The sequence below is a fragment of the Larimichthys crocea genome, chromosome I (genome assembly GCF_000972845.2).
Source record: "Larimichthys crocea isolate SSNF chromosome I, L_crocea_2.0, whole genome shotgun sequence".
Classification (NCBI taxonomy): Eukaryota; Metazoa; Chordata; class Actinopteri; family Sciaenidae; genus Larimichthys; species Larimichthys crocea.
The window spans coordinates 2556134-2628222 of record NC_040011.1 but is presented as its reverse complement, the minus strand read 5'-3'; the positions used below and the strand labels follow the sequence as shown (position 1 = coordinate 2628222).

Here is a 72089-nt window from a genome sequence, read left to right as displayed (position 1 = left end):
GGGCGGAGTCTACTGTCGCCGTACTTCAGTGCCATGGCTAAACCCCGTATGTTAAATCCGGAGCGTCCCGGAGTTAAAAACAAGCGCTGTCTGACTTTTCCACCTGAGCTCTGGAGCATTTCATTGGATCGTTTGTCAGAGTAGCGGCAGCTGGACTGTCTAAACAAGACGAAGAAGACGGAGCGTCACTAATGACCTCTGTGACCTGTGCCACCAGACCACCAGCAGCTTTCATTACACAACACCTCTATCAGACATGTTCAAAATAAGACGTCTGACACTTTTGGCTAAATAAAGCATATGCACAAAGTGTATTATTTTAATTTACTATTGTCTTAGTTATTATTTTGATCTTGTTTTTGTAATCCTCTTGTATAATAATCAGTTTTTTTGTTGTCATCCAGAAATGTACTTCAAATGGCTAATAATACGTTTTTAGGTCTTATGATAGCTGTTTACTGACGACGACAACAACAACAACAACAACAATAATAATAATAATCTGGCATCTTGTTCACACATTCCTGCATGACACCTTATTGTGTTGACTTTTCTCATGTTTTCAGGGTGGAGGATCACTTCTGCATGTTGTCTTTAAACATCCCCATAGACCTGTATTAGAATTCCATTCAGTTGTTACAATAGAACTTTTAAAAGCACGCAGAACCATGGAAGGTTTATACTAATAGGTGATATAAAATGGTTAGACACTGATTATTCAGTACATACCAAACTTCAGCGGGCTGCAGATCCATCATACCTCACAGAAAAATGGAATAGTTATGTGACAGGTATCCAAATCAACACAGCAGTCTAAGCACGGATCAGCCCTTCTTTTAAGAGGGAGAGGGCAGAAGTGCAAGCCAATGGCAAGGAGACATCAGTAGTGTGATAACAGCAGAATTCAACCTGTCTGTGGTTCAAGATGCCAGAGGACGATTGCATATTTAGATTCTATGTTTGTGTAAAGATATAAAGACCTTCTGTAATAACACATGAGAAACTAGTAATTTGAGTCTAACATGTCTTAAAAATACACAGTTAAATCAACGTGTTTTCAGACCAAACAGACCCACTATAGCTAGCTGTGATAATGTCAGGTGAGGTAAACGCTCACAGGGAGAACAGCAGTTGGACAATAATCTCATCAGTGACAAAGAATGTCCTCAGTGCTCTCACAGACTGCATCACTGCTGGATTTGTAATTCATTTTGCAGTTGAATGACTGTTTATCTCCATGAGCTGATTGATGGCCATCATCAGTACTGCGAGTAGGAAAACTCAACTGATGGTCTGATGATTCATTTAAGAATTTGCTGATTTTTCAATGTTTTTATTTTCTCCTCTGCACCAAAAAAACTCAATTAAAGAATTAGATATGAAAGGAATATAATGTATGACTTTTATTGCACCATCTCATAATTTATTCTGACTCATTTTCTTCTAATGTCTCTGAAATTGTTTACCTCTGACTTGGTTTCTATGCAGACTCTGCAGACTCCCTAGGGGTCATGGACCCCTGGTTGAAGACCCCTTTAATAGACACATTAAAGTTGAATCTGTGTCTCAACTGATTTAAAATGACTCTGTGTACTTGCTGAATTTGGTTGTCTTAGCAACAGTTTAACTACATTTTATGATGCTTCAAACTGATTCACATGAACCAAATATCAGTGATTTGAAAGAAAGTCTCACAATATATAGTGTCACTTCAGACGTCTGACATCAGTGCAGTTAAGTTTTAAAAGCAGAGTGACAAAGTCAGCTCAGTGGACTGACATGATGTTTATTTCTGTGCTTCAGTTTACATCCTCGCTCAGGGGGCCTCAGGACACGGTGAACAGCAGTAGCTCAGGCGGTGGGTGGGGAGATAAAAATATGATAAAGAATAGTAAGACAGACAAATAACCTATAAATTATTAAATAAGTAATATATGAGTCACAATAACATAAATGACGGTGAATGGTAGCCGCTCAGGAGGTAAGACAATCTGTGAATCATACAGTTATAAATATGTGATTATATGGATGCTTTGAAAATTCTGCCCTATTCTAAGTCACTTTATTTCTAAATCAGAGGCTCATGCTTCACTTTTTCGGCCATGAGAGACAAATAATATTGAAATTAATATGCAAGTCATATTATATTTAGTGATAAGCTCATTCGGTGAGAGAAAAATTGGTTAGTAAGTTTTTGAATGACTGAATCAATCATATTCAATGTTGAATTTGCTCAGAAGCTCGTACTTACCTTTTTTTGTCCTTGTGAAGAAGACAGAGCTCCAGAAGATGTTGTTAGGTTGTTAGGTCAGAGTTTGGTGTTTTTGTGTTTTTTTAAAGCTGCATTAAGTCTCAAATGCTCCTTTCTTGGTGGTGAGAGTTGAAGTGGCTTTGTTTTATAGTTCTTTCCTCTCTCTCTCTCACCACACATTTAAGTTGTTATCCTATCCTGCCCTGCACACGAGGGATCGACAGCCCTGCTGGGCTTCCTGCAGCATCACTGATGCAAAAGACAGTGCCCAGGAGGAAAGAAAAGTCAATCCAGTCATCGTGTCAAAGCGAGGAGGAAGATTTAAAACAACAAAAAACCCAGACGCTGCCTGGGTTTGTGGACAGCCTCGCCAGACGCAGAGGCTGTCTGGGGCTTTGTTTGCCCCGCCAGAGGCAGAGGCTGCCCCACAGAGTTAAATAAGTTTGAATAACTATTAACTAACTATTTACATAAGGAGATGATGGATGGTCCAAGTGCAAGATGCTACCAGAATCAGAAACAGAAACCAAGACAGGACAGATCAAATGTAGAAATATTTACATGAAAAGAATATTTGAAATGTATGAGATGATGTGCGTTAATGTACCTGGGTTTTCATAACCATCCTCAATCCGAGTCGCTGTCATCAGACCATCGTGGCACCTTGGCAGCAGGCTCCTCCTCCTCCTCGTCACTGTCCTCCCTTCCAGAGGAGCCGAGGACAGGAGTGGAGGGCACTTCTAGATCCCCTAGGTTAGAAGAAGAAAGGCTGTCATTAGGGGAGGGAGATCTGACGAGGAGGAAGTCGTCCTCGTCAGAGTCCTCAAACAAACCAGCCAACATTTCACTATCGAGATCGTCGTAGTCACAGAAAGAGTCAGAGGCAGAAGAGGAGGCAGGAGAGGGGGCAGGAGAGGAGACAGGAGAGGAGGTAGAAGAAGCAGAAGGAAAAGATCAGGAAAAGGAGATCAGCAAGAAGACCAACATGATCTTCCTTCTGAGGGAGAGCAGCAAGAATATCTTTAGGACGAAGAGCAGGAGGAAGACCATCATCGTCATCATCAAAAAAATGAGGAGGGAAAACATCCAGATCCAAAAGATGAGGACGAAGAGGAAGAAGAAAAGAAGGAGGAGGGAAAATGTCCAGATCCAAAAGATGAGGACGAAGAGGCCTTGAGAAAAAATCAGCAGGAGGACCTACATGATCTCCACAAGCCAAACGATCAGGAGGACGACGAAGGGAAGCAGGAGGATGAGGACGAGGAAGAAAATGAGGAGCAGCACGACGACAAGGAAGAGGACGATGAAGGAAAGCAGGAGGATGAGGACGAGGAAGAAAATGAGGAGCAGCACGACGACGAGGAAGAGGACGATGAAGGAAAGCAGGAGGATGAGGACGAGGAAGAAAATGAGGAGCAGCATGAGGGAAGCGAAGACTTTCAGCAAGAAGATCAGCGTGAACATGAGGAGCGAAGAAAGCAGCAGCGTGGACAGCAGGAAAAAGAAATTGTTGTCGACTTCTGGAGTGGAGGAGAGGGAGATCTGCCATCTTCTGCCCTTCCACCATCTCCGTTCACGTTGCGAGGCACAGCTTCAGCCTCAGCCTTCTGAAGCCGATCAACCAGCCCAGCAATGTCATCTTCCTCGTGGTGAGGGAAGACTAGGTCGTCAGAAGGCATCTCAGGATCAGGATTCTGAGGGCGAAAGGGGCCACCTGAGGAAGAAGAGAAGGAGAACAAAAGTAAAATTCTGATATGCTGCAGCAGATGCATTGCAATCATAATAAAAGTACAATAAAATGCCATCTGAACAATGGGCCACACATCTTTCACATTGCATCATACTTCAGTTATATTAAATATGGAAAAGGAAATAATCCTGTGTGGGTGGGAACTGATGTAGTAACATTGTTTTTCATGTCACTGTGGGAACTGTGTTACTTCCATAAAGTCTGCAAAAAGTTGTGTTTCTATAAATATCATCCTATCACTGTGAACTCTCTTTGCTACAATAATCATAGGAACAAATATGATATCAGCTCTGATGTGCACAGACCTCCGTGCTCCATGACGCACGCTAAACGGTGGATACTTTGATTAAATTACGTGCAATTGACAAAACAATCTGTGCTTCATGGAAAATTTTTAATATACATCAGGATGAAAGAACACGACAGTTTTGGTTGTGGATCTAAAGACTTTAGACACTTTGGTTCACTCCATCTTCAGCTCAGAACAATATTCATCTGTTTGGTGCATTTTGAGCAATATCTGATAATTAGTTGACAAGTGTGATCAACTTTGAACTGAAAAAGTTGCTCTGATTGTGACTGTATGTTCAGTTAAATAATTTATTTCAATTAAATTGATATTGATGCATTTTAAGTCAAACTTAATCCATCACAACAAACTTAATCAAATCTAAACTGTATACAGTAGCAACGGCCCCGGTTTGTTTACATTTGCACGTTTTGACGTCCTAACGTTTGCTCCTGTTCAATAGTCTCCATGGTGCACCAGAAAAATAAATATAAAATGAATTACTACACAATTATCAACACATTTCACACCTATCCCGAAACATTCAGTCCAATTCTTTATCATCTAATAAGAGATGATAGTGGTCTTACACCCCTTTTAATATCAACGGGTCAAACCAGAGACTGAGAGCATCCTGGCGGGGGACATCACTGTGTGGTACAGAAACAGCAACAAACTGACTGACAGACTGCAAGGCCCTGCAAAGAGTGTTTCATTCAGCTGAATGTACAATAAGTGGTCCTTAACCCTGCCTAAAGGACATAATGAGTAACATCAAAGTTGTTTTACACAACATTCTATGACCTGATCAGTAATTTCTGCTTTAATACAATGGTTATTTTAGTTATTTTACAATATTCTGAAAGCTGTTGTCTGAAAAGGATGAGAACATATTTACACAGATGACCAAATATGCAAACTACTCTTGAGTAGATCCAGCAGCTAAATAGTTTATCAAAGCTGCACAAATGAAACAAAGGGCATCGTAGCACTGTGTGCACATTGTTCATTTTCAAAAAAAGAAAAAATGATTTTAAGCCATGACCTTTCTGTTTGTGATGTACTGAAAGAGGTAACAAGTATTTATTTTTATAGTGTTATATCGCAGTATAAAATTCTGTTATCCTGACAAACAAATTCTTGCAGGTTTAACTCAAGGATAATTCTGCATGAAGTCAAGTCAAAAAAATCTGCAAAGGATAAATATATTTCAAAGTAAATATTAAGTTAGGTTTATCATTTATAGTTTTATTTATTTTTATGAGCAGTGCATTGAACAAGCTCAGGTCACTACTTTGAAGCCATCTTTATTACAGTTCACAGCAAATTTACATTCTCTGCTGTGTGCCTTTAAACATATACACCAAGACCAACAAGAATGTATAACAAAATAACTGAATGTTACATATGTGAAGGTTTGTGAAAAATCAAAACTCTTTTTAGATATTAAACTGGTTCAGAATGTGCATGTGTGACTTTGCTTCACATGCATGTACTATATCATCTTAATATAGTTGGGTATTGTCCCAGACATTATAATTTGGTGCGCAATGATGCACAAGTCTGATTCTCTCCAGGATAGTTTCTTGTGAGTTTCAATATATAAATACACTACTCACAAAAAGTTAGGGATATTCGACTTTCAGGTGAAATGTATGTAAAACGTTCATGCTATACTGATATTATATCATAAAAGTAGAAGCATACAATGGTAATTTCTTTATCTCAAACAATTAATTACAACAGTGGAGGGTATACCACAACAAAAAATGTCAATGTCTCATTAACTTGTCATGTGTCCTTGAGCATCAATAGCAGCCTGATGTGTGATGTCTCCAAAACTCATGTATGTAGGGCTAGGCTATGGTCCAGTAGTGAGAAGCAAATGTTCTGAAACATACTGAGAAAGTGGAGAGACAAACAGTGTAGATGACACTGCAAATCCTCAATCTGGATCATGGTGACATCATTTTAAATCCATGTTGAAGCACTTTCTTTTCTCTTTACTTGATGACTTACCTGGTGACCTGGTGCAACTTCATCATCCACTGTGGGTCAGGAGAGAGAGAAGAGTGAAGGGGAGAGGGAGGGAACCACCATTGATGGTCAGTGGAGGGTGCAGGGTGGAGGCAACAATCGACAATAATCTTGTCTTGGCCAGGTTTTGTTAGGCTAATCCAGAAGACCCAGTGTGCACTGTGTGCTGCTGGAGGCAATAGATTGAACAAAAAGAGGACTATGAAAATTCAGTCAAGCTTAACCATGAGTTAGCTCCATTGAAATCAGATTTGTAATTGTGTTGAAGTCTTTGTTGTTGTGTCCTATGTTAGCCTTGGTTCCTCGACTTCTACACTTGTCTGGTCCATGCTTTCATCTTGTAAGTCTTCCTGTCCTGAAGGCTCTAAGACAGAGCAGGTGCTTTAAGCAGATTATATATTGATATTATATAATTTCTATGGAAGTGCATTGCATTTACTGGATAAAAAAGAAATTAGACACCTTATCTCGTAATTACAAGGGCTGTGGCCGTCTGCACCTGCCTCAGGATGAGCCTAGTAGGATGATCCGTTGGCACCAGAGTCCACTGCTCCTCCTCCGACACTGAAGGAGGGGAGCAAGAGGAAAGGTCAGAGGAATAACCAGAGATATATCCAGGGGAAGAGTGAGGGTTAGAGCCAAAGGGAGAGAGAGGTGATGACAGAGGGGGAAGGTCAAGGGGAAAGATAGGTGAAAAGTAAGGAGGAGAGATGGGGGGAGAGCCAGGGGAAGAGTGAGGGGAAGAGCTCAAGGAATAGCTAAAAGAAAGACTGCTAGGGAAAAAGGGAGAAGAAGGGGAAAGGGGAGAGATAGGGCGAGGGAGAGGGGAAAAGTGAGGGAGAGACCAAGAGGGAGAGCCAGAGAAAGAGCTTGAGGAAGAAGAGGGAGAGAGAGAAAAACCACTGCCGGAAACTGGTGCCGGGGTCATGCGGGGCATCGGCTGTGCAGTGTCGGACGGGTCCGGAACAAGGACAGGTGTCGACGTGTGGTCCATCTGAAGATAAAGACAAATACACCTTCAAAACCACTGCTACATGTCGCATGAACACACTGTGCTGTACTATGACTTCATCTGCGTTCAATTAAAAGTACCACAATAGAATAATTCTCCAGCACAGTAAAAACACACAAAAGTAAAAGCATAGTTAATTATTAGCAGGAAAAATAGTAAATGATGAAATGTATTCATTTCACAGTGTTCTTAGCAGGATATGTTTATACAGCACCAGTCAAAAGTTTGGACACAGCTTTTCATTCACATGTGTTTCTTTATGTTTCTATTATTTTATACACAGTAGATTAACACTGAAGACATCAAAACTATGAACTCATATGGAATTATGTGTAATCAAAGCAAAATATGTTTTATATTTCAGATTCTCCAAAGCAGCCACCTTCTGCTTGATGACAGCTTTGCACACTCTGCATTGTCTCAATCAGCTTCATGAGTTGAGCGGTTCTTGTCATAATATAGATTACTACAGCAGTCACAAACTGCTATGTACTGTACGCCAACTGATGGTCTCAAATACATCTTCAAATACAACAATACTTCAATTTCTTCAAATATTGTCTATCTACTTCAAAAGCTGTCAAAGTGAAAAGGTGTTTACTTTGAAGAATCTAAAATATGAAACATAGTCATTTTGTGTCTCCAGTGTTAATCTACTATGTAGAAAATAAAAATAAAATATCGAATGAGATGGTTTGTCCAGACTTTTGACTATCAGTGAAAAGATTCATAAACTTGGGTTAGTAATAACTAGTTATTTTTCAAATGTTCTATTCTTATTACTATTCTATATTACACGATTTTTTAAACATTTCACTGTGACTGTACCTGCCTTTTGCTAGACTTCAATCAATAAACTGTCTATACAATGTTCCTTTACAGATTAATAGGAGCCTTCATATCATATCATATCTTCTATAACACATTTTTGATCATTAATCAATTCATAGGAGCAGTTTCTCACGACATTATTTAAAAACAAGTTTTGTGATGTGTTGCAAACTGCTTCTCTGCTGCTTGAAGAAAACATTTTCACACACTAATAATATCCAAAATGATTTATTGTTAATTGGGAGCATTAAAAGTTTTTTTAAATGACACTACATGTAACGATATGTTAACATTACACAAACTGGAGGAAACACCTCAAACGTCTATCAAAAATTATGAATTTAGAGTGATGTCAACGGACTGTCAGGGTGTTTTTAGGGTTGCTGATGTCGGTTTAGAAAGCCTTTAGAAAGTTTTAATCCTAGTGTTGCGACTGTCAGCAGCTCTGGATTTTTTCAAAATAATGGCTTTGATGAAAGATTCGCTTATAGAATCAAACCATAGCAACCCTGGAATCTTTCAGCTGATGTCATTGCGCATGCGCTCAGTGCAGCATCTCACCTGGATGGTCACGGGTTTGATCCGCTGACAGCTGCTGTGTGGCCAAGTTCACTTCCTGTACAGACTCATTAGTTTGTCTGTTTCCTGCCAACTCTCCAACTTCATTCATCTTTTTTCTTTCATCACAAAAAATGAGTTGACAGCGGAGTTATCTGTTCATATTCTGAGCTCAGTCTACTCCTACTGTATTTGAGCGATCAACATTTCAACACGTGGTCAGATCAAATCCACCAATCAGCAGTTGTTTTGTTATTTAACATCACTTCAGGATTTACAGATCAAACACTGTGATGGACTCCTGCAGATGTTGATCTGTGTGCTTGCTGATTACAAACATAAATGATTATGATTATGATTACAGACCGCTCTTTATTTTTTGAACAATATATTTATTAACATTTTCTTACATACACATACACTTGTATATACATACATGTCATTATATGAAATATGTAGGTCTGTGCTCCAGCGCAAGCACCTGTTATGGTACAAGTGTCATAAACAGAAAAAAAACAGAACAAAACCGAACAAACAAACAAACTTTACATATACACATCACTAACACTCACTTCTCATCCATAAGACATTTTATGCGTAACTTAAGGGCTTAATACAATTGCGGGTATTTGAATTTATTTTTGAATATGAATTTATATTTAGTCCTGTTGTAAGGTTTACATAACTGCTTATTCCTCCTCATTGTCATTTGCTAAATCAATACCATTAACAAACATATTAAATGGTTTCCATATCTCTTCGAACATATCTTGCCTTCCTTTTCGTATGTATGTCACTCTCTCCAAAGGAAAGGTTGCCAGCATCTGTTTCACCCAATACGTTACACTTGGTCTGCTGATCTTCTTCCAAAACATTGCAATGGATCTTTTGGCATGTAAAAGACACATATCTATTAGTATACGTTCACTTTTATTGTATTTATGACCTTTTGGGTAAAGACCTAAGACAAAGAACGCAGGATCCATTGGAATGCTTTTCGAAATATTTTTTTCTATTGCTTTCTTTAACCTCTTCCCAAAAAAGTTTTATCTTATTGCATTCCCACATACAATGGAATAACGTCCCCTGCGCCTCAGTGCATTTTGTACATGTATCTGGTATATTCCTATTGTATTTATTTAATTGAACTGGCGTGATATAGACTCTCATCAGCCATTTATACTGCAACAGTCTAAATCTGGTGTTGACCGATTGGGTGTGAGCCTTAGTGCATATACATTGCCAGTCCTCTGATGTTATATCTGTGCCTAGATCTTCCTTCCATGCTTCTCGTTTACGATCTGCATTTTCAACCGATTTTGATAACAAATAGTTATATATCTTTGCTATAGCACCTTTACTTAAACTGTCCTTAGATATCATTTTTTCTAAATCAGAAGCTGAGGGTTTGGTTAGAAAACTATTTTGGCTCACCCTAATGTAGTTTCTAAGTTGGAGGAATTTAAAGAAGTATTTTTTATCTATGTCATACTTATATCTTATTTGTTCGAATGATAACATGTTATCGGAGTTAGTCAGATAAAGATCCTGAATTTTTTGTAGTCCCTTTGATGCCCACTGTCTGAATACAGCATCTGTTCTTCCTGGTGTAAAGCGCTGATTTCCCCAAATAGGAGTGTACTGAGATAAACAACTTGTTTCTTTTGTACATTTTTTTACATCAAACCATACTTATCATATTTTTGACAATCGGGTTAGTGGTTTGTTTGATCAAGTTTGGCAACGTATCAGAATAAAAATACATTGGTAAAGGCAAACGCAAACATTCTGATTCCATTTCTTTCCATTGTGGGACATCCTTTGTTGCAAAATAAAATTTGATAGTCCTTAATTGTACTGCCCAATAGTACCATGTTATATTTGGACACTTTAAACCTCCCTTACTGTGTGGTAAGTGTAACAGGGAAAGTCTAATTCTAGCTTTGTTGTTTTGCCATATAAACCCGGTAAATAACTTTTTTATTTTCTTTCAGAAACCATCAGGTGGAGACAGCGGAATATTCTGAAATAGATATAATATCTTAGGCAGCTCTTTATTACAGTAAATCACCTTCACTCATGAGCTTTCACATACAGTGATCCTGATCACTGATCTGAAGGAAGCAAAGAAACCTGACCTGCTAGTGTCAAGACAACAACCTCAGCCTGAACGACATTGACACTCAAGAGCAGAGATGTATAGTAACGAAGTGGAACTACTTAAGTACTGTACTTAAGTACTAAAATGCAGTATCTGTACTTTTTTGGAGTATTATTTTTTCCCCCCCAACTTCCACTTTTACTGCACTACATATTTTTAATGAATTTAATACTTTTACTCCGATACATTTTTCATGTGCTGAATCGTTACTCGTTTCTACTGTAGCGTCCAGCCGGACACGTGATGAATGACGAGGCGTTATTCAATAAACTGCATTTAATATTTATTATTACAGTTATTTTCATTTAACGGTTTGGTTCCAGGACTCGGTTACTGTCGGCCGTAACCACGCCATAAAACCAACACAACAGACCCCGTCTCACATCAAGCTCGCTCGTGCGCCGTACGTCATACACCTGACTCACCCAGGCGCGCACTCTCACACCTGCTCCCCCGCCCCCTCGCCCTCACATTCATTCAGACGCATTCACAGACCATGGGAAATCAGAGAACTCTACCATGAACATTGTAACACTGTAACATTAGAAGTTGTGCCTTAATAAATATTTGAAATAATATAAACAACAGTACTTCTACTTTTACTTTTACTTGTACTTTTACTTTCAGTACTTACCTTTTACATACTTCTACTTGCAATACTTAAGTACAAGACATTTTGAATACTTTTGTACTTTCACTTAAGTATGGTGTTTAAAGAACACTTCAACTTCTACTCAAGTCAGTTTTTTGATATAGCACTTGTACTTCTACTCCACTCCTTTACTCCAGTACTTTATACATCTCTGTCTAATAATCATTTTAAACTGAGAAAAACATCGAGCGTCAACAAAAACTGTGTTTTCCTAACAGGCCAGTTTATATGAAATCAATCTAGATTTTGTACTAAAAAAGGAAGATGATGAAATAAGTTATGAAAAACTTTAAAAGGTGTCTCACATGACATGTTTCAGCAGGTTGGCCTTTTTGTCTTTGGGGGTTCAGGGGGGTTCTTCTCTTGTGTCGGGTTAGGGTCAGGGTTAGGGTTTTCCAGGTGTTCCAGGTCAATGTTAGGGTTAGGGTTTTCCAGGTGTTCCAGGTCAACGTTAGGGTTAGGGTTTTCCAGGTGTTCCAGGTCAACGTTAGGGTTAGGGTTAGGGTTTTCCAGGTGTTCCAGGTCAGGGTTAGGGTTAGGGTTAGGGTTTTCCAGGTGTTCCAGGTCAACGTTAGGGTTAGGGTTAGGGTTTTCCAGGTGTTCCAGGTCAACGTTAGGGTTAGGGTTAGGGTTTTCCAGGTGTTCCAGGTCAACGTTAGGGTTAGGGTTAGGGTTTTCCAGGTGTTCCAGGTCAACGTTAGGGTTAGGGTTAGGGTTAGGGTTAGGGTTTTCCAGGTGTTCCAGGTCAGTGTTAGGGTTAGGGTTTCCAGGTGTACCAGGTCAGGGTTAGGGTTAGGGTTTTCCAGGTGTTCCAGGTCAGTGTTAGGGTTAGGGTTTTCCAGGTGTTCCAGGTCAGGGTTAGGGTTAGGGTTTTCCAGGTGTTCCAGGTCAAGGTTAGGGTTAGGGTTAGGGTTTTCCAGGTGTTCCAGGTCAAGGTTAGGGTTAGGGTTAGGGTTTTCCAGGTGTTCCAGGTCAAGGTTAGGGTTAGGGTTAGGGTTTTCCAGGTGTTCCAGGTCAAGGTTAGGGTTAGGGTTAGGGTTTTCCAGGTGTTCCAGGTCAACGTTAGGGTTAGGGTTAGGGTTTTCCAGGTGTTCCAGGTCAACGTTAGGGTTAGGGTTAGGGTTAGGGTTAGGGTTTTCCAGGTGTTCCAGGTCAGTGTTAGGGTTAGGGTTTCCAGGTGTACCAGGTCAACGTTAGGGTTAGGGTTTTCCAGGTGTTCCAGGTCAGTGTTAGGGTTAGGGTTTTCCAGGTGTTCCAGGTCAACGTTAGGGTTAGGGTTTTCCAGGTGTTCCAGGTCAATGTTAGGGTTAGGGTTAGGGTTAGGGTTTTCCAGGTGTTCCAGGTCAACGTTAGGGTTAGGGTTAGGGTTAGGGTTTTCCAGGTATTCCAGGTCAACGTTGTATCAAGTCCAAGTGCAAATGAGCAGATCGACATGCCTGCGTGCTCTTATGTCACCACGGTCACACGTGACCTTTCTGTCTCCATGACAATGACAGATGCACGTACACGCATGATGGAGGTGATGTATATATTTGATTGACTCAGCAAAGTGACAGAAACTGCTGAGTCACTGCAGGTCACACCATCTTGACCCAACCAACATATTTGCATCAACTTTATGCATTTATTTGTAATTTTAGACAAAATAATGAATATAAATCTCTGCAGCAGTAAACATAAACCAGTGCATGTTTCAATCAACTATGGGAATATATAATCCCAGTGGAAATGACATCATTTACATAATTACTGTAATGTGACTTTTTTTAGTCAGTTGATTTTTTCTCATCCTCTTTGTCCTTTTGCCTCTGAGATCATAGATTGCAGTTCTTTCTATGAAATGATCAGTCATGTATATCTGCATACTTGAAAGATGTATATGACTTTTTTTTTATCAAACATATTGGCACCCCTGCACTTCTGTCACATAATAAAAACCTAATATTTGGAAAAAAAGAAGTGGAATCAGTTGTTTCCTGTAACCATCAGTGAGTTAGTTTCACCTCTGTAGTGGAGTTTTGGACCACTCTTCTTTTGACAACTGCTCACGATCTTTCAGATTTGATGGGTTCCTTCTCTGTTTTGAGATCTCTCTACAGGTGCTCTCTGGGATTTAGATCTGGACTCTTTGCTGACCACTTCAGAACTCTCCAGCATTTTGTTAAACCACTTTTGGGGGCTTCTTGAAGTATTCTTTTGGTCATTTTCCAGCTCTGTTTTAGTCTCCTCTGTCCACAGGACATTCACCCTGAAGGATTTTGGCTTCCTCAGAGAAGTTTTGGCAAACTCCAGTCTGTTATTTTTTTGTCATTTAATTAAATCAAAATATGAATTGTAAAATTCATGCCAATGTGAAGTTACTTTATCAAATGACTTTAATAAAGTTACTTTAACTTATTTTCTTGACATTTTCATATTGGTTCTACTCAATTTCTGGCAGTTGAAGTACATTATTGAGTTTTCCCAACTCAAAATATCCAGATGAAACGTATAACTAAGCTTAAACTTATGAAGACATTTTTGGAAAACATATTTTGCTTGTGGAATTGGAGTTAACAATAGCAAAAATACAGAATAACACCAACCATATCCTGGCATTATGATTTTGTCTAAATATCATGTGATGCACCTTCATTATGATTCATAACTCATGTTCTGGGAAGAAAATACAAATCGGATGCACTGATTTGGAAATAGTTTATTTTGTGTTACTCTGTTCCACAGGTTGTGTTTTTCTAAATGTACTGCTTTCCAAGCAGACACAGACACCACAGTGCACAGCAGCACACTCACACAGTACTAGATATGGCTCTGCATATGTACATAGGCTGAGCTACTGATGAGAACGTCACAACTCCACACCAGCAATGGAGCTTTTTCTTTTGTTTTTCCAACAGTACCTTGGTCATTGTTACAAACTGTGGAAGCACAGGTCACTGAAGTTACAACAGCAGCAGCAGCAAATCATCAGCAGTGTGTCAGTACAACAGGGCCACCACAATACTGCAAATACACCACCATCAGAAGTGTGTTGAGTGAGATTTATTTTAAATCTTAACAGTCAGAGGGGGATATATTTGTAAGCTACGTACTGTGAGTTTAGTGTCATGCTACAGTGGCTCCTTCAGTAAGATGAATGTTTTTAACCTTGGTGTATTCTGATTCTATGAAAAGTTCTATTAGAAAACACAGAAGTATAATATTAGCAATGCACTTATTATTGTGTATAAGTCTTTGTACTTGCAAGAAGCGATTGTACCTGCTCCTATATCTTTATGTTTATCTCACAGAACGTACAGACGGTTGACAGTGTAGTTGGTCTGACTGATGAACTAGCTGTGCAGTAAGAGGACAGTGCTAACAACAAGCCTCAGCTGCATTTATGTCAAATGGTTCTAAACACACAATAAGCACTATAAGAATTCATGTGGTCTTGATCTGAGCTCTAATGCAAGAGGGATGTATGAGTGTGATGGTGGCTTTCTTATGTAGTACTCTGTCACAACTTAGCTCGTCTTAAGAAAAAGCACTTACATAGCGTAATATGGGTGATACTAATACACAGCCAGTTTTCATAATGGCAGAGGTAGTTATTATTTACATGTCTGATCTCAAAATGATGAAAGATGTCTCTCAAGTTATTAATGTCCAAATAAAAAGTTTGATTACTGTGTCCATGTTGCCATGGTGATCCCTATCCCATCATAATTATGATTTACCAACTAGACCTTGTCATTTGAACATAAACATGCTTTTCACAGGTTGGAACGACACATCACTGAATGTACCAGTGCACATAGAAAAAGTTTGCGAGGCTGAAATGCAGCTTAAGCTCAGTATTATCCTGTTTTCTCTTCTTATAAATTAGGTTCAGCTCGTCAGTGTTACACATTCACATCTTACAGCAAGCAAAGAACAAAACAATACATATCATGATCAGATATTGGCAGTTTGGAACCAGCTAAAAGGAGAAACATGTTTCTTCAAAGTCCACAAAGGTGCACAGGTGCTGGCCACAGTGTTCATGTAGCCTTACTATTTACACGAGTGAAACCTAAAGAACGTTTGCTTTCCTACAGTTCAGTCAGCATGTAGTGTAGATTCATCTCAGCAAGCTCAACAGGCTCTGGTCTTTCCCTTGTCTACCATGTCCTTGTCATAACTGATATACTGATGTATGTAAAAAGGCCTTACAGCTGAGCCTGATGGGAATGTCTTTATGAATATATATTGAAAAGATGATCTGATGAGGAAAAGTCATTCATTCTGTGGGCACCATGCACCTCTGTACCACATTTCATCACATCTGTAGAATAGTTGCTGAGATGTTATATTCAAATATTACGTCATGGTGACACTGTTTAAATACCTGTAAAGTCATTAAGATTCATCCTCTGGGGACCATGAAGATCTGTACAATGTGTGCACCAACCAAGAACAAACAGACAAACCAACATTGCTATGCCCAGAGCCAAGCTAGCATGGTCAAAGTCCCAACGATTTAAAAAGAAAAGAAATGATCATAAACAGTATCATCAGCTTAAAGAGTAGAAATTAGAGCATTTGATATGAATACAGTACCATGGCCTCAAAGAATCTGAATGGAGTCTCTGGATGATGCTCTTCTATAGTTGTGCTATCTTTGAAAGATTTGTGCATCACACTTAAACAGCACTTTCAATGGTCTTCAAACATTAAACATCAGGACTCTTGACAAACCTTTACAAGCAGTCTGAAATTAACTTTAAAATCGATGTCATATTATGAATCATGTAGTATAACTGGATTCGTTTTCATTTCTATCCTAATATGTCTTCAGGTGAAACATTAACATTAAATCAAACTAAAACAAACATAAATTACCTTCTGTTGACAGTCAGAGACTGTGTGTGCTTTTCACTGCTGTTGTCAGAGGCTCATTAACTGGAAGCAGACTCAGTATATTGAACTTCACATGTACATTCATATGTTCATTGTACATTCGTTGGCTGTATGCGTGTATCGTATGGCACTTCTGCATAAATGTTAATAACATTTACAGGGACAAATCTGTTCTCAGAGCAGTCAGAAGGCCACATTAATTCATCAATGACACATGTTGCACTGGTTTAAACAATGTGCTGAATCTACAAAGGTGATTGTGCCTAAAAGATGCCTGAAAACGTCACGACATTTCCTCTGCACAGACAACACATGGAAAGGGTTCCTCCAGAAAACTAGAGAGCAAAGAATATAATCATTATTTAAAGTGCCTCAAAATGTATGGTGTAGTATCTGGCCAGAACAAAACTGTTCAGCGGCTGGAGGGTTGAAGGAGGAAGCACAAGAGTCCACACTGGTAAGCTCTCTTAAATGTTGTGGAGAACAAGGAGAATGTAAGTCAACAGATATATCTATGGCAGGTAGAGTCACAATAAATGGCTTATAAAAATGATACAATATTTCATCTACACTTTAAATAAAGCAGTGATTTCCTGGCAGATCAATGGCTGTCGTGCTGATAAAGGTTCCATGGTTACAGTCCACGCATCTTTAGGCTCATTTTTAACACATTTGCATGCATGTCACATTCGCCCTTTGGTTAGGTGCATTCTCATAAATGCTGTGCATCCACAAGATGCAATTAAACCCATGGACAGTGGGGTCAGTCTATTAGGATATGAAGGAAGGTCAGCAGACTCTGAACAAACCACAACTAAAAGAGTGGAAAGTTTGGCAGTGAAACAGATAAAGCTTGTCACTGTACCAGTTTTATTATTGTGATCTCGACATTAAAGCTTCTAGGACTGTGACTTTAAATACATATGATATATCTTTAAAAATAAATGCTCGGGGGTGGTCGGAAGCGTAGTGGGCTGTGCAGGCGCCCCATGTGCAGAGGCCACAGTCCTCGCTGCAGTTGGCCCCGGTACGAATCCTGCATCGGACGGCCCTTTGCTGCATGTCATTCCCCCTTCAGCTGTCCTATACCTTAAAGGCATAAAAGGCCCCAAAAAAAACAACTAATAAATGCTCAGAACTGTCAGAAAACCTAGTTTAAAACCAACAAAGGTTGCTGTTTAGACCATATATCAAGGATGTGGAGCCTTGGTCAATAACAGTAACAGAAACAGAAAGTAGCAGAATGAATATCATTTTAAGTGTACACTGTATTAAGTTTATTTTCACTGCTTTACTTGTTTACTCTACTCTCTTATTAAAGCTACCAGACCAGACTCTTTGACAAAAACATTTCACCAGAATATTTTCACATCTCACTCTGTGAACTGAGGATTTATATCCAGCAAACCACAACTAGTGATTGTTGAAACATTGGAAAGACTAAACAAGACAGGTTGATGAGTGCCCGATAGTAGATCACATGTCGGTGAGTGGGAAATGCGAAAAGAGAATTGATAAGTATTGTTTCAGTAGGCAGTGCCCATCCCTCCCTGGTGGTGTTACTAAAAGACAGAATTTGATTTGAATCAATCTAATTACTGCACAGTTTGGTTTAAGTCCTCCTTATAACAAATCAACTATGATGTAACGATGGTAGAAACCTTGTACATGGCTAACAAGTCATCAACTTGAACCTCAATGCTGATACCCTGTTAGTGTAAAACCCTGTTCTCTTTTCCACTTAATAATCTGATTACAAAAGTACCTGTTAAAAATGTTTATCCAAAGAACATCTTCAGAGCAAGAACTCCAAACCATACAGCTGCTTCTTCAACACTGCTGTCAAGTTTCAGTAATAATTCCTGTTTTTGACTGAACTATTTTAAATGAACTACAGGAAACTACAACAAATGGGACTGGGATCATAATAAAGTGACTGTAGATGTAATTTACTGACTGAGTGTTAAAACACTCTTTAAGCGTGAATTTGGCAGCTTACCACATCACATTAGATCTTTACACGGTACAGAGAGACACCAGTGAGCTAAGACAGTGAGGTGCACTGAAGAAAAATGTCTACCCTGTATAAGCGAGGCACCCTAAGGTCATCTTTGACATACAGTCTCTGGTCTCAGTGAACCTTCAAATGCTGACAATGAGAACAGTTCACAGTTTGACAGAGGAGAGGCAGCGGTCTCTGCAGATGTGGTGTGTTAGCCTTGGGAGACAACAGCAGCCTTACATACTGTGTAATACTCAGAGTGGTCCTCGGGCTGGGTATCAAGCCTCAAAAATATAGCTCCAGATTTAAATGATCATTTGCCAATTTTAGACTGGATTTTATTGAAGCAAAGTTCTTGTACAGCTGTTAGTCTTAAGACAACACTTTGTCTACTTTTGTTAACTGAAACAAAAAGTGTTGCTTTTTAAAGTTAAAAAGATTTATCATATTGGGATCAGCACTGAAACAGCATTAATATCAAAAAACGTTCAGATAATACCCATCCCAGGATCACACATATACATAAAGCTGTGTTCAGACTGAATGCAAAGCAAATTTTAGAGGCAAAAGGTTTGCATATAAAGTCAATGTGAAGACTGGAGAGGACAGGAAATCAGGCTAATCTACCCAAGGTGGCACAAACTAAGGGTGAAGTCCAGTGAATACAAAGGTTTTCAAATGATAAACTATAAATAAATATTTATTTTAAAAAAAACTTTTACATTTGTTAATTTGTGTTAATAAAGCAAAACTGAACTTCACTTTGTGTTCAATCTGAACAAACCATAGGAGGGTCTAAACCAACCACTGACTGATCAAAGCCTCATATTAAGGTGTCTGTCTTCCCTGCGTGTGTGTCTTCCCAGCCTGGCAGCGTATGTGTTCTCACAGTCAACCAAGCTCACGTGAGTCCATTTCATCCATGTGGAGGAGGATGGGAGTAAAGTACACACAGATTATGCTAATTCTGAACTGCTCTTTGTTCAGTTAGCTTGTGCATGAAACAGTGTGTGTGTGTGTGTGTGTGTGTGCCAACTTAAGGCAAACACAGTAACACAGTGTGTGTGAGTGTGTACATAAATATACACAAGTGTGCTTGGATGTGTGTATTTTGTATTGAACTCTAGGCCAGAGTGTAGTCAAACTGGCCCTTCTCCAGACCGTCCAGGCCATCTGCCCAGGTGGAGGTCGGCATACTGCGGTAGGGGTCCAGCAGGATACGAAAGCATCGTACAATGAGGATGAGGAGGAAAACAAAGAGGAAGATGACCAAGGCAAAAGTTGTCTTCTGCTCCAGAGACATGGCAGCGACAGCTGAATCCGACAAGGATGAGGAGGAAGACGAAGATGAAGAGGACGAGGAGGAGGAGGAGAGGGCGACGAAGTGTCCCCCGGCAGAGTACAGCAGAGAGGAGAGAGCAGAGGTGAAGGGCTCTCCCTCCATCATCCAGGAAGAGAAGTGTGTGGTGGGGGCAGGACAGTGGCACTGCAACTCCCACAGGGGGCGCTGTGGCATCCTCTTTACACCAGCCTGGCCCAGCCCCTTGAGATGGACCTCATTGTCTGGAGAGACCAAAACATACAGAGGTGTTTAACATAAAGTTCTTCGATGGTGATTTGATATCAGATGTCTGCCTCCACCCTCCCTGTGGGAGCGGCTGTGTACTGAGAGTACATAGCTGCTCCAAATACAGGATGTTATTCTCAATGATATAATACTTTTGTAGTATTAAAAAACAATATGTGTAAAGTATTATTCAAGCTAAAACATATATAAACTTAGGTTTGAAGAACTACTACACCCAAGTAGTATGTAATGATTGTTACAACACTTTGTGATGATTGTTATGGTACTTGATAAAGTAAGAAACATCTATGGTTCAATATACAATATGGTACAATATAATGTAAGAAAATGGAAGTAAAAGTTTTTTTAATGCAAGTAAAATAAGTTGGACTTTAATGGTGTAATCTTTGAAGAAGGTCAATAAAAAGGAAACAGTTTAGCCTGCTACTGCAGAGAGTGAGTTTGCAGGAAAGGCCTGTGGGTCTTACTGGAAAACAAGCTCAGGCCTAGCAATGCAAAACTGGCTCAAGCTGAATGGTGTGTGGGGTTATAGTTGAACAAGCATGGCACATGTGTGGGCAAATGACTAGGGTGATTTTGCCTAAAAAAACAGTCACCATTAAAGTGGAAAGTCCCCAAGTTTTAATGGGAACAACCTGGCAAAGTTTTACACCATTATATCATGGCTGTTGAAAGATGAAAAATGGCCACGACTTATGCTATTATTGTAGTAGATGTTTTAGGACAGTTTGTCTGTGAAGATAATAAAGCTAATCTGCAGCCAACTTTGATGAATCCCATGTGCTTTTTGAGGATTTATTCAGCTTGACAGATTGGCACTGAAGTTGGACTTGGTTTCTGGCAGGGACCAAGACTCCTTAACTGACCTTTGACCCATCAGTTTGTGCTATGATGACAGAATGGATGCACACCTGATGGTGTACTGCACACACATCGAGTCAACAGTTGACACAAATGATACTGGATCAGAACCAGTATCATATTAGGTTCACAGTGTGCAAGATACTGAGTAGAATGTAGTGGAAGGTGAGAGCCAGTGTCAGTGGGGGAACCTGGTCTTGTTCATGAGGCCAGATGCAGTGAACAAACTGTTTCTGTGGTGTGAGGTTTGGTCCTGATGGAGTGCAGCCTCCCACCAGAGGGGAGTGATTCAAAGAGTTTGTGTTCAAGGTGGGAGCGGTCAGCCACAAGCTTTCCTGCATGCCTCAGAGTCCTGGAGGAGTACAGATCCTGAAGTGACAGAAGTGTCCTTGGCGCTGGCAGAAGCCTTACAGATGGACAGATGCACCCTTCCTGAAAATACAGCTCCCATTCCATCTGTGGATTCTGACTGAAGTCATAACAAGAATCAAACCGAAAAAGGAAATTTCCACATTTTCCAACCTAACTGAAAGAAATATTATTCTTCCATAACGTGTCCTTCCACTGTAAGAGATGAAAGACACAATTCACAGTCCCTGCTCAGTGTAAAGAATAAATTGCAGTTTGATCAAGTGAAATATCCAAATCTACAATGTTTGATTATGGTAAAAGTGTGACAGAATTGTATTTTTATGTATTTATAATGAAGTGCTGTAGTGCTGCATGATGCAGATATCCTGGCCTACAAATGTATGTGTCACTTATGAGCCAGTATGAACAAGAGGAATGATTACAGTGACAAATAACTCTTTTATTGCACACTGGCAAAGGTCCTAACCTATCTTCAAGACAAGAACAGCAACAACAAGATAAATGGCATTACAGAAAAAGTCAGAGGTGGATCACAGCAGATAAACACCTCTCCACACAGAAGTCGTCAGAGGACAAATGAGGTAAAATATCATTGAAGAAAAAAAAGATTTTAGTCTAGTCAGTACTTTTTGATTTCCTGTCTGCTGCACTCACTCCCAAGCAATTTGGTTCTAACTCGAGGTCAGGTCAGGTCAGGTCATTCAATGTTGTGTCACATTTGGGAGGCTCTATTGGCAGAAATTAAATATTGATATATTTTCATTAGTATATAATCACCTAAACATAAGGATTGTTGTGTTTTAGTTACCTTAGGATGAGCCTGAGTGTTCCACCATGTTAAATAGTCAAGTCAAGTCAAGTCAATTTTATTTATATAGCACATTTAAAAACAACAGAATTTGACCCAAAGTGCTTTACAATCAGGGGGGATTGCAAGGATAAAAACAATAATGTTATGAAAAACAACAAAACAAAACCAAAGAAAAATGAATAACATAGTAGACAAAATCATTAATACTGCAGCCTCAGACTGAGCTAAAAGCAAGATCATAAAAGTAAGATTTGAAACTGGATTTGAAATTGTCAGTAGTAGGACAGGACTTTATGTGATGGGGTAGGCTATTCCAGAGCTTGGGGGAAGCAACAGAGAAGACATGGTCGCCTTTAGTTTTTAGGTGTGAATAGGGGACTGAGAGGAGCCGATGTGATGATGACCTGAGAGATCTGGGGGCAGGGTATGGAACAAAGAGATCAGAAATATATTGTATATAGCTAAACCATTTAGGGCTTTGTAAACAAATAATAAAATCTTAAAATTAACTCTAAATTTCACTGGCAACCAGTGTAAGTGTGCCAGGATTGAGGTGATGTGGTGTCTCTTTTTTGAACCAGTTAAAAGTCTTGCAGCAGCATTTTGCACCATTTAGAGTCTGGAAAGGGTTGAGTCAGTTAGCCCTATGTAGAGGAAATTACAATAATCTAACCAGGAAGTAATAAAAGAATGGATGACTGTCTCCAGATCCTTTGGCGATGGTTCTGAGCTGATAAAAACTACCCTTAACAACATTACTGACTTGACTGTTAAAACTTAGGGGACTGTCAAAGAGGACACCCAGATTCCTAACCACGTTATGGTAATTAGGTGCTAGGGGACCGAGTGCATTGCTGATAGTGGTGACAGAATCAGGTGGACCAAAGATAATTACCGTTTTGTTGTCACTGAGTTGTAAAAAGTTCCTCGCCATCCAGCATTTGACGTCATTTAAACAGTTAAAAAGATTTCGTAAGGAGCAGGTGCTATTGGGTGTGACCGGTAGGTAGAACTGTGTATCATCTGCGTAACAATGGTAGGGAATATTGTGTTTTTGAAAAATGGAGCCAAGTGGATGTGCATGTACTGTATAGGGAAAATAGAAGAGGACCTAAAATTGAGCCTTGAGGAATGCCACATTTAATAGGAGCAGAAGACAAGGAACAGTTCCCAATTTCAACAGTGAATGTTCTGTTTTTTTAAATAGGAGCTAAGCCATTTTAGGACTGTCCCCTGTAGCCCAACTTCGGCCTCCAGACGTTTTAAAAGAATGGCATGATCAACTGTATCGAATGCTGCGGTGAGGTCGAGAAGAACTAAAATAGCAGAAGAACCAGAGTCAACAGAAAGGAGAAAGGAGTCATTGTGTACTTTAAGCAAGGCTGATTCTGTACTATGTAGAGCTCTAAAACCAGATTGAAATTTATCAAGGATATTAAAAGTGTTTAAGTAAGAAGAAGCCTGGATGAAAACAACTTTTTCTAAAAGCTTAGAAATAAATGGTAATTTAAAAGCTTAGAAATAAATGGTAATTTAGAAATGGGCCTAAAATTATTAATGTCACTGGAGTCTAGGCTTGGTTTCTTTAACAGAGGTTGCACAATTGCATGTTTAAAAAACGAAGGGACAACTCCATTTGTTAAGGAGCTATTAACTATGGCTAAAATAAGTGGACAGATCATTACAAAAACCTTGTTTAACAGGCGTGTTGGTAAAATATCCGAAGGGCAGTAGGTGGAATTCATATGTAAGACCATGTCAGATAGCTGAGAGGATAATACTGGTTGGAAGTGCAGGAGGTGACTGGCAGGGTGAGTTTGGCGACCCCTCTTCATGATTTTAAATAACCATGTTTCTAACCAACACTGCCTCTATGGGGCTGTACATGTTTCAGATACTGTTGGAAGGGAAGGCTGAGGCCAAAGAATCATTAGTTATTTGAAATCTGCAGCTTCAAAGCTAGATACTACAAAATTCTTAATACTGGACCTTCAAGCCTTATGCAAAACATTGCTATCAATGCTAGCAGCGTGACACTTGGGTCTGTCTGTCGGTCAGTCCACCATTTTGGTCTAGGTTGAAATATTTTGATACTGCTGGATAGACTGCAGTGCAACTTTGTTTGGGTCCCCAGAAAATGAAGTGTAATGGTCTCACAACGTAAACACAATAACTTTTGACAGGATACCATTTTGTGTCAAAATGTAGTTTAAAGACGTTCATTATTTCAGGTGATGCTTACATAAAACTTTGCCATGCTCAGAAACACACACGTTTCGTGGGAAAATACTGTATCACTCTGGTGCATGGGTTAATTACAGCAGCCACAATGGATCCTCGTGTCAAACGAGACCTTGAAATGGCTCTAGGATAAAATCAAATGAAGGTGAAAGCTTGTAGACAGTATAAAAGCAGTGCTGGATGACAGGTAAAGGTAGAGTTTAAAGTTCAGAGCAGACAGCTATAATCATATTCATCATGATTTTAATGTTGATCTGAGTAGTTGGATTTTAATGTTGATCTGAGTAGTTGGATTTTAATGTTGATCTGAGTAGTTGGGGAAGTAAGTTTATTCAGTTATCTTTTTTTAGTGACTTTTGAACAAATTATCACATGAAAGCTTGTTTAGTTTTCAGACCTCAACTCACAGCATTTTGACCACCTCGTTCAACCTTTTAACCATGCACACTGTTCATGGCACCAAATACTAAAAAGATTGATTGATTGATTGATTGATTGATTGATTGATTGATTGGTTGGTTGATTGATTGATTGAAGTGTTTATTTCAAATATGCAAACCAAAATAAAAATAAAAGTAAGGCAATACACACATACACACACACACGTACACACATGCTCAAAGAGAAACAATAAAAAAAACAAAAAAACAAAAACAAAACAAAGCGACAATAACCTCATAACACTTAGTGTTGCCCAACACCTCCCTCATCCCTGTACCTCTTAAAAATAGTGTCTTTGTACCTCATTTTGAACAATTTCATGTTTGGACATTGCTTCAGCTCCATGGTCAACCTATTCCATAGTCTAACCCACTAACAGAAACACAAAAACCCCTCTTCTTTGTCCGAATTAAAGTTAGATTAAAGTTTATTTTTCCCCTTAAATTATAACTCCCCTCATGCTTTAAAATAATTTCTGTATATTTATTGGTAAAAGTATTTACCAAGTATTTTTAGCTTTAAATATTATTTGAGCAGTTTGATACTCCACAATGTCTGTAAATTTTAGTAACTTAAATAAAGGTTGTTGTATGTTCCTGATAGCCAACGTTGTGTATGATTCGTATTGCTCTTTTTTGAATGGAAACCTCAGCACAGTATTGAAAGTATGGTGGGGCCAGGGAACAGTAAAGAGTGTGCAGTGATTTCTGATCCAAAACCTTTTCTGCTTTGTTTATTATTGCAATGCTTCTTGAGACTTTGGTCTGTACATGTTTGATATGTGGTTTCCAATTGATTCTGTCATCTATGGTTACCCCCAAAAATTTTATTTTGTGAACTCTTTTCTATTTTAACTCCCTCTAATTTTATTAATACCTCTGTATTCATTGGACAGTTACCAAATACCATTCATTTTGTTTTGCTCAGATTTAATGATAACCTTTTTCTGTTGAACCATATTTTTAGTTTGTCCATTTCTGTAGTGATGTCCTTTTGTAAAGTTTTCCCCAGAACAGAAATGCAACACTTTAGTGATTTTGCATATATCATTAATATACAAAATGAAAAACTTGGGGCCCAACACCAACCCCTGTGGGACACCACAAGCAATGTCCAAACAAGAAGAGACACAATCACCCAATTTCACAAACTGCTGTCTCCCACTTAAATAACTTTTCACCCAATCCAGCACTATTCCCCTGATGCCATATCTTCATCTATCCAGTTTTTTGATTAATATTTCATGGTTAATTGTGTCAAAAGCCTTTTTCAAATCAATAAATACTCCAATAGCATATTGCTTACGGTCTATAGCATTTGTGATTTCTTCTATTGCCTCTATTATTGCCAATGATGTTGATCTTTTTGACCTGAACCCATACACTGATGTACTGATTCTCAGCAAGAATTTTGTGTTCTTCTAAAAACATGTTCAATCTTTTGTTGAAGAGTTTTTCCAGCATTTTTGCAAATTGTGGGAGCAAGGAGGTAGGTCTATAATTTGTGAAATTATGCTTGTTTCCAGCCTTGAACAGAGGTATGACTTTAGCTATTTTAATTTTATTTGGTAATGAACCAGTTTGAAATGATGTGAACATGGATGGAAACAGATGTATGTGAATGGCCAACAATGCCCTCAATGACCTTTTTTATTAGTACCATATTGATATCATTGAAGTCAGTGGACTGTTTGTTCTTACATTTTTTGACAATATTCAAGATTTCATTTTTATCCACTGCTTGTAGAAACAATGATTTCTCTCTAATAGCTGTTCATCAAATGTCCCTGAATCAGGGATTTTTCTTGCAAGCTCAGGTCCAATACTTACAAAGTATTATTGAAACTATTAGCAACATCTGTCATGTTATAATTTTCAATATCCTTATCAATGAAATACTTAGGCAGACTATTGTGTTTAGATCCATCTCTTATAATATTGTTTAATATTTTCAATATTCTTTTAATGTTATTTCTATTATCATCTAATATACTCCTATAGTATTTTTCTTATTTGCTCTTATAATATTAGTTAACTTATTATTATATTTTTTATATTTACATTCTGCCTCTTTAGTGCTCTGTCTTATGAACTCTCTATAAAGTGTATTCTTCTTTTTGCAGGCATTTTGTAGGCCTTTAGTAATCCATGGACAATTTGTATATGCTAGTTTCCTATTATATTTCTTAATTGGACAATGCTTATCAAATAATGAAGAAAATATTCTCCAACTATGCAAGGTTAACATCTTTTTCTCTAAATATTATTTCCAAATTATGCTCCAATAATTGATTTTTTAGTGTGTTAATGGATTCTTCTGTTCCTTCTCTTCTGTATACTGTTTGCTTGTTTGACTTTTTCCTGTGTCCGATGTCATATACTGTAAACACTGGCAAATGGTCACTTATGTCATTGATTAACAGTCCACTTATTATATTATTATCGATGTCATTGGTGAAAATATTATCAATGAGAGTGGCAGAATGAGAAGTGATTCTGCTAGGTCTAGTGATTCTTGGAAATAGGCTCATACTGTATATTGTATTAGTAGTAGTATTGTGTTTACTGGGATTTAATAAATCAATATTAAAATCCCCACACATGAAAATAGTTTTATTCTCTATTTTTGAAAATACACTTTCCATCCACTCACTGAAGGTATCTATGCTTGACCCTGGCGTTTTGTAAATACAGCTAACAATGACATTTTTATTTTTCTCCATGCAGATTTCAACTGTTAAGTTCAGACCTTCCAGGAATTTGTGATGTTGCGATTTGCAACTTCAACGCAACTTCAGTGAATCCCGGTGAATTCAGGGCGGTCCCCTCTCCGGGGACGGGGCCCCCTCGCCCCCGGCACGACTGTTGAATCGTAACTTATCGCGACTTTCACTTTCTCCCGCAACTAATTTGCAACAAAAATGTAAAAAGCACCGCAACTTTCACCACATTTTTTTTAAAAACCTCATGCAACATCAGGCATTTTAGGCCGCAACTATTTCAAAAAAGGCAGTGAAATCCTGGTGGGACTGGTTAAGCATTCAAGTAGATTATCAATAACAATTGTCATTCCATCTTATATCTGAGTTCATTGCCCTCTAATTCAAAGTCTATACCTTTTTCAGTGTCAATCCATGTTTCAGATATTGCTACTGTATTATATTGAATGGCTTGTGAAATGCATGTAGATAATTCTTAATGTTATTGAAATTGGCATATAAGCTTCTGCTGTTGAAAACAATGAGTGATAATTTGACCTCAGATTTAATGTTCTGATTGTATTGATCATCTGTGTAGTAGCAGCAATTATACACGCACACACACACACACACACACACACACACACACACACACACACACACACACACACACACACACACAGCTTCAACTCAAATTTCTGTTTGAGACTAAATTTCCAAATCTCAAAAGATTTTTGTGAGCAATATGTCACCTGTTTGATTGTGGGTGGACGATTTTAATATTGCTATGTATACCCTCGCTTTAAAGTTGTTAGGGCTAATGTGCTGCAGTAATATACAGAAGGCTACTTTACACATCAAACAGAACAACATCATCATGGAGTCATATTTCAAATTAAATATTGACTTTAAATTTATTTTGTCAACAGGTTCCACGTAATTGTATTAAGTTATTTCAACTCAAAAATGTTATGTAATTGAAACCCTAACATAACATTTGTTATCTGTGTGAAAATAGAAAAATCACTGTGTGTCTCAAACAGCTCTCATTGTAAAATGTCAATTAAAATTCAACAGCATATGTGAAAATGGAATAGCTCGAGGCAAAACAAAGCAGGAGGGGGCGATCTCTTAAGACCTTGAGAAATACAGCATGAGCAAGACACATACTATCAGTCCACAGCACATAGCTGGAAGATTTGATCACAAAGCTGCAGGAACTATCTTTGTTTATACATCTTGTTACCATTGGATAAAATGTGTAAAAACGGGTCACCTGAATCTATAGTTTCTCACTCAACTTAACTCAACTCTCAGTTATGTGGCGAGAATAAGCTCCTTTCTTGTTTTGGGGTATCAACATGGTTGCCAGTGGCAGCAGCAGTTGTTTTCAATGACAAAGCTCTAAAAAAGTTGACGTACACGATCGACTCACCACCAAACACACAGACTAGCTATAGATTAGCTGGTTGACATTTTGGAGTTCCCAGGAGTTGATGGAAACCAAACCAGAGGTAGAAGAAAAGTGAAACACAAGGTGTTAAAGTTACAAGGTGATACTACATCATTAAAGGTTTCTAAGTGGACAAACAGAATTAGTTAGCACAGACATAAACAATGGGGCATAAGATTAGCCAGTGAAGTTTTTCTCTTGCTGTCTTCTACCTCACCCCTCCTCTGTCTCTGTTTCTAATCTCTCTGTAGCTGCATTCTAATTCAGGAGCTGCACCTCTTGGCACAAAAAGGTGTGTCCTTCAACCATTCAGTACCAGTGAAACATTTGGACACATCTACCATCTGCAATGTAAAAAGTGAGAAAAATCAAGAAAAAACATTGAATGAGAAATGTCCAAACATTTGTCATCAACTACTGATAGTGTATACTGTATTTGATACAGCATTTTGTTTCTTTTTTCTTTTTTTACATTTCTTTAAGAGCATTTTGCATTCTACAGTTCAGTAGCTACTTCTAAAAACATTTATGACATGTCTAATGTGGATGCACAATTAACCAAATAGATTATTGAAATTGCAGTTTGGCATAATCCAAGTCTGCAATGTTTGATTAAGGTGAAAGTGTGACAGAATTTTATTTTTATATTTTTATAATGAAGTGCTGTAGTGCTGCATGATGCAGATATCATGGCCTACAAATTTATTTGGTAGAGACAACACCTAATGTTATCATCATCATCATAAAATATTAAAATACTAATATATATCATATCATCATAAAAGTTCCCCACAAAATAGTGTTACAGAATAATGCAGTGACATGGATTTTGACTGGATGAGCAATTTTAAGATAGACTTTAATAATCACAACAGCTAAAAATACACAAGTTGGATATTTTGTGGGAATATATCTTCCGATAGTCCTGGACACATCATCAGTGATGCTCCTGGACTCATCGAGTGTCTTTCAAGATAATACACCCTCTTCCAGGTGACCCAACTTAGGCTGATCAGGCCCAGCACAACCCCTTGCACCCAACTTGTATTGCAAGCATCTTGCTTTCCAGCTACCTTGCTGGCATTCGCTGATCAGAAATCACGTTTGGCAAGTTTCCTCTCATATGCCTCCTCCAGGCAGTTCTCCCATGACACAGTTTACGCCAGGAGCATGACTTGCTTGGTGGAATCAGACATAAGCACTATATCAGGTCTTAAGGTGGTTGGCACAAAGTGCTGTGAAAACTTGAGTTACCTCCTGTTGTGGAGAAATTGCTGAAGTCAAGGTCAATGGTGAGGTCGGGAGGAAAGAAAGTGTTCAGGAGCCTCTGATGTCTTATGCTGTATTATTTATTGACGCTTGGCCAAGGAGAATTAAAGACACTCTCAAAGTACGTCTTTAGTGCCTGGGTCGGTCTCACATTCTGCCCAACTCATCCTGGTGGATCGACTTTAAACCCCAAGATAACACCACAAATACTACACGCCCAGAATTAGTCAAAGAGAATGTTTTTATTCATGCAGGTGTTATTATCAGTATATTCTAGTCTGGAGACACAGATGTCTGTTTACGCAGATTGGAACATCAAGGCCAGCTATCTATTATGTCCAGGAAGGCAGTAATAGGTCTCTTTGACCCTGGTCACCACAGTGTTGAGATAGACTGGCACCTACTGTTCCCAATCAAAGCCAAACAACTAATACTGCCGAGGATCTCAAGACCCATACGTGACCTCATGTAACCTAAGGATAGAAAATTCCATAACACCTCCCAAGGTCCACCATCAGCTGCCAGTCCCTTGCAGAGGTTAGGATTCCTGCTGCAGGACCACAGGTGGTCCTGGTGCTCCTCGGCTCTGACTCTAACATGGATCTTGACTTCGCTGGTTTGAAGCTCATCCGGGCCCACCCCATCAGCTTCTTGAGCCCTAACAGGATCCACCCGCAGTCTGGGACTGACTCTGTTATAACTGTCTAGTCATCCATGAAAGCCCTGACTGGTGGTTGACGTTGGGCAGATTTTGTTATTTAAGGCCAGTCTCATGCAGGAGGTGAGAGGAGTTGTCACGATGGAAGTCATCTTTGCTAACGTCCTCCTCTGCCCACTTCCTCCCTAATTATTGTACACCATTTAAAAAACAAACCCGAGTAAGAAAGGTTTAAAAAGCATGAACAATGATTGATAAAAAAATACCAAACACTGATGCCAACCTGCAGAGGATTCTAAAGATTGCAGTAAAAAAATCACCTCAGATTCTGTAGGAACCAGACCAACAATGGTTCTCCTATTGGGAGCTCCAGCACAATAACTACCTGTAAAACAGCTAATTGAACCTCAGTGGTCTGGACAACAGGTCGCTTAAGGCGCAGTTTGAGGGTATTAACTATGCAGATCATAAAATCTACAGACAGCATTGTTCAAGTTCAAACAAACACTTCGCTGAACAGGACTGTCAGCACTGACACAAACAAGCCTCACAGAAACATGTAAGGAATAGGGCCTGATGTTCTGCTGTCATGCTGTTTGTCATTTCAACTTTACAAAGTGAAGCATGTAAGCCCACACTGCTGCAGCAGCTGACAAGATGCCCTGCAATGTCCTACTAATTCAAACATTGCAACAGATGGGACACCACCTTTATATTCTGGGTTAAATGGGTCAAGAACACCCCTCCTCCACTTTCCCCTATATGAAATATATATGCACTGTCTGTTTGCTGTACGAATTTAGGATGGTGATTCATGTAAGGCAGCTTCATTCAGTGCAGCAAAGAAAACGCAACATCAATGACAGGAGAAGGAGAAAAAAGGAGGAGGGTGGAGGTGCAAAGTGAAGTTAGCAGCAGGGATCAACCTGACAAGGACGGTGCAGCCTCATCACTTCCACGCATACATGCTGTTCAGTCAGCTGGACACTGTAAGAGCGGTCACACGTCCACATAACTCAACAAGTGCAAATTGTGACCGAACCTCTGTCGCAGAGTCGCCTCTGTTCACACATACACGCAAACACACACACACACACACACACACACACACACACACACACACATGCGTCTTCATAAGGAAACCGCACATTTAAGAATACCTGTGTTTGTTTGCGGTGATGTCGGATCCATTTCCAGAGTTACAGGGGGGACCAGAGGATTTGGCCCATTCTACCTTCACCTCGTCTTTACTCAGCACCGTATGCGACAATCAGACGAAACACAGCGGAGGAGAGTGAGAGATCTCGACAGGATGCCATCCCAGGCTGAGGGCTCTGCAGCCTCCCACAGCCCACTGAGGCGCTTTTTGGCTGGGAGAAAGGGGAGGATCGACCCAGACCACATCACAACAGCTCTTCCTATACCAGCCTGTGTCGACCCCCCCCCCCCCCCCCACCACCACCACCACACACACACACACACAAACACACACACACACACACACACACACACACACACACACACACACACACACACAGCGAGAGAGAGCAGCTGCTCAACACACTTCATAATGATATAATGATCAGATATTGTATAGTGACTCAAATATGTTCTTTCTAATAAATATTAAAGTGACACACACACTGACACACATCAGGACATTTTAGGCTTAATTACAAGTCAGTGAGAGAGGGACCCAAACATGACATCAATGATCAAAAAAGTAAAAAATTACATTTTACAATAATGTTACCAGACTTTTTCCAAAGCATGCTGCCTTCCATTAATTTCACTGCAGGCAGCAGGTAAAGTCTCCTCATAGCACGGAAGGAGAAGCAGGTGTCATTAATGACTTGACGGTGATGGGTATACTGGAACACTTAATGAGCAATTATCATTAGCTAAATGCATTTTATTTATTCATTAGTATACAACACAGGGCTGTACAATGAAACACAAACTGTAGTCCCTTTATGGTCCCCACAAAGAAGTGTTATTTATGGTGCAGAGGATGAATTAAGGAGTCTCACAGCCTGAGGCAAGCTAAGGTATTTATAGCACAATCCATACATATTTCAAAGTGCTTAACAAATGAGCAGACAAAAGAACACAGAAAAAACAAACAGATCATAGAACATGTGACAATAAAAGAGTTCACAGAACAGCTGGGTCTACATCTGGAACTGTACCGTTAATCTGCTTCACCTTGTTTAGGTAGGTACCAGCAGACTGCTCTCCAGTGATCTGAGAGGTCTAGAAGGTGTGCACTGCTCAGAGGTATTTTGGTCCTGCCCCATATAGTGAGTTATAAAGAAGCAGCAGTGTTTTCAGTGTAGGGACTTCAGTATGGATGTAATGTGGTCCACATGGTTTTCTTTGTGGAGTGATCCCATGTGTTAAAGGTGCACTATGTGGGATTTATTGGAATCTATCAGTAAAGTTGCTGAATACTGCTTGACTGTCACACTCTGAGTGTAAAGGCAAAACTATGGTGGCAGCAAAACAAAAATCTAGAGTCAGTTCAGTTTGTCCATTCTGTGCTATTGTACAAACATGGTGGTTTATATGGTGGACTCTGTGGAAGAGCACCCGTGGCATCTGTAGACTGTGTAGCCTGTGATGGATCATTTGCCATGTGGACTTGTATTATGTAGCACCTTTTAAATCTTCTGTCCACTCAAAGCACCAACACTAAACTCATCCACACACACATTCACATACCATCATCACAGCTATGAGAACAATTCGGGGTTCAGTATTTTTCTCACATTTGACAGGACTGGAGGAGCCAGAAATTGATCCAACAGGCCTCCAATTACAAGACGCTGCTTCACCTCCTTGATGCCAGCTTATTGAATATTCATGCCTAAATGCAAGAAGTCCCCACCAAAGTTAAAGTTTACAAAAATATTTGTAATTAATAGTCAGAACTTTAGTTAATCTGGTTCATCTGGACTGTGTGGATGTAGTTTTATCAGACTGGATTGACCATAACCTTTCCCCCAAGAAACAGTGTGCGAGAAGCCACATGCTGTACAGACATTGTTGTTTTAAAGCCCCTCTCTCTCTCTAACTCAACCGGTCATGGTGTATGACCGACCACCATTGAGCTTGGGTCTGCCTGATGTTTCTGCCTGTTAAAAGAAAGTTTTTCCTCGCCACCGTCACCAAGTGCTTGCTCATGGTGGAACTGTTGGTCTCTGTTAATAATATTATAAAGAGTACGGTCGAGACCTGCTCTGTATGAAAAGTGTCATGAGATAACTGAAGTTATGATTTGGCACTATATAAATAAAATTGAACTGAACTGAATAAAAGGGGACATATTAGGAAAACTCACCTTTTCAGTGTGTATGCATATCCATCTCTGTATGCCAAGTGTTCATAAACCAGCCCAGAAACTGTGAAATAAGACCGCTGGGTCAGCATTTTGAGAGCTGGGCATGTCAGAGAATGAATCATGGGATTCAACAAGCTTCAGATTTGATGTGGAGCATTTTCTCCATAGATATTATAAAAGAGACATCTGTAAAACTGTTCACCTCCAGCTGCAACCTTATAGGCCCAGTGTGTCAGATTTAGTGGACTGTATTTACGGAATATGTCAGAAATGGAATATAATATTCACAACTATGTTTTTATTAGTGTATAATAACCTGAAAGTAAGGATTGTTATGTTAGAATGAGCCCACCATGTCGAACCACCATTGTTCTACAACAGGCCAGAATAGGCAAATTAAACACTAATTCTAGATACAGACATTTCACAGCCACTGTAATGTCTCCTCCATGCTAAGAAGGAGAAGGTGATGCCACTAAACCTGACACACTGTTCTTTTAAAGGCCAACATGACACTGAAGTTCTCATTGTATTATCTGCATTAATAGCAGTATTATTACATACTGTATTATGGAGCACATGTACTGTACATAAAGGAAAGGGCATCCTCACGACTCATCCTGTGTACTCAGCCTGCAATCAGCCTGCAGCACATGGCCAAGTTATATAGTCTCAGTAAAGACCTTCACATTGATTTTTTTAAATCCATCACACTCCAGCTCCGCTGTATGTGTTTTTAATCCTCACTGCTGCCCTTGGCTGTCAGTGTTTATTCAAGAGCTGTCAGTTTTTACCTTGAGGAGGACTGTTGGTTCAATATCCAGGCTTTATATCACTTCCACTAAACACCTTTTCTGGACGTGACACAGAGAACGTACAACAAACCATTGGCAGTTTGACAAGTCCATTGACTAGATTTCCCCATGCCTTTCACTGCAATGTGTGTTAGGCTAGTCGAAGCCTGTGTGCTGCAGCCAAGATGGAGAAGTGACTCTTCTTTCTACCTCCAAACATTTTCAAACGTGTAGTTCACACAGCTTCTTAAAGAGGCACAGCATGCTTCATACAACTTGTTCCACATGTGCACTTTGATGTTCTCTTTTAATCTTTTCTATAGAACATAACTCAGTAATCAAAATACAAAACACACCCGTGTGAAAGTTAGTTATCATCTTTAATGAAGCTCTGGAACAAATACTGCAGCAAAAAGCTTGTACATTTCATATGTTGAGGACAGACACTGTGCACAGATTTGCCACCTCAGTGGAATATGTCAGCATGTTCCTTGACAAAAGCAGTCGATGTGGATCTAGGTTTTGGGTCACAGGTATATACAGTTAGGTCCAAAAATATTTGAACAGTGACACAAGTTTTGTTATTTTAGCTGTTTACGAAAACATATTTAGTATACAATTATATAATCAATATAGGCTTAAAGTGCAGACTCTCAGCTGTAATTTGAGAGTATTCACATCCAAGTTGGCAGTGGCGCCACCAGGGGGTGGCCAGGGGTGGCCACGGCCCCCCCTACAAATTTGCTGGCCACCCCACTGGCCACCCCACTTGCCAGTCACATGGATTCTATCGTCAGTTATGTGTTTCATCCTAAATCATTCGGGCCAAATGCACAGCCAGGCCCAGGAAGCCGCTCTTGACCTTCCATCACTCACAGTAGCCCCCTGCCAGCCTCGCACCCCTGGCAGCTGTTGTGCGCTCCGACAGTAACGGCCCAGCACGAGCGCAACAGTGCGATTTCAAAAGAAGAGAAGACGGAGAAGACTACTAGTGAGTGAGTAAGTCATACATTTCTTTAGTAAAAGAAGAGGGGGGAGTATGACGTGACATGTGCTTTTTAAATGCCACATGGTTACCGCACCTGTTACAGAAACCTTTTGACTTATTTTTGACATTTGGAACTGGGTTACGTAGCTAACGTTAGCTGCTGCTTGTATATGTTATGTCAGTTTGCAGACAATGAAGAGAAAGTCCACAGATATCTCTTCTTATTTTAAGAAGAAAGTGAGCACAGTGGGAGAGAGAGAGCAGCAGAGGCTTAGTGAGGAGGAGAAAGAGCAGGATGGAGGAGAGGAACAGACAGAGCAGCATGAGGATACACAGGCACAGCCAGCATCAGTCAGAGAGCACAGTGACGAGGAAGAGCCTCAGCAAACAGCAGACCAGGGGCAGGAAGCACCAAAAGCAGGTGTTCAACCTGTTCCTGGACCAACAGGTGAATTTATGACTGTGTGGCCCTAATAATGAATCTGATGGCTAGGCCAGATAGTAACGTCATCTGGAGAAATGTATGTTTATAGTGTGTTTCCATTAAATTACAAATCATGACATAATCACTTAAAGCTTTTTGATTCATGTTTATTGATTAGTCTGAATAGAAATGCCTATAGGCTATTATTAGAGCTATAATTGATAATTACTATGGAGAGGGGCTAAGTATTATTATTACTATCATTATTATTATTTTAATGTCAGAATAACTGATGTTGCCTCTTGTTTCATCATAGATATCTCCCAGTCAAGAGCAGAGCAGCCCAAGCAGCCACAACTGAAACCCTTCCCTAGAACCTATAGGGGACAGGAGACTATTGATCCCTGGTGGGAAATTCTTGTTGAGTGTTTCTGTGCTCACTTGTTGCTTGCTTGCAATTGTTTTGATTACAATAAATGTACACCTTTAAATTAAGCTGTATGTGTCTTTTTAAGGATTAAGTATTTCTGATTTTTTCCAGTAGCCTGTATACTACAACAGTATAATAAAATCCTGAAATGATGGCTTTTAGTTTTGGTGTTCCACCCCAAGAATTTAAGTGGCCCCATCTGGCCACCCCTATGAAAGTTTTTTGGAGGCGCCCCTGCAAGTTGGAGCAAGGGTTTAGGAATTACAGCTCTTTAATACGTAGCCGCCTCTTTTTCAAGGGACCAAAAGTAATTTGACAATTGACTCAGAAGGCTGCAAAAAAAAAACAAAAAAAAAAACAAGACTCCATGGGCTCTTCCGTCGTTAATAGGTTATCAATTAAGCAGTTAAAAGGTCTAGAGTTGATTCCAGGTGTGGTGTTTGCATTTGGAAGCTGTTGCTGTGAACACACAACATGCGGTCAAAGGAGCTCTCAATGGAGGTGAAACAGACCATCCTGAGGCTGAGAAAAAATAAGAAATCCATCAGAGAGATAGCAGAAATGTTAGGAGTGGCCAAATCAACAGTTTGGTACATTCTGAGAAAAAAAGAGTGCACTGGTGAGCTTGGGAACTCACTAAGGCCTGGACGTCCACGGAACACAACAGTGGTGGATGATCGCAGAATCCTATCCATGGTGAAGAAAAAACCCTTCACAACATCCACTCAAGTGAAGAACACTCTCCAGGAAGTAGGTGTATCAGTATCTAAGTCTACCATAAAGAGAAGACTTCATGAGAGTAAATACAAAGAATTCACCAAAAGGTGCAAACCATTAATCAGCCTCAAAAATAGAAAGGCCAGAATTGACTTTGCCAAAAAAACACCTGAAGAAGCCAGCCTAGTTCTGGAACAGCATTCTTTGGACAGATGAGACTAAGATCAACCTGCACCAGAATGATGGGAAGAAGAAAGTTTGGAGAAGAATTGGAACAGCTCATGATCCAAAGCACACTTCTGTAAAACATGGTGGAGGCAGTGTGATGGCATGGGCATGCATGGCTTCCAATGGCACTGGGACACTTGTGTTTATTGATGATGTGACAAAAGACAGAAGCAGCTGGATGAATTCTGAAGTGTACAGGGATATACTTTCTGCTCAGATTCAGCCAAATGCAGCAAAGCTGATTGGACGGCGCTTCACAGTACAGATGGACAATGACCCCAAACACACTGGAAAAGCAACCCAGAAGTTTTTTAAAGCAAAGAAGTGGAGTATTCTGCAATGGCCAAGTCAATCACCAGATCTCAACCCAATCGAGCATGCATTTCACTTGCTCAAGACAAAACTTAAGGCAGAAAGACCCACAAGCAAGCAACAACTGAAGACAGCTGCAGTAAAGGCCTAGCAAAGTATCACAAAGGAGGAACCCCAGCGTTTGGTGATGTCCATGGGTTCCAGGCTTCAGGCAGTCATTGCCTGCAAAATATTGAAAAGTAACATTTTACTTAGGGTTATTTGTCCAATTACTTTTGAGCCCCTGGAATGAGGAGCGTTTGTATATAAATAGCTACAATTCCTACATGTTTAATCATATATTTTTGTTCAACCCCTTGAATTGAACCTTAAAGTCTGCACTTCAATTCCATTGTAGTTGTTTCATTTAAAATCCACTGTGGTGGCATGCAGAGCCCAAATCATGAAGATTGTGTCACTGTCCAAATATTTCTGGGCCTAACTGTATGTGTATGTGTGTGTTGACCTATTTTTCATGAATCCCCTCTGTCCCCATCCACACCTCAGCTGATAAGTTGGATGCCTGCAGAGAAGAAGACTGAATGATACTTACCTGATACCACCAATAACACACCACTCGTGTTTTAGAAATGTTGTCTTTAGTAACACAGTGTGGTGTGGCACACATTAACGTGATCCTCAGGCGTCAGCCTTTGGTCCTGTTCTTTTTACAGTCCTGAAGCTGTAAAGCTCCTTAAAGCTGTACTGGTGGACAAGCGAGTACTCGTCTGAAACAAGTGAAGATTGACAGGAAAGTGGGGAGTGGGAGGGGGAATGGTCCTTTTGTACACAGGGCGGAGGCGCTACCTACTGAGCTAACTATCACCATGTACTGTTTATTATAGGTGTAAAATGTGTCAGTATCCGTTTTCTAGAACAATAAATACAATAATCACAGCAACATCTGATCAATGCATATCTATTCCAAGAATGAACTGAGTAACTTCTAGTTGGTCATGCCCACGTACAGATACGGATACTGATCATTTAACAGGTTGACCATTTATAGATAGATCGCACTCATCCCTGCTATGTACTCTAAAATCTATAGGGCTATAGAATATTTAATAATATTTTTTTTGATTTACTGCAATTCCAAAGCATTGTCCAAAGTGAGTGAATATTGGAATATTTCATATTGTAGTTCTCTTTATGTGTGTAAATGTCCTCTTCCACAGGTCGAATAAAGTAAAAAATAAAAAAGAAAATTCATAATATTGTACTTAAATAATAAAATAAAAAAGTGTGAAACAAACAATGTGACATTGATACAAAGCGGCATGAAAAAGTGATTTATTTTGTGTAAAAAGGCACATTTAGAAGACAAAGTACACCGAGAATATTCTTTCCACCTTCAACAGGATCATCTGAGCATCCTGACAGGCTGCGATCACTCATGGGAAAATGTAGCACAAACAATAAAACAAGCAAGAATCAGTGAACATGATAACTATGGTTTTAACTAATACAATAAATCTAAAAAGTGACGACATCATTTGAACCATCACACTCTTCTAGCTGTGTCCCGGTTGCACACTACATACTGGATTTAGTGCATTCACAATGGAAAATGAAGTGTGTGTAGAGAGAGCAGTGTGTTGCTTCAATGCAGCAAAAATCCAACGGTCAGCACGAACAAGACCTCGCTGCACTACACTCTACACACAGGCTACACACTATGACTGTAGAAGCTGTGTGTACAGACAGACTTCTATTCTGATGAATCTCTTTCATACAAACACATCAAAGGTTGTCAGCACAGATCAAATGCAAACCATTTTCAGCACAGTGGCTTCATATAGATTTAGTGCTTACAAAAGCTTCTATGGGAGACCCTCGCCCTCTAAGGACACAGGTTTACTGTGCAGAAATTGATTTATGGTAAATTCAGTAACTAGAATATTCATGCTGACATAGAGCGACAGTATAATAGGTGGGCCCCGTGTCAAAATCTAGTTTTAGTTCCTTTATTAGTTCATTATTATGCTTACATGTTCCTAAATGATTGTGTTTAACAGTTCATCAAAAAATCTTACACAATTTTAGCAAGCTCAAGAAGGGAGGAGCAGCAGGTCAGCAGGGTCCAGTTACTCAGCTTAGCCCCAGAGCCTGGCCACGGCTCAGGGACATTTTTTTCTGTTTTGTTAAAATTAATATTAATTATCATTATTAATATTATTTTTAAAAGGGTGGACGGTGGGTCAGTGGCTGTAACAACAGCTCAAAAAACAAAACTGTACATAAAATGAAATCATAAAAAATTAAAACTTCTTATCAGCTATTTCAGACTTTGAAATGTGCAGTAGTGTCAGATCATTTCCTATTACTGTGAAGTTCCATTGTTACAGTCTATAGTCGAACCTTCACAGGTGATCCACATCACATGCAGTCTACATGTCTATCATTTTTTGGATTTAAAAATCTATTCTTGAAAATAAGAGTTTGGATCTGTGACAACCTTTGGTCCATAGAATACAACTGGGACACAGTCCATACAATGATCTCTACAATAACCATTAGCATTCATAAGCAATAGCAGTAAACAAAATATTGCCACCATGTGTGTTAAGGTTGCTTATATTAATATACATGATGTGTAATAATCTTTCGAGGAGAGTGACGAGATGATCCGTTAATGCTTAAGTCTTCTTTGAAGTCAGAGTTGGCAACAAAGTATTCTTCAATAAAACCTGCTGACATGCTGACATGTCAGGAAATATTTGGCTATTCCTCACAAACACGTGGAGGATGGATGGATGGGGAGCTACGAGGAGCCTCGCTGTCCAGTCAGCTAGTTTCGCCTCTAACATGTCCCACCTCCCAGTATGTGACAGAAACTGGAAGCATTCAGCCTCACACAGTCCTGGGTGGCAGCTGCTGTTTGTAGATTCCAGCCAGAGCTTTGGCAGCACTCTGGATCATCTGGCGTTGGGTCATGCCCGTCATGACCTGATGCCAGTCTGTCCTGTTGATGTTGGGCACGCTGCGCTCCAGGACCTCACCCACTGTAACAATCAGACCTGACCAGCGCAGGCTGTAGTCAGGAGGGGTCAGGGACTGAGCCTGCACAGGGGAAGGTTACAGAACAGTGTGATGACTTGCTGAAGGTTTTCTATGTGAATGATACTGAATAAAGTTTAAAAGGCTGAAACTGATATTTTAGATGTGATAACAAACTAAACTGCAAAAACATTGACTGAAAACTGAAAAGAATAAAGATGCAAAGTGCCAGTGCCTGTTCAAACACCACACATGCTAGCCCCTCCACCACCCTCAACAGACAAAGGGAGTGTACAGTATGGAGGAAGCTTGAAGACAAGCATGTGTATTTGATTGAAAGTTGTTTGAGAAGAGTTTGTAACATGTTTGAAGTGTTAATAGCTGCCATGCTGAAAGGTGGAGTAAAGTGGCAGAGAGAGGGGTGATGGTGCTCATTTTTACTCAAAGATTCAGTGGTCCTGATGCTCTGCGATACATGTGAGAGTGTCACTTGTGTGGTTTAATTGTGTTGCTGAGTCGTACCTGTTGGACGAAGTCTAGAGCCAGAGGGGTTGCCTGAGTGAAGACCTCGATGCGGATGCTGTGACCGGGATCCTCCAGGATCAAACATCCAATGTCAAACCACCTGGAGACATTCATGGACATTCATGGCTTCTATACTTCTGAGTTTATTCATACTTACACACTGGACTGAATCTATACATTCAGACGAGCTGCTGAACAGACATCATTTATTAAACTATGCCTTCTAGATAACTACTGTGAGGTCCAAAATCCTTTAACTTCTGTACAAAGTAATGTTCCACGAGGGGGCTGGAGCCTAACCCAGATGACTCTGGGTGAGAGGCGGGGTACACCCTGGACCAGTTCATCACAGGACACATTTAGAGTCACCAATTAAAGGTTCATGTCTTTGGACTGTGGGTGGAAACATGCGGAGTACCCGGAGAGAACCCATGCAGACACAGGGAGAACATGCAAACTCCACACAGTAAGGCCCAGCTCGGGTTCAAACAGGAACCTTCTGTAGTGTTCTGACAATTCATGGGAAGTGTGTGATGTGTATAAAGCATGTTCCAGAGTCAACTGTGTTTATTGCAGGGCTGTATTCAGCTGTATATGGGTTATTATTTTCCCATCGCTGGGTGTGTATGACAGGTGTGCAGGTGTACATAGATGCGTGTGTGTGTACTGTCTTCTTACTTGTCAGGAAAGAGCTCAGCAATGAAGTTTTCCAAAGAGACCACTGGCTGCTTCTCATGGATCACACCGGCTCGACGCAGGCTGTCAATGCGCTCCTGAGCCCCCTGCACACGTGCGCGCACACACACACGCACACACACACACACACTGTGTATTGACTGGAATGGTCCTGTCCTCTGTTGATGTAGAACATTTTCAAACTTTTTAAGATGCAGCACTGCTGGAGAAGCAGCAGTGAACTGACCTTGACACCGGCAGCGTAGCCCACTGGCTGTGGGGCGATGTTGGACTGACCAGGCTCTCCAGTGACCATAGCCATCCCAAATATCTCCTGAAAGGCCTCTCTGACTGCCCCCACATTCAACTCCTTATCTGAGGTCACCACAATGTCAATGTCCCCACCTGACTCTAGAAAGGAAACAGTGCAGCAGTTTCATTGAGGAAGTCTGAACTTTTTCCACTCCCTGACGGTAACATTGCGACAAGAGGAGAGTAGTTCACTTACTGATGTATGGAGCCATTCCGGGATCCAGAGTGGTGATCATGGACTCCACAGAGTGCTTGGTTCTGTCCAGGACTGTCTTTACTACATGGTTACCTGCTACTCCCTGAGGACACGCACGCACACACACACACACACACGCACGCACACGCACACACGCACGAGCGCGCACACACACACTTTACATTTTGCATTGATTGATTGGATGAATCAGCTAGAGGTGAGTACACTGCACATACTTCAAGGAGAAGTGGCATTATTGGAGGCAGACTTCTAAATATTCCAGGCTGGGATTGTGTGACTGGGTTTGAATGCATGTATTGTTTATGTGAAGGGGTTCAAGCTACAGTAAGATGAGGTTCTCTCCCGCTCCCTCATGTGTATTTCTGTGTGTTACAGTTTGGTCAGACCACCACATGTTAATCGGGCGGTGTTACCTTGAAAAAGCCCCAGATGCCTCCACCAGTGTTGGTGTCTCCAGACACTCTGGGATCTTCCTGCTCCTCTGGGAAAGTGATGGGGGATCCAGTATCAATTCCTCCTGTCATGACTGGCTGCTGAACCAGGGGGTTTGACACGACACCTGAAGACATGATGGGAGCATTTTGAAAAGAAAAACCTGTTTCATGTTTTTGACGCATTCTGAGGTTTTCATTTCATGTCAGTGATTTTGTATTAAACACATAATTCCATATGTGTTCTTTCATAGTTTGGATGTCTTTAGTGATCGGATGGTGTTGTGTGTATAGTTCAGCATGTTGTCGGTGTAAAGAGGGTCTTACCCGGCATGGCAGTAGGACTGGAGAATGTTGGCATCAGTGGGGTCTGAGGTGTTCGACCAGCGTGACCCCGTGTGATGTCATATCCTGCGCTCATGGAGAAGTTGGATACCGGCGGGCCAACTGGAGGGGCCAACATGCCAGGAGTTGAGGGTGGGGGTGGTCTGATGGGGGAGACCAGAGGAGGCAAGGAGGGGGTGGAAGAAAGGGAGGGGAGCTGCTGGTGAAGGGGGGAGGTGAGTGTGGAGGCAGGGGGAAACTGGGAGGGTGCAGACAGAGGGCTGCTGAAAGTAGGGAGGGGGGGGCCAGGGGGTAGAGTGGTGGAGACTGAGGGGTTACCAATGGAGATGGCGCTGGTGCCCGGGAGGGACAGAGGACTGGACAGACCTGAAACACAAAGATCACCTCAGACACCTCAGTCTGTCAAGAGCTCAGTGTTAAGTTAACCCATTCACTACATGTGATGTCATAGTACTGACAGTGATGTCATACTAGTGACAAAGACCAGACAGAGAGCACACAGAACTCCCAGTTAGTCACTGGTAGTTGGCAGCCTATTCCATAATCTGGGATGTCAGTATGCCCTTTAATGCATTGCCAATCAAAGTACTGAGAATGTAGTCCCACGTTATGAGGTTAAGTTTGCTGCAGCAGAGGGAAGCTGCTCTGCTCACACAGATCTTTTACCTATGGTCATTGGTGGGGAGCTGACTGCAGCAGCTGCAGTCAGAGGAGGTGTAGGGCTGGCAGGGGGTGTAGTCTCAATCCCGCTCTCTTCCATCATCCTTTCGGCCCAGAGTAAAGCTGCATGAAGATATTAAAGGTGGTCAATCAGGATGTGTTCAATTACTTGTCATCAAGTTACTACACAGGATGCACAGACCCAACTAAACCCAGTAATGCAAATTAGTAATTAATAACCACAGATTTCTATCCAAAGCTTCAGTGTCAATATAAAGTCTGGTGTTCCCACTGGCAGGTTAATCAAGCCTGAGGATATGGACCAGTGTTCTGTATGCATGAGGCTGTGGTCGTGATGATGGGGTCAGGACTGTCTCTTCAAAACATTACCCATATCAAAAATCCTTTACAAAAAGTTCCAGTTAATATGATGTCAAGTCAATTTAACAACGGTTTATACTTGAACACAGTCTGGAAGTTACACATACAGTCTGCTCAAACACAGCATGGAAACAAGGTGTGATTCATCAATCAGGTTTCATATTAAAGGCCCAGTGTGTCAGATGTACAAAATTTAGCAGAAGTGGAATATAATATTCAGAACTATGTTATGTTTATGTTTCCATCACAGGAAAATTTATTTGGTCAAAGAGAGGGTGAGGTGAGGGGGTGGCAATCCCCCACGCTCGTCCTTTATAACGCTACAGACATTTATCTCACATATTTTGCAGCCAGGGAAAACATGAAACACAAACACACACACACACACACCAGTCAGAGACAAACACAATAACACACACACACACACACACAAACAACAGTCAGAGACAAACACACTCTCACACACACAACAGTCAGAGACAAACACACTCTCACACACACAACACAACACAATCAACACTAAGAGAGACAGACAGACAGCAGACCTCAGAATCACAGTGTTATGCAGGATTCAGCAGTCTATACTAACACTGTCTAACAAAGGTTGTGACATGTACATCAAACTTCTGTCCACACTGATGTACGAGTTGTACAGAGTGCAGTGCTGCTGTTTGTACAGGTGAGAGCTGGCAGCCTGTCTCAGGTGGACGGGGATACACGTCCGCAGCGTACAACACAGCTGAGCCTGGGAAAAGAACACGTCACAGCTGTCCTAACTCCTATCGCACTAATGCCGCCATGTTTAAAGACATTGTTAGCTTCGTTAGTGTTAGCTGTACACGTGTCCAAACACAGTGAGCTCGAGCACAACAAATACGTCAATGTGGAAAACGTGACATGTCCGTTTGAACCCGGGAGCGAAGCAGCAGTGGAGGAAAGGCTCCTCTGTACAGATCACAGCTCAGGACTCTGAATACTGACCTGCTAGGTGCGCTAGCTCGGTGACGTTACGGCTCTCTCGGTACACTCATGAATGAACCACCGACCCGCTTTGATGGCGTCACGCACTGCCACGTCATACATATGTATGGTGCGTTCTAGTGCTGTCGGGATAATCGGAAAAAGGAGCCTCGCATTTGGACAGCATGAGGCAGCTGCTGCGGGAAACTGTGGTGTGGTTTACAGAGCACACTGTTGATCACAACTGTTTGTGTTACTGACGCCTCAACCAGAGAGAGGTCAGGCAGATTTTAACCCCTGCAAGAGTTTATATAGCCCACATAGATGAATAATGATCAATCAAATGAAAGTGTCTCAACAGTAAGGTGACCAAATTTCTGAAATGAAAACCATTAAATATTATCATTATGAAATCAAAAATGGGGACAAGTACTTTTTCGTGCATTTTAATCAGCTTTTATTACACAAAAGGTCAGGGGTCAAAAGGTTAGGACGACTCTGAGGGCCCATGACAGGGGCCCTGAAAACATATTAGAACATTAGTTTATTTTTTTTATTCACATACCATTTATGTATTTTAATAAAAAATTTTTATTTATAATTAAACAAACACTTTATCTGTATGCATAATGTTCTTCTTTTCCTCTTCTCTCCTTCACTCTTTACTGTCAGTCTCTCCCACAGACTACTACTCCCTGATCTACAACGGAACACAGACATAATATTGTCATCTCATGGTAATCTGATATAACAAGTGACACCCTTACTCACAACAGTGACATACAAAGCAGTGACTCAGGTCAGCTAAACAGATGGTCTGCATGTATAACTACAGTCACTGGTTGGTGCCAGCCCAACATTAAATACAGCAGTTATCCTAACACACACACAAATATCAACCATTGACTTGTTATTAATTCATGTCACTACAGCGAGACGCTCTTTGCCCTACTACCCCATCTCCCACTGACACTTGTTGACTGTTCTGCCATGGCCTGATCAAGGCTGTCTCCATAGCAACTGCCATGCCATCGCCATAACATCTGCAGATTGAGACTCCACGATTACGGACAGAGCGGGGCACGTCTCCAGGCTTACGCACACATGCACAGATTTACAGATATGCTTTCACTGTCCTACCCCCATCCCCCCGCCTTCACCGCTTGTTCCCCCCAGCCTGACAAGGCGGGTCTGTGACCAGCGCCCTCTGGCTGCAGGACCGGATGGCTGCGTGTCTGGGCTGGGACTACCCAAACCACCCATCCCCTATCCCCTGGTTGCTAGTGATGTGTCTCATGTTGTAGAGTGTACTGTATATGTGCTATAACTGCTGAGGTGTTTTTGTCCTGCCCCCAGATTGTTCTCCTGACTCAGGAGTACAGTCTGTGGGTTGTTCTTTTTTTCTCCTCCCCTCTCCCCATGTTGTATCCCCTTTTCTTCTTCTTCCTTTGGCTACCAGACCCTGTCCTGTCTCCCCCACTTGTCTTATTACATGTATTACTGTATGGACAGACTGGTTTGCAATTTCGTTGTACTGTACTTGTACTGTTACAATGACAAAAGAAAGCCCCTGATTGATTGATTGATTGATTGATTGATGTATTATTTTAACAGCGTGCCAGGTCCCTGTGCTACCAAAGCAGTCTCCCAAAACAGAGCCACATACATCATCACCTGCTAATCTCATACTAATATTAACGTTACAGCTTCACTGATGACTGATATGAAAACTGTGTCAAAATGTTGTTCACTGACTTTTAGAACGTTACGTTAGGTCTTCAGTTCAGATAAACACTTAAACGCTACATCACTTCACTGTCACACACACACACACAGCCGATGGTCTTTCCTTTTTTGCCGCCTCTAGATTGTTATTGTTGACGCTGTTGCGTCACTACGTCATACGACGTCTTCTCTGGCGATGCGCGCATTTTTCCCCATCATGGACATTTTCGGGGACAGCTTTGACGGAAAGCCCACACATTCCCATAAGTCTATATGTTACATGGACAGGGAAAGCACCAGTTATGACTGAAGAACACAAGTTTCTTTTAGTGATCAACAGAATTAAACTGAACACTTGTGTAGGCTCACTGTCGCTTCACAGTGAACAGTGAGCAAACCTGCGGATTTCTTGGACTAAACCTATTATTTTCATAGCTGACAAACGCTGTCATCATGTAGCAGCTAGACTAAACTCATACAGACACCAATGAAGGCGAGTGGAAATGAGAGCAATGCAGGATGTGCTGCACATAGAAATAACTTCTCAACTTAGGAAAAACTGACAAGCTGAGCAGCACGCGAATGCATCAGTGCAGTAGACGCTGCACCTTGCTGGCTCGTGCATACTATAGTTTATGTTTCATTTCAAAAATCAAAAAGCTACAATAATCCCTGATGTCATTTAAGGAGCCAACAGTTTTCCCTTTAACTAAATTAATTACTATTTCTTGACGAATCCTGTTTTATTTCAGACTATATAATGTCAGAATAATGATAGCATGCAAGGGCAGGTACCTGCTCATCCTGGCTCCTGACTTGGAATGTCACTCTTGAACTGGAGCTGGTTTGATACGGCCTACATATACCCGCTCGGCTCACTTCAGTACATAGCACTGGCTCTGGAACCAGACTTCTGGAGAGGAGCTGGACTCTCTTTTTCTGGAGTTGCCGAGGGTCAGAGAGGCACACAGCAGTGTGGGACGCCCATCCCCTGAGCACCTTTGTGTTGGAGTTCTCTGTAAAGAACAAGAGGATCTGGCCATGGATTGGTGACAAACAAATACCATGGAAGTGAGTAGCAGAGCTGTTGACATCACACATGGTGATGAGTTGGCTCAGATGACACGTGGCTCAAGATTTGCCCAAGAGTTTTTCAAGGCTCTCTACACTGTTGGGCTGTGTGGGCTGACAGGCCTCTTCACCTGTGGACTATAACACGGTCTCTGTTGTAATTTAATCAGTGGCATGTTATTACCAAGGACCCCACATACTACATACTTGTAAGAATTATGATAACATGGGAGGGCAGGTGTCTGCCACATAGGACTGCTTTAAAGACTCCTTAAGCAACAAAGGGAAAATAGCTGATCTAAAAATGTCTTTAAAGCATCAGTTAAACTTGTTTAGAGATTCATGAACATAATGTCTCATACTATCTTTTCAACAAATGATCTTCCATAAATCATCTTTCCTTTTTTTTAACTGCTTCCAGACAGATGGAACATGCTGTACGAGCCACCTGAGATCTTCACTTCATTCATCAGAAATACGTGAAGGATCAAAAATACATTCTGTCTCTTCAGGGCAACAGTAGGATTCATATTTTACAGACACAATATTTTCCAAACAAAATGTATATTAGTCAGTATTTAAACATACATAAATATGAAAATGTTACAGTTTACAGTAGTGTTCAATTTTACAATTGAAAAATTAATTACATGTCAAAAGATTCTACAATATTACAAAAAAAGATTAAAAGACAAATATCAATTTCAGTTTTCACATTTCACTGCTGGTGTCACCCCTGCTAAGTGCTATGCTGAGGTAAGTTGATGGTTACTATAGCGCCACCATCAGACAAATTCATTCATCAGTTTTGATATGATCGGACCGTCCTGAGAAGGGTGAACTCAGCAGTGTTAAGCTATGAAATATTCCCATGTAACTTGTCTATTTCTGTTTCTACTCGTTTTCTCTTAGATTCTGCTCAAAGTTAGACAACTGTTATATGTACAGTGAATTTTAGACGACTACTACTTCATACAGTACTTAAGAAGTATAAATGTATAAATCCCAGCCTTCTAAAAAAAAAGTTTCCCTGAACCACTGAAAATGTAAATAGAATACATTTTCAAATGAAAGTCTGCACACAAAATAAAAGTCTTTCAAATAATGGCCATGGCTACAATGAATGATTCATGTTAAGAACAGGCACTGAAACAGGACAGATACTACAGATACTAATGTGATAAATTCAGTATAATGGTCATTTCCACAGCAATAATTCCATCAGTATAAAGACAGAATAACATCAATGATGCTATTCTTTCAGTACAGTAAAGCTACCGGATGGATGGATGGATGGATGGATGGATGGATAATAATATAATAATTAACAAGAATCATAATTTTGACACAGATGTGGTTGAAAATATGTATTTATACATATATGACGAACCAAAGTCTTTAACTTATGAGCCTTCTAGCCATGACTGGATTTAGTGCTGTGGAAATGATAACGGATACTGATTTTATAAAGATAACATGTAGATATTAAAGAAGTGTTGAGTAAAACAGCAGACCAGGACAAAGAGGCTTCTCATTAAAATATGATCAAATGTACTGAAACTAGAAATAAAGACGTGTCTATAATATAAATCTACCTCTAATAAAAACTCTGGCTACTATTTTTACAGTTAGCAACTAAGTACAAATCTTCTTATGGAAGCAAACCGTTGAGAATCTAACTATTTACTTATTTTTTTTGGACCTGCTCACAACTCGTTGACATATGTAAATATGTCAAATGTGAGAAGGGATAGACACAATTTTGTTTTAAGGGGTTGCTTGGTAACTTCTTACTGTGGCACTGATCACAAACCAAGCTTTGAAGTACAGACAAGATGGAAATGTGGCTACAGCACTTCATCTTATCTTCCGATGTTCTGTGGATAACCGTCAGTACTCTTTCATTAACTTGTCCTACAGGTTTATAAATTGATCTTTCCAGACACAATATCCTGATATTGAGTTGTAGTCAGGAGAATATAGTCCTTCTGAGACACATCTAAGAAATACAGAGGATCCTGGGTGATGGCTGGATTGAAACCCTCCTGGACCAGTTTCACCTTCTGCTGCTTGAAGGTCTCAGTCACATCCAAAGAGGTCTAAAAGCACAGGCAGGGATACAAGTGAACAATGCAACTTTACACACACACACACACACACACACACACACACACACACACACACACACTGAAGGTAATGAATACCTGCATGAATTACCTGTATTCTGAGAAACCATGGCCAGGCATATGCCGGAAGTGTTTTTGTTAAATGGTTGTAGAGCTGTGTTCCACTGAATTTGTGATCCTGTTTCAGGACGATAGCAGCCATACCTGCTCGACCTTCACATCCTGCAGAAACAGATTGGAAAAGGTCAGTGAGCTACAGCGATACTTCCCAGTAGCTGCATGTAGGTTTCTTGACAGGACAAATAACCAATACACATATACAAGGGACTACTGGGACAAAGATACTCAATTTATCTGAATAATTCATACAGCAGAAATGTATTAGCTTCATATAGGCTGCAGCTGAACTTTAGAATTACTTCCACAACCCTGTGACAACTGAAACACGTTAGAAGTATATAAATGAACAAAATCAAACAGTTTTACTGCAGATTATGCAGTATTTGAAATCAAACTGTAAACTCTTCAGATTCCACAGACCTGGTATGGTGACTCCATAGACGTTGACCTCCAAGATATAATCAAGAAGACCTAAAATCTCTGACACCTCGGTGGTGGAAACATTCTCTCCCTTCCACCTGGAGGACACAATGTTAATGCAGTTAGGTCACTTGGAGGCAGCTGTTGGAATACATCCACAATATCCTCAGTCCATCTTAAATGAGCTCAGGTCACAGATCTGGATCTGGTTTATGTACGTTTGTTTCAGCTGTCATTTGTGGATGCAGAGATGAGTTCACTGATGATGGACAGAATCCAGTTCAGATCACGACCATCCAGAACTGGTTTTTGACCCTGTCACGAACATACAGAGAATTCCTCTGATTCTCTTTTTTTAAATGCTATTATTAATTGTTTTTATTGTTTGATTCTAAATGAAGGCCTTTGCTTCATGCCATCTCCCAAAAACAAAAGACTGGGAAAGTCCACAGGTAAACAGGTTTGTTGTAACAGGTGATAGTATCATGATTGGATATGAAAATGTCATCCTTGAAAAGCTTAGTCATTCACATCAAGGATGGGGAGAGGTTCACCACTTTGTGAAAAACTACAAATAGTCCAACAGTTTAAGCAGTGTTCATGTTGAGTTTTGCCAAGTGAAATAGAAAATGTCATGAAAATACAGATGAGCAGCACAATGCCCACATGGCTTCAGTTCATTATAAAGGACACACTGTGCTGCAGGCTGTGAAATGTCATTTTCAACAAACCTCCCAAACTGAAAGAGAAATACTTCAACAAGGTTGCATACACACAGTTTAATAATAATAATAATAATAATAATAATAATGATAATCATAATAAATAATAATAATAATAATTACATAAGGTACCTGAAAGTGTCTCCAATGCGGTCCCGGAAGTAAAGAAAGTCCCTGTAATCATGGAGCAGAAGGTCTCCAGTGTTAAAATAGACATCTCCAGCTTTGAACACATCCCTGAGCATCTTCTTCTCAGACTGGACCTTGTTCCCAGCGTAGCCCAGGAACTGGTTCACAGCCGTCAGAGGAGCTACCAGGATCCCTGCCTCTCCTGTGCACACAAACAGGATGTATGGTCAGTGGACATGGGGGCTCTTCCTCTGGAAATACAGCTACGTACTTCTTTTTTAATAAAGAAAAAAGACACGCACACACACACACACACACACACACACACACACACACACACACACACACACACACACACACACACACACACACGGCTAGTACACTTGTGGGTAATTTACAGTTGTCCCATTGTCAGTGTCAGTATCTATTATCCAAAACACAAGGTTTAATGACCTGAGATTGAGTTATTGATGCACCCTCTTTTTCAGACTAAATATATTTCATGACATGTGGTTCATTTACCTATTTGTGCCCGGATGCATCTTCCAGAGTGTGTTCGGACTGGCTCGTATGTTTGTGGGTCATATCTCAGAAGCTCAAAGGGCATAGAAAGCTGAAAAAATGACAAATGATGCTGCTTTACCATCTGAGTAATGAGTAATGAGTAATGAGTAATAATGAATCGATCCTGTGACCCTCTAATTGGGGTGGCTATGGCTCAGGAGGTAGAGCAGGTCGTCTACTAATTAGATGATCAGTGGTTCGATCCCCGGCTTCTCCAGTCTGCATGACAAAGTGTCCTTGGGCAAGATACTGAACCCCAAATTGCTCCCTATAAAGTCACTTAAAAGCGTCAGCTAAATGACTAAAATGTAAAAAATGTAATTGCTAAACAATCCACTCTACCACCCACATAACAGCTGCCATGTTTCCAGCACAGCGAAGCCGTGATCTAAATGTATATGTAGTTGTTTCAAAGACAGAACAAAAAGTTTCATTTCTTACCTTGTTGAAATAGCTCGCCCTACCAATCGGTCCGATCTCATCTGTGTAGTTGAGGAAGCCGATGCTGGCCTCGGTCAGGCCGTAACCCTCTCTGATCTTGATCTTACCAAAGCGTCTGACAAACTCCTTCCAAACATCTGACCTGAGACCACTTCCTGCTGCCAGCCGAACTCTGTGAGCCCTCTCCTCTGGAATCTGCAGGCAGGAGAAGTTGTTTAGCTTTTTAAAAAGGGACAGTTCTTCCTATTTGAGAATATGGTGATGGACTAGATTATTGAAAAAATAAACAGACAATATCAAGGCAGCAACATGTGTTTTAATCAATGGTTTGATGCAAAGTCTGCTATGGTAATAATATCAATAAAGTAGTATTTTAATGAATGTCACATCATCATGAACTGGAAATACCAGGAAAACTGTACAAACCCATTGTGGGCAACTGGCCCGGAGGCCCAAACCATGGGGGTCCCAAAAACGTTGGTTTGCAGTGTGATTAAATGCTATGTGTTAGGACATTTAAAACACGACATCAACTTATTAATTCAAGTTTTTAATATTTTGTTCTGTTAGGACACCTGGAAGTGTTCGCTTTGCTGTATGTCATCCTCTTTCTCTTTCTTGTTTCTCTCAAATAAAGCAGCCACTAGCCCTGCAGTACCCCAGACTGCCCCTCCTGGATCACCTCCTCACCTGCACAGCCTCCCTAGTGTTTACCATAAACTGGGTTCAACTGATTCAGTCTTGTGTTTGCAGATCTTTAACTTTCTAGTGTTACCATTTAGGATGAAGAGAATGACTTTTGCTTTAAACACTGTCAGTCTTACTGTAGAATGGTTGACCAGATATCGACAGAGCTCTCCAATGTACTGCACCACAGTCACGTTGTGTTTCACGCAGTCCTTCCAAAACTGACTGGCAGAAAACTTCTTTTTTAACACACATGTTGCACCTGTGGTCCAAAGAAGAACATGGCAAGGAAAACGAAAATAAACCTTTGATACATACTACATGTCTAACAATGTCAATACAAATTATTTTTATCTGAGACATTTCCTCTTCTTAGTTTCAGCCTTTTCTCTCGGCATGTGAGGAAGTGAGATTTCCTTATAGGCCCATAAAAAGGATATCCGGAGTCATGATGGTTTCCTCCTGCATTTGGACTAATATACTGAATAGAAGTTACATCTTTTACAGGAGTTGTATATGTTTGTTATGCTGCCACAGCCTCTAAGTTGTGTTTACTCTGTGGGAAAACAGTTGGACAGTTGAAGATCCAACTAGCAAAATCATTCTGAAAGGAAGCAACCCTGGAAGCTGCAGGGACAAAACCTGAACTGTCATCCTGTCACTACAGATGGCAAAAAGTTATGATGAAGGAGTGGTTCAATATTTTGGAAAATAATCCTATTTTCTTTCTTTCCAAGAGTCATGACTGTGTGTGAAGACAGATTCAGGAAATGATCAGCCTTGCTTAGCATAAAGGCTGGAAGCAGGGGGAAATAGCTAGCCTGGCTCTGCACAAAGTTCAACAAGATACATACTTCATTCTTTAACATGTTCTAACTTGTTTCATGTGTACGCAAACAGAAATATTGACAGACACCAGCAGAGTTTTATCATGACAGTCACTGAAGCAGAGCTATGCTTTGGCCAAACATGTGAATTAAAGCATTTCTGTAAAAATACTTCTGTTGTATGTTCAGACAAAGTAATCACTTTGCACTACTGAATATTAATTTAATGTCAGTTTTGTGTCTGCAGGAGGAGGCAGAACAAGTTTAAGAAGAGTTAGCACTGAACTGTTCTTACCAAGGTGGATGCAACCTCCAATCCCTAACAGAGAAGCAGACATGTGGTACAGAGGAAGAGTGATGTAGATGATGTCATCAGATGTGGCTCCACACATTTCAAAGAAGGCCATACTCATAATGGCTTTCAGATGACCTACTCTGGCTGCCTTGGGGAGACCTGGAAAAGAACGGCACATCCACTGACTTTGCTGGCACAGTGGTACTTTGAGCTAAATGCTAAACTCCAGCATGCTAACATGTTTACATGAATTACTGATCGACGGCAGGTGTAAATGTTGCTCCAGGTTCACCATCATAGTTATGTGTGTTGGCATGTCGACATTTTCTAATGAGGAATAAACAGAAAGTACACCTCAAGCTGCTCAGAATATCAGTACCTGTAGATATCATGTCATTGGCAAACTCAAATGTTGACCTGATGATAGTATGAGTTGAAAAGTCAGAGAATCAACAGTTATCACAGTTTACTCTGAGTGGAACATTAATGTCTGAACCAGATTTCATGGAAAATCAATCCCATTGTTGTTGAGACATTTCATGGACAAATGTCTGTGCACACAAAAAAGTTGGAAATTAAATACAATAGACAGATAGACAGCAGATGGTGACTGGCCATCTGTATCTTCTATGTTAACTGAAGAACACAATATTTGTGCCTACCTGTGGTGCCTGAAGTAAAAATGAAGAGAAAGTTTGACATGATGTCAACATTAGGAAGGTCACTGAAGGATTCTCCTGACATGTGTTCCAGTTTATCCAATAAACTGTTGAAATCCTCAGAGGTTGACGTGTGATCAACCACCCAGACAGCCATGCTGTCTTTCAGATCAGGCAGCACCTCCTCCACAGAGTGCTGGAGCCCTGGATATACAGACACAATGAGTTAGCTCACTGCAGCTTCATTAGATACAACCAAAAAAACATGTACAAAGAGCTGCTCATTCTACGACTGATAGCATCTGACATGCTAGAAAACAGGAGGGCGTGACTTGTAAAAAGGTTAACTTTTACTCTACAATAAAGAACTGATAGTAATGTTACACCAGCCACCAGATAACACATTGACCTGGCATTGACTGAAGCAGTCCAGAATTTAATGGCATCTAGTGTTGAGGCAGAAGATCACAACAAATTGAAAGTGTTTAAAGGTGTTGCAGGTTAAATGGTAAATGGACTGTACTTGTATAATGCCTTTCTAGTCTTCTTTAGCCACTCAAAACGCTTTTTACTATATATATATATATATCATTCTACTATTCATACGCATTCACACACCAGTGGCGCAGCCTTCGGGAGCAATTTGGGGTTCAGTATCTTGCCCAAGGACACTTCAACATGCAGACTATTTCATATCCCATGTTCCATATCCACTTTTTAACAACACTTTACTATTGATTTGTTTGCCTAAAATTGCTATTTATTTTATGTTCCGGTTTATTAAAACTGATAGAGATGGTAACTAAGTAGGCCATCATACTCTTCTTCTATGTCTGATTGTGGATGTCATGAATATGTTTCTGGATATTTGAGATAAAACAGTTCACTAGGTAAATTTAGGTCAGGTCAATTTATCTGATGTGAAGAGAAGAAGGTCACTAAGGGCTAACCACATTGGAATAAGTCAAATATAATCTGAGGTTTTCTGTTTTCACTTCCCATCCTTTCAATTCAGAAAAAAGTAATACAATTATTTGATGAAAACTTGTTATACATTAGATTTAGACTATGAAACTTTATGAAACAGCTTTTTAAGAGTACGTTTCAAGCACCTAAACCAATAATGTACAGACTGTGAAACCTTTGTAATACAAATTATTACTATAAACACAAATACAAAAATTTAAGCTAATAATTCCTTTATACCCACAGCATCAATGTATATCATCGCTTTGTTTATTTTCACAGCTGTTTGTATGAACTCTGATTTGTTTTGATCAGGATTTTTATTATTATTAATTTCCAGAGTGACTGATCAACAGAGTTAGTACTGTTCTTTCCTTTGTCAAAGAACAGACACCCTATAAATCATTTTAAAACAATTACATGTTGAAAATAAAGCATTTTTCATGTAATTCAAACATATTGCTAACTTTTAGAACACAATAGTTCAAACTTGCGAGACTTTGTAAAACCCTGTTTTAATGTATTTGTGTCAGAATGCATTAAATTGCACTGAACATTTGCATTTTCAATAAACTTTGGGAACCCTCAGGGGCTGAAAAAGTCCCCAAAAAAGACTTTGTCCGGCCCTGCTGGAGCAGACAGCAACACTATGCGTTAGCCTGCTGTGTGCATTACAATAACATCACATTATCTTAATGTGTGTGTAAGTTACAGTCATTCTCATGTATGGAACGTGCAGTACCTGCGCCAACAACCAGCGTCCTGGCTCCACAGCTCTGGAAGCAGTGAAGCAGAGATTTGGCTTTAATGTTGACGTTGAGAAAAGCGACTTCACAGCCCAGTTTACACAGCCCGAGCCACACACTGATGAAATCCGGTTCGTTGAACATCCACAGAGCAACGACGTCCCCCTGTTTGAGAGAGCCCTTCGTCCTGAACACGTCCGCAAACTGGTTACTTCTCCTGTCCACGTCCTGGTATGTCACAGTCTGCTTTTCGAAGATGATGAACGGTTTGTTCGGATTCTTCCTCGCCTGGTACAGGAAACAGTCGAGGTACGTGACGATCCCTCGCTGCATACGAGCCTGCAGCGACTTTTTGTACCCCCGAAGTCTCAAGTAATAAATCAAATCCAACCACAGGAAGGGGTAAGTGATTCTCTGGTAGAGGAGAAGAGCCAGGAGCCCTGCCAGAACGCTGCTTATCATTAAAGTGACCATCTTTAGGTGAGAAAACACCGCACCACACTCACTCCAAGACTGCTCCAAAACTTCCAATAACAGGCTGCAATCGCGCATGCCTTTAGGAAACCTGCAGTCAAGCTGATAGTCCACTCATTATGCAATTTCACACAGGGCAGTGACAGCCAATGAGCGATGAGCACGGAAATGAAGCGTCTGTAGATCCAACAGCTCAACACTGATTGGACGCACTCCCCTCTCTATCTACAGGTATATGGGTATTGGATTCAAAAACATAATAATCTGTGTGCATAAACTTTATTAATCAAGATATCTTTCTGCACACTCAAAAAAGCATGTTGCGCATGTATGTGGTGATAAATCCACATCAACTTGCACCAAATATCAGAACAATCTAACCATGTGAAAAAGCTTGTTTTCCACAGTGCTAACCAAACAAACTGGTAGTCCTCTATTGTTATTTCAGGCACATACACATCACACCAAGCCACAAAGGGCATGAGGTGATGATATCATCATTCAGCAAATAGTTAGATTGATTCTTTATTGTCCTATTGTCGCAGTCTGCATATAGACTTGCATAAATAAATAGATACATTAAAGGTCCAGTCCAGTGTGTAGGATTTAGTGGTTCCAGACTGCAACCAACTGATTACTCTTCCATGTCTTATTCCCTCTCCTTCCAAGCATGTAGGAAAAAATCTGGCTGCAAAATTCACATTCACACAAAGCAAAAGGTCATATCTAGATCAGTGTTTGGTTTGTCTGTTGTGGGCTACTGTAGAAAAAGGTTTAACGTGGTGGACCTGCTCTCACTCATTTTAAGACAACAAACACACACTCGTTCACATTTTCCAGGTGATTATACACTAATAAAAAATATACTAATGAATATTGCATCCCATTCCTGCCAATAAATACTACCAAATCCTATACCTTTAAACACCACAACATCACCACAAAGAACACATCAGATACAGCACCTTTCTACATCCCATACACAGAGCACCTGTATGCGACAGTTATTGTGTGTTGCTATTGTGTGCTGCTATGGCAGAGGGGGCTAAACTGCTGTGTTTCCAGGTCAGGGATCTGTATCTGCGACTGGATGGAAGCATTGTACAGAATGCGTTGAGGGGGTGTCTGGGGTCTCTGTGTGTGATGGCTTTACTGTTGAGGTCTGAGAGGTTGGGGGTGGGGAGACCAATCATTTTGGAGGTGTTGGGAGTGTGGAGGCAGTCAACATGTTGAAGAAACATGGGAAACAATGGAGAATGGGTTGGATTATACTTTTATAGAGCAGTGACGTGTCTGAGTTTCTGAGTTTGATGGTAGAGAGTCTTTGTTGTCTGCGTTTGTGGATGTCATTGGTGTGTTGGTCAAAGTTAGGTTTATTGTCTACAGTGAGTCTGAGGTATTTGAAGCACTCCGCCATCTCAACAGTTGTGAGCTGTTGATTTATCAGTTTTGTTTTGTTTTTTTAACATTCAGATGGAGGTGATTGTTTGTGTGTCATTGTGTGAAGTGGAAGATGGAGTCTGGATAGCCTAGAACAGAGTTATTGTCATTAAGGAGTTCAAGTTTGGCAGTGTTGTCTGAGTATTTGATGTATGTGGTTATTCGTGACGGGCTGATACAGTCATTGGTGTAGAGGGTAAACAGGAAGAGGCTCAGGACACAACCTTGGGGGGCTTCCTTGTTGGTGATGATGGTGGAGGATGTTACACACCCACACAGATATACAGAAACTGTACCTTATGGGGACAAAAATATCTATATACACAAAGACCTTCATTTCAAGCCTAGGTTAATGGGTGTAATATTCACACCTGCTTTCTAGAATTGTATTGTTTCACCAAACAGCAAGAAATGATCCTTGTTGTAAACTATGGTGTACTGATTACAAAGAACCAGTGAGAACCAGTGAGTCTAACAAATCAGATCACGTTCTCCATTACAGCCTGCTGACATGACTGTCAAATTAGCTGAATGGCAAATAACTGTGTCATCTGCATACACACTGATTCTTCAATTGGCTATATTGGTAATATTTATTGGTAATTTAGCTATATAAGTAATATTTTGTGCTCAATAGTATCAAAACCCAGATCCATGTGCTGTGTAAAAGGTCTTTTGCAGATTGCATTAAGTACTCACAAATTCCACAAGACACCAAACTATTTAATCGTATTATGTCATTTTATTCCAAAGCTGTTGCACAAATGGCACTATAATGAAAAACAAAACCAAAGAGCATAATAGATAGAATCACATGATGGTAGTGGGTAAATTATTGTCACCTTATTGGGGAACAAATGTGCAGTGGCAGTTTGTGTGTAAATGATTCTTCCATTCTCCAAATGGAAAATTAAAGAATCAATTAAGATACATTTGAACAGTTTTGTTGGTCTTAAGCATTTCTTTCAGATCAAACATATTTAGTGGTCACATAGGCAGAAAGGAAAAAGATTACAAAAGAAATGAAGTATCCGTAGAAGACATGAGTCTCAAGTTTTCCAGTTTTCATCATTGTTCAGTGCTAAACCAAATGCCACATTTGTTCCTGTTTTAAATTTTGGACATAAGACCCTGGTGATGTTAATATTTTTACATCAGAACTGGTCAAACTATACATCATTTTACAAACATTTCAAATAGGCTCAGAATAGCTTAAGACTGCTATTTTAGGCCATTCAGAATACAGGAAAGACAAAAAGGAAAAATACAATCATTCATAAGCAAAGTTTTTCTCAACAGTTTTTTGTGATACATGACAATGACAATTACAGATTAATAATGTAAACTGTTCCTGGTACAATTATCCTTTCAAAAGCCAAAGTCCAGCTTAAGCTTGCATTTTATTAGATATGTTGAGCCCTTTAAATTGCACAGTAATAAAGATTAGCAACTGTGTTTGGACTGATGGTACAGATGAAAGAGTTAATTTGGTGATAATGAGGATGTTTACTATCAGACAAGATGAAGATATAACTGTGTTCATATTCATTTCATCCGTTTATTTAATTCATATCCCACCCGGTATATATATTTAGTTGCATTCTTCAGCCTAAATAAAAACTCACAGGTGGTCATAAATCCTAATGACAGAGTGAAATCACAAATTGCTTCTTCTTTGTCCAGAACATCATTAGTACATGAGGAGGGGAGGCCGTTCAAATGTGGCTGCAGGTGCAGAAAATGTATATTGTCCCTTTTCAACTGCAGAAACACAACAAAACATAAACATAATACAACTACATTTAGAATGTAGCCATTGTCACAGGTTCTGCTTCTGTTTCCACTGTTTGTTGTTTGTAGAACTAAATTTGGCCTTTCAGGGCAGTGCTGTCAATCATATCACATGTGTCATAACCAGAATTTCACTATTGTAAGGAGCTGAAAAAACCTAATAGAAGAACAGCAGAGAAGACTTGAACACACCAGCATGTCCCGGCCCTCATTTGTATTTGGTTGAAAAAAAGGCCATTTAGAAGGAGATGGAGTTAACAGTTACGAGCTGAGGTGCATCACACATACACATGTAGCCAATCAGTACAGGGAAACAAAATTAGATGCATGCAGGGGAGCAAAACAAAAAACTACAAAGTAGTTTAATGAACTGGACACTTTTTCGGGCTGTCAACTGACTTGTTGTGGCCCCAGCAGTGCCATGGATTCCCCATCAGCAATAAATATCCTCACATAAATACAAAAGAAAATCAGCAACAATATTAGTGCTACTTATTCCACTGTTGTCTGTCCCGCAAGTGCTTACTGTCTTTGCTTTTACCATTAAAAAGTATACTAAATGTCCCACTCTGTTAAATACAGTGCATATCCCACTGTTGCATGTTTGATGCCGCATATCCCAAACAGCCTGGTTTGTTAAGGAAAGTGAGCAGTGGAAACAAAAGGAAGAACTGTGTACCAAATACTTACAAGGTTCAGGGTTAGGTTTTGTAAAGCCCCAGCTTAAAAGAGTTCCTGCAGTGGAAAAGGGCTTCCTGTGGTAAAACGAACTAATCTACTCTAACTTGGATTCATGTGTTTGCTGCCATCAAGTGGTGTAAATGTTCACTGTGCTGTGCGCTCCGTCTTCCTTTACACAGATCTTTAAATAATGTTTTCAGTGACACTACATTCATGCATAAAAAAATATTTTGTACATCAACACAATGAACGAACGAAAGAAAACAAATGCATTTAACTGACTTTTAGCATGATGTCATCAGGGATGAGTATTTTTTTTTTTTTTTTTTTTTTACAAATGTCTGACATTTTATACATGACACGATTAATCAAATTGATTCAGTGTCTAGTGTCAGGGCCTGCAGCCTAAATTCAGTCATGGGGACGTGTTTCATAAATGCCAATTTGGAGTGTTTATTTACTGAAAATCATAAAGTGTAAATAACAATAGTGTGGACGCCCTCTGGGTATCCACACTAATTACAGAATTCCCACTGCCAGGCTGGGATGGGGGCAGTCTATTCAGGATTGCTACATGCATGGCAAGATCTTATGACAGGTGGAGACCGGTGTGATTTACAATCAGCTACGATCTGATCACAGTGTGAGTCAGACCTCCAGATGTGGTCTGTACCACTGAATGGAAGAACATTCAGCCCAGAGGACCGTCTGTAAAGACTGTCTTCTGTCACAGAATAGTGGTCATGATCACTGAGCAATATGTACAACTGATAATGTATTCATGAATTATGTTGTTTATGAACTGTGGTTTTAATACTTTAATACAAAATGAAATCACTATCTTCTGCATGTTATTTTGTCTGCTGTGCTGATTAACTGGAAAGGAAATTATCTGAAATTAGTAAGTAATTGTCTAAAATAAAAAATATTGTTAAAATAAGGGGCTCATCTCTGAACCTCTTGGATTAAACAATCTGCAGAACTTTAAACTAAACTGATAAAAATAATCTTTATATAGAACTTGTACCTTTGGTTAACTTAAATACTAATCCAACAGTGACTGACTGACTGCATTTGATGCCATTTTGATGTGCAAACATCAAAAACAGTCAGCAGCTGGATTCTCCTACTCTTCCTCATGAAACATCTAATCTTTGACATAATTGCTAATATTCAATCAAAGTAGCGATTTTCTAATACTGCTGTTACAAAAATAGAGATTTGATTGGTATTGAATGTTATATGTAAACTTCGTGAAGGCTTCTGTACGCTTGAATCAAAGCACTCAGATCATTTAACAGCATCTGTAACCACCGTTCTGACATCGGAATTTGGTGGGGCAACGTCTATTTCATAAATTAACTTTCCAAATAAGACAATCCAACAATCATGGCCACTTTTCATGTGTACAGGTAAGTACAGCATCACAAATGCTTCACCACCGTCTGTTTGTATGATTTGTCATGTTGAGAGACTGGGAGGCAGTCAGAAAGAGGCTATGACAGCAGGATTTTCAGCCCGCCTTCAAGTGTGACCAATCGGGACACTTTTTTTATTAGCAGTGGTCAGACTACACATCACACTAGATCTTACCGTACCTCCCTGATATGTGGAATGACCTACGAAGAGAGCTGTGCCTGGAAACTAACCTCCAAACGCATTTAATTATATCATCCTCAGATTATTCACTGTCCAGTTCCTTGAGGTCTGAGGATGGACTCTCTCTGGCTGGCAGGAGGTCATAGTGAGAGGGGATGTGGCTGTTTTTTGGTAGATCATACGGATCTTGACCAAACTGTACGTGACCACTGCTGTCTCCTGTCGACTGGATGGTGCTTACAGTTGGCTCTGAAAAAAAAAACCCAACAACAAGCGAGTTGGCAGTTGCAGGAACAATAAAGTTAAAGCTTCTGTAGGAAACAGTCCAACATGTTAGAAAAGTTGAGATATGCAGAGGTATGCAGCTCGTACAAAAACATGTTCAGGATGGGACATGTTTAGGGGAAAATGTTGCTGCATTCATTGATTTTCTTTGGGAGAGAAGAACAAGCTGTGACAAAGATTGTCATATTATCATATCTATAAAATTATAATATTGGCAAAGAGTTGCAAATTTAGACACTTTAGCATTCATTAGGAGTATATGTCCACTTATACCTCTTATACACCCACTCTTAATTAAAACATGTGGTTCTTTAGCTGTCCCCTGTAGCCAGTGCGGTACCACCAAAGGTGGCTTCAGCTAGCCATCCTCCAGCTGCCACCGAGCAGCCGGGAGGCTGGGTGACTGTCTGAAGGAGGCATAGCCCCAAACTGAGGCCCACGGTACCCCACTAGCCACTTCGCGGGGAAGAAACTATATAGTCACAGCCCTGGCCTCCAGCTCCACTGTAAAGAATCCTGGAGTTGTTTTGACCAGGATTTGTCCTTTAATGTTGTTATGGAATTTTTTATCCTTAGGTAACACAAGGTCACGTGTGGGCCTTGAGGTCCTCGGCAGTACAGTAGGTTCCAGTCTATCTCAACACTGTGGTGACCAGGGTCAAAGAGACCTATTGCTGCCTTCCTGGACATAATAGATAGCTGGCCTTGATGTTCCAATCTGCGTAAACAGACATCTGTGTCTCCAGACTAGAATATACTGATAATAACACCTGCATGAATAAAAACATTCTCTTTGACTAATTCTGGGCGTGTAGTATTTGAGAGTGTCTCTAATTCTCCTTGGCCAAGCGTCAATAAATAATACAGCATAAGACATCAGAGGCTCCTGAACACTTTCTTCCCTCCTGACCTCACCATTGACCTTTGACTTCAGCAATTTCTCCACAACATACGTCCACATAAAACAAATTTCGAGGACTGCATTATGTAACATCGCCAAAATCAGACTCATTGCATCTCAAGTGGATGCAGAAAAACTAGTCCACGCATTTGTTACTTCTAGGCTGGACTATTGTAACTCTTTGTTATCAGGCTGCTCCAATAAGTCTCTTAGGACTTAATTCAGTTAATTCAGAATGCTGCTGCATGTGTTCTGACAGGAACCAAGATCAGAGATCACATCTCTCCCATTTTGGCTTCTTTGCATTGCCCCTGTGTTCTGTACACGTGACATCCATTGCACGTCTGTCCGTCCTGGGAGAGGGATCCCTCCTCTGTGGCTCTTCCTGAGGTTTCTTCCACCTTTTTTCCCTGTTAAAGGTTTTTTGTGGGCAAGTTTTTCCTCACTTGAACCGAGGGTCTAAGGACAGAGGGTGTCACTCCCTGTACAGATTGTAAAGCCCTCTGAGGCAAATGTACTTTGTGAATTTGGGCTATACAAATAAAATCTGATTTGATTTGATAAAGACTGTGGCAAAGGAGCTACCTCAACCATATTTATTTTTGGTGTTCCAAGAACATTCACATCTGGTTAATTTCTCTATGAAAGCGTCCTCAGTTGAATTTACAGAGAGTTACTGCAGTATATCAGTATTGTAATATTACCCATTTTGTAATTTTACCCATATTGCCCAGCCCTTATTGGATATAGCACCACACTCTGTACTTAACACAACTGAGGCATACTTCAATAGAAAGCACTCACAGTAAGAAATAACACATGTAAGCTTCGCTTCTCACCAACTTCATATACATTCCGGTTATTGGCTGGGCTGCTGTTGCTGATCTCAGCGTATGGTGAATCGCGTCGGGCTGGGGATTTCATTTCCACATAGCCACACTCTGTGTTTTTGGCTGTCAGCAGGGGCGGATCCTTTATTGTAGCATATGGATTTTCAGAGCTGTTGAGGGAACAGGAGCTGGCATGATAGAGTGTGCCCTTCACAAGATCTAGATGACATGGACAAAGGAGCCAGTGAGTTGTGAATACAAGCATTAAAGTGAGCAGTTTAGAATTTTGTACAATGTACAAGGACCTACCTCGTAAAGATTTCCCCATGTATCTCCTGTCAACTCCATAGGCTCCTAGTACAAAGAAACATTTAAATAAAGAAGGTGTAGGAATGGTGGAGGCAAAAGATAGCAAACATCTCCACTAACAAGCAGTGGGCTTGTGGACTGTTGACTGCAAGTTGATGTTGTTTGTGCTGGCTATAAGTTAGTACAAGTATTTCCTATGATTATTGTTTTTAAGCAATCCAGCAGAAAGGGAATTGCAATGCAAAGTTGTGAAAAATGTGGGGGAAAAACATGCATTAAACTTATTAAAATTACAGTTTAATTTCTGTCAGAATTTAAACAGAAAGTGTTTTTGTCAGACAGACATTCACTCCAACTTCTGCTTTCAATTGTACAATAGTGATATCAATGATCAGATCAATAAGAACCATCAAAGAAACATTATAATGATTTTCCTGTTTCCAGAGGAAGCATGAAAAATAAATTGAATAGAATTAAATAAGAATGCTTCTTGAGGATCAAAACTAGTTATTGACCACACCAGAGAGATTCACATTTATGACCCACACTATGATTATTTGTTAATGCAGCACCTGAATAAGCAACAGTAATTCTCAAGTCATTTAAAATGTTACATTTTTCTGTGCTGTGGTTCGCCAAAACACAAATTAGGATAGTGTCAGTGTGAAGTATTGGGATATAAGCTCACTATCATTTGAAGCTGATACACATAGATACCAACTTGCAGCATTGATGTTACACGCTGATACATTCCATGTCTCACCCAGTTCATTGAAGCAGTCTCCTTGTTTCCAGTCTGCAGGCAGTGTGCCAGTGTAATCAGCTAGAGAAGCCATTTTCCGCTGATCCACATTCTTCAGGTTTACAAATAGCTGGTTGTTCTTGGCCTGAATAAATGGAACAAACATCAATTGTTAGAGTATTCATTAATGTTCTTGACCTGCAGTCTCAGTAAGACTTCCATACCTTTCCATATGGACCATTGTTTACATGTGGGGAGCTGATGCACTGGGTCAGAGTGTGGTAGCTGGGGTTAGAGAAGTAGTTGCTGGGATGTGCCTCACATGTTTGTGGGTGTGCATCTGAAAAATGACACGGTGACAAGAACTCAGTGACAAAAAATTGGTCAGACTATAATCACAATCAGCTTTTTTTGCCCAAATACCCAAGGATTACACATAAATACTCATTTTAGGTTGCTCTCAATTACACACAGTTACAAAAACAATATACAGAAAGACCGAAAAAGACATACAGCTAAAAATATACACAGAACTATAAAGACAAAATTAAGAATAATAAAGAAAATGACCAACAACACACAACATGTATGTTTTTTTGTCTTCTGAGTGCTGTTATTTTACTAAGTGGTTGTTGAAGAGGTTCTTAGCCAGGCTTCACTCAGTAGAATTCTAATGTACCTGTGATGGTGTAATCTGCAGTGACCCTCATGGCAGGAGTGTAGGTCACAGCGGGCATGGTGGGCTCTTTGCCCTTCTGCTTCTTTCTGTAGATGATGAAGAGGAGGAGGAGAAAGAGCACCAGCAACACCAGGACAATGATTCCTGCAATGGCTCCAATCTGGTAGGTGTCCACCTGCATTGCTGCACTGGTCAAACTGTTGAGACTGCCCACCACCACGACACCAGCTGCAGACAGGGGGAGTGTGAAATGAAGAAAAAGAGTCTGTTTGGTCTGAATCAAGATTTTTAGGAATAAAACTGGCTAAAATGACTGTCACTGATTTGACATCTGATTACAGTAACCAATATGAAGAATGAATCTGAGAACTGACTGTGGACAACAGGCATTTTTCACCTGTTTCTTTATTAAAATGGTGCATTGATTAATTCCATTTAAACTGAGGTGTGTCCTCACCTTGGTCACAGCGAGCTCCCTTCCAGCCTGGATTGCAGTAACATGTACCAGTCATGTGATCACATGTGGAGTTGTTTAGACAGTCACAGACCTGACGGCAGCCATAACCATACGATCCAGGAGGGCACTCTGTAAAAATAGAATAGGGTGTTGTTTAACTGATATCTTACAAAAAGGACACATCAATTAGGCGAGTACGGGTGAAGCATACTTTGTTCACAGTGTCGTCCCATGAAGCCGGTGCGACAGGTGCACTGTCCAGAGATGTGGTCACAGTCAGCTCCATTCCTACACTGGCAGATCTGAGAACAGTCCTTCCCATAGAAACCTAACGGACAGCCTGCAAAGGAGTCATCATATGTTACATGATAAACTTTCAAAATGATCTGTGTCTGAAATAATGTGTGTGTGTGTGACTGACGTTGTGTGCAGTAGAGGCCAGTCCATCCTGGAGTGCACTTGCATTCTCCATCATAAGCACTGCAGTAGGCTCCGTTATGACAGTTACATGTGTGGATACAATTGGGTCCCCACTGACCAGGAGGACACGCTGCAGCACAGGGACAACAAAATGTTAGTGCTTGTACTCTATTCATGCTTCACTTCAGTATTATGCAGTACACAACGTTTTATGTGCAGTTTTATGTCACTGTGTACCTATTTTATGGTTTTATTGAGTGAACTCACGCTGGGAACAGTCGCTGCCAATCCATCCTGGATAACACTGGCAGGAGCCATCGATGGGGTTACAGGTGCCATTGTTGGTGCAGCTGCAGCTCCAGGCACAGTTCTTCCCAAAGCGACCACTGGGACACACTGCACACATGACACACGTGTGTCTTCAGCATTCATGTTATGCAACCACAATTTATCTAGAAAGTCTTCTCACTTCTTGAGTATCACTTCCAACGCAGAGTACCTAGATTGTTTGGTAGGATCACTGTGACATATCACACATAGGTGGTCAATATTGTTCATGTCTCTGAAGCTATTACATCATAGGACCCAATGTTCTGATCAGACAAACATTAACAGTGTATAACACGGACGTGTGATTCATACAAGCAGCTGTCTTCAGGCTGATGCTTCTTCACTAGCTTTGTTCTTTTGTACAGAGAAACTCAAACAGTGTCATAACTCAAAGAATTTTCTTGGAAACAGAACATGTAAGACAGAGACCAACAGGAAGCTGTGAAAAGCCCACATGGATCAAACCCTGAAGCGTTGATGATGTGCATGATGTGCTGCAGACTAACTCACCCTCATTGCAAAGCGCTCCCTTGAAGCCCGGGAGACAGTCACACTGTCCTGTGACGTGGTGACATGGCCCGTTACTGTGGACACAGTGTGGACAGGTCTGACTGCAGCGGTGACCAAAGTAACCTGGAGAGCAGACTTCAAAGAAGCAGAAGAGAAAAAATGAGTTCATCTATCTGCATGCAGTTTAAACTTCATTTACTAAAGCGACAGTCTTCAAGAGGAGTTCAGCATCTACCAATCAATTTAACATCAGAGTACACATATTGGTAAAAACACCATTCAAAAATCTACCCCAAACAAAGCAGGAAGAATGTAGCAATACACAGAAGTAAAAAATATTCATATACTAACAGTTTTAGACTGACTCGTCAATATTTGATTTGTTCACAAACTGACTGTTTTGAGGCCAAAAGGTGGTTTGGCCATACTATGTGGCCGTCAGATATATGTGCACATATGTATGTACTGTATGTATCTAATTGTACCCCAGAGCTTTAGCAAAAATAATAAAATAATAATAAAAAAAAAAAATTAAAAATCTTTTTTTCTTGATATTGTCTTTGATCTGGTCACGTGTCTTTCTAAATGGCAATAAGCTCTGTGTGCTGACAGTCAGGCACGTGTTAAAACCTCATCATCAGTGATCATTATACATCAACAAATGTGTTGACGGTGTGCTGATCACAGGGACAATAAAATCATCTGCAGATGATTTGTTTGGCATTAGGAAGCAAATCAGAGTCATCGGCAGAGACTGCAGAGACTTCAACACCAACAACACCAGCAACAGGTCACAGGCAATGCAGACCATCAAAGGCTACCAAAGCAAGAGAACCCCAATCATGTGTGAGGCCACGCTGTCAGATGAACTGAACACAATTTATGCTTGTTTTGATCTTTTCAACAAAGAGTCAGCTGTGAAGTTTCCATCGCCTCCAGAGGAACGGCCACTAGTCGACTGCATGTGAGATATGAGTAAGTGAATATGAGTAAAGCTGCTGGGCCTGATAACATCCCTGTCTGTGTATGAAGAACAGGTGTGTCAAGCATCAAGTGACAACCTATATTTGTTGTGTAACACTGTGTTACAGAATCACCCTGAACCTTTAGTTCTAGAGATTACTTAAGTTTACTTTGCTGATCTGCGGGTTGATTTGAAACATGCTAACATCAATACCCCTGTACCATTGATAGCATCCTCACAGGGAACATCACTGTCTGGTAGAGAAACAGCACCAAACAAGACTGCAAGGTCCTGCAAAGAAAGGTTCATGCAGCTGAACAATAGGTAGTGCTGTACTTTGCCTTAAAGACATCTCTACCAGACCTCCTGGATAACACAGGCCCCTCAGGAAGAATGTTCTGGATACACAAGACCTGCACTGAGAAGCTCAGGAATAGCTTCTACACTCAAAGATTATTTATTTTCTTATTAGTATTGTTGTCATGCCAATACTTATTTAGTTTCATTAAGAATGTATGGTAGAAAATCTGTCTCACTGTAACTGCTCTTCTCTGATCAGATACATTGTTGGTAAGAAGACAGGTTCGACAGAGACAAAAACAGGTTGTATTAACTATCTATTATTTTACTTACTTAACTAACAATTATTTTGAGAAATGTCACCATTTCCACCACGTTTCCAAATCTTAGCTATTAACACTATTATAATTACTAACAGGAACAATGGATAAATCTATGAAAACAAGACATAGTTGTGCTGATGTAGTACTTACTCCTCTGACAGGTGGTGCCTCTGTATCCTGGAGCACACTCACAGGTCCCCTCATCCGGAGAGCATGACGCTCCGTTCTTACAGTTACAGGGTAGGGAGCAGTTTGGGCCCCAACGGCCCTCTGCACACACACTGTCACAGTGGATACCTGCTCACACACACACACACACACACACACACACACACACACACAGTTTGAGTTTGAGTTGTCTGCAGTTCACAGTGATTTCTTTTTTAGATTTACTCGATGGTTTTATTTAAATGTTGATGTCTCAGAAGATGAATGTATCCAATATTCTTATATATTTATATATATAAAGAAACTCTGCATTTAGTTCAGTTACAGGAAGGATAAGCACTGGTCTAGTGGTGGTCTTGTTTGAGAGTGCTGAACTTAGATAGACTGGTATTTTCACTCTCCTGTGGACCTGTAGACATGTCATCAGTACGCATCGACAGTGCTTATGGAATCACCCTCACAGCCACGAGCTCCAGATTTAAGTGGAAATGTTACAATATGAACCAAAGATCAGAACCAACAACAGGAAGTAATGCGATATATTTACCAGTCCATCCAGCCAGGCAGTGGCAGTGACCAGTAGAATGGTGACATCCATCAGCATGACTGCAGTCACAGCGTTCTTTACAGTCCAGACCGTAAGTACCATCCTGAGGAAGATGAACTTCAGTAACATTCATGTGACCCACAGCCATCATTTAGTCTTTTCAAGCTTTAAATCCTATTTTACTTCAGTATAAGTTCAGTTATGCCAGAACCAATATCTAACCTTAAAATAACCTGTATAGACAAATGTTCTAGGAGCATCCTCATCCTCTCACCTGGCAGTGAAGTTCACACCTGTCTCCTCTCCAGCCTGCAGCACAGGTACAGAGACCGTCCAACGCGTTACATGCTCCTCCATTCCCACACATACAGGTGAAGTTACAACCCAGACCCCAGGTACCACTGGGACAGTTGATGGAGCAGTCCACCCCATGCCACCCTGATCAAACAAGGTCACACAAACCTTACTTTACCTCGACAGTGGCTAGTATCATGAAAATAATTCAGTGTAAGAAAATACTGATGATAATAATGGCTTTATAAAAGGTACAGATTACTAACAAAATGTGGTTTGCCTGTTTTATGATGGAGTAACTCCACTCCAAGTAACCAGAAAAAGAAAGGGCATGAATGTAAATCAGCTTACCTGGTTTACAGGAGCAGGATCCGTCCATAGGTGAACACTGAGCTCTATTCTTACAGTTACAGCTGGAGGAGCAGTTCACTCCATATGTTCCTGCAGAGCAGGGGACTGAGCAGTTGGGACCCTGAGAAGGTCAGTACAGTAGATAAATAAAACAGAAGAGGATATCACACATCCTTTAAATGTACAGTCTGACCATTTCATGTGCTTCTTTCATGTGTTTCATGTGTTCCCTTTCTCTAGTTGTTGTATAATCTGACAAGTTAGACCAACTCTCCTGTCATCAGATGTGATTAGTAAATGTGTGACACAGCTGCAGAGCCTCCATATATTTCCCAAACAGCACAGATGGAAGGTGAGCTACTGTTTGCTTATATTATTATAAGGATCATTAAGCAGCCAGAGAGAAAACTCTGTGTGGTTCTATTGTGTTCTGTGAGTGCCATAGAAGTGTGTTAAGCAGATTCAGTGGAAACGATGAGAACTTGTCTGACAGGCCTGAGATCACAATCTCATACTTGGAAACAGTTGTGTAAATGTTCTGGTGTGAAGCTGATATCAATGCAATCTTTATTTAATATGATTGTGTCTTTGGTATGACTTTA

The 72089-nt window shown here is 40.3% G+C and overlaps 5 protein-coding genes and 1 long non-coding RNA gene across 7 annotated transcripts in view; 1 reads left to right on the top strand and 5 right to left on the bottom strand.

Annotated features, from left to right (window-relative positions):
• Window positions 1-1368, bottom strand: part of lmnb1 (lamin B1) — a 12303-nt gene extending 10935 nt beyond the window's left edge. The window contains exon 1 of the mRNA XM_027283506.1: window positions 1-1368. This exon is cut by the window's left edge and continues 661 nt beyond it. The gene's annotated coding sequence lies outside the window, so the exon portion shown is untranslated.
• A 17855-nt stretch (window positions 1369-19223) lies between these two features.
• ctxn3 (cortexin 3) lies at window positions 19224-32203 on the bottom strand. The gene is made up of 2 exons (XM_019272175.2): window positions 31977-32203; window positions 19224-19987 (listed from the first exon to the last, which is right to left on the bottom strand). Exons 1-2 carry the CDS (start codon window positions 32005-32007, stop codon window positions 19548-19550), a joined length of 471 nt encoding a protein of 156 aa, XP_019127720.1. The 5' UTR covers window positions 32008-32203; the 3' UTR covers window positions 19224-19547.
• A 3564-nt stretch (window positions 32204-35767) lies between these two features.
• LOC109141530 (uncharacterized) lies at window positions 35768-36853 on the top strand. Of its 2 annotated transcripts, XR_003463160.1 has the most exons (3): window positions 35768-35949; window positions 36121-36386; window positions 36679-36853. It is a non-coding gene; the product is annotated as an uncharacterized LOC109141530 (long non-coding RNA). The 2 variants fall into 2 exon arrangements; XR_002042767.2 differs by lacking the exon at window positions 36121-36386.
• A 2511-nt stretch (window positions 36854-39364) lies between these two features.
• On the bottom strand, window positions 39365-45732 carry prrc1 (proline-rich coiled-coil 1). Its single transcript, XM_010749998.3, has 9 exons — window positions 45616-45732; window positions 44260-44376; window positions 43576-43959; window positions 43231-43376; window positions 42797-42899; window positions 42536-42699; window positions 42292-42395; window positions 41611-41713; window positions 39365-41151 (listed from the first exon to the last, which is right to left on the bottom strand). The coding sequence occupies exons 2-9, from the start codon at window positions 44354-44356 to the stop codon at window positions 40942-40944; spliced, it is 1311 nt and encodes a 436-aa protein (XP_010748300.1). The 5' UTR covers window positions 44357-44376; window positions 45616-45732; the 3' UTR covers window positions 39365-40941.
• A 3219-nt stretch (window positions 45733-48951) lies between these two features.
• LOC104934353 (very long-chain acyl-CoA synthetase) lies at window positions 48952-57684 on the bottom strand. The gene is made up of 10 exons (XM_019272168.2): window positions 57089-57684; window positions 55384-55584; window positions 54722-54880; window positions 53737-53861; window positions 52913-53107; window positions 52430-52520; window positions 51911-52109; window positions 51057-51154; window positions 50608-50738; window positions 48952-50489 (listed from the first exon to the last, which is right to left on the bottom strand). Exons 1-10 carry the CDS (start codon window positions 57642-57644, stop codon window positions 50313-50315), a joined length of 1932 nt encoding a protein of 643 aa, XP_019127713.2. The 5' UTR covers window positions 57645-57684; the 3' UTR covers window positions 48952-50312.
• Window positions 57685-59726: 2042 nt separating this feature from the next.
• The window catches only part of megf10 (multiple EGF-like-domains 10), a 45868-nt gene continuing 33505 nt past the window's right edge, over window positions 59727-72089 (bottom strand). Inside the window, exons 11-26 of the mRNA XM_019272165.2 lie at window positions 71488-71608; window positions 71117-71280; window positions 70843-70945; window positions 70278-70424; window positions 68541-68675; window positions 67968-68096; window positions 67702-67830; window positions 67492-67620; window positions 67281-67409; window positions 66824-67051; window positions 66369-66484; window positions 66166-66289; window positions 65403-65447; window positions 65103-65312; window positions 63128-63326; window positions 59727-60767 (exon numbers count right to left, since the gene is read on the bottom strand). Of these exons, the coding sequence (XP_019127710.1) occupies window positions 63160-63326; window positions 65103-65312; window positions 65403-65447; window positions 66166-66289; window positions 66369-66484; window positions 66824-67051; window positions 67281-67409; window positions 67492-67620; window positions 67702-67830; window positions 67968-68096; window positions 68541-68675; window positions 70278-70424; window positions 70843-70945; window positions 71117-71280; window positions 71488-71608 (2076 nt within the window). The 3' untranslated portion in view covers window positions 59727-60767; window positions 63128-63159. The remainder of the gene's footprint in view (window positions 60768-63127; window positions 63327-65102; window positions 65313-65402; window positions 65448-66165; window positions 66290-66368; window positions 66485-66823; window positions 67052-67280; window positions 67410-67491; window positions 67621-67701; window positions 67831-67967; window positions 68097-68540; window positions 68676-70277; window positions 70425-70842; window positions 70946-71116; window positions 71281-71487; window positions 71609-72089) is intronic.

Bases quoted from the DNA above. Each gene is read 5' to 3' on its own strand.
- ctxn3 (XM_019272175.2), bottom strand. From the start codon at position 32,007: ATGGATCCGACATCACCGCAAACAAACACAG. The intron at 19,988-31,976 runs GTATTCTTAAAT...TGGTCTCTCCAG, and splicing joins ATCACCGCAAACAAACACAG to ACAATGAGGTCCATCTCAAG.
- prrc1 (XM_010749998.3), bottom strand. From the start codon at position 44,356: ATGATGGAAGAGAGCGGGATTGAGACTACACCCCCTGCCAGCCCTACA. The intron at 42,700-42,796 runs GTAAGTGAACTA...TTTCCTTTCTAG, and splicing joins CGGAATGGCTCCATACATCA to AGTCAGGTGGGGACATTGAC. The intron at 42,396-42,535 runs GTCAGTTCACTG...GCACGTGTGCAG, and splicing joins GCTACGCTGCCGGTGTCAAG to GGGGCTCAGGAGCGCATTGA.
- LOC104934353 (XM_019272168.2), bottom strand. From the start codon at position 57,644: ATGCGCGATTGCAGCCTGTTATTGGAAGTTTTGGAGCAGTCTTGGAGT. The intron at 54,881-55,383 runs GTAGGCACAAAT...GTTCTTTTCCAG, and splicing joins TTTTACTTCAGGCACCACAG to GTCTCCCCAAGGCAGCCAGA. The intron at 53,862-54,721 runs GTAAGAACAGTT...TTTGGACCACAG, and splicing joins TGGAGGTTGCATCCACCTTG to GTGCAACATGTGTGTTAAAA.